We start from the raw sequence: 64,982 nt of genomic DNA on the forward strand, positions 1-64,982 counted from the left end.
AATTACTATTTCAAAAATTGTCTCTTAAAAGATTTATTTATTTATATATATATATTGTTAATTAATTATTATTTTGAGTAACACAACAATGTGTCAATGGTGTGAAGCCGGTATGTTCAGTTCGAGCAGGATTGCATTATAATGTGACGACATTCTCAATTATCATTTCTAAATGCAGGTAACTTTCAATCGAAAAATTACTATGTTAAAAACGCTTTTAAATCATTAACTTACATCGTAAAACTCATCTCAGCCATTCTCAATCGTAATAATTTTTAGCTCACCTGGCCCGAAGTCCGTCCGTCAACATTTCCTTTAAATCGCTACTAGTCATAGAGTTCTGCATGGATTGTAACAAAATTTGGCCACAAACATCCTTGGGGGAGGGGGAACAGAACTTGTATAAATTTTGACTCTGACCCCCCGGGGGCAGGAGGGGCGGGGCCCAATATGGGAAATGGAGGTAAATCCTATAAATCGCTACTTGTTCTAGAGTTCTGCATGGATTGTAACCAAATTTGGCCACAAACATCCTTGGGGGTAGGGGAACAGAATTTCTATAAATTTTGGCTCAGACCCCCCGGGGGCAGAAGGGGCAGGGCCCAATAGGGGAATTAGAGGTAAATCCTTTAAATCGCTACTTGTCCTTGAGTTCTGCATGGAATGTAACCAAATTTGGCCACAAACATACTTGGGGGTAGGGGAACAGAACTTGTATAAATTTTGGCTCTGGTCCCCCGGGGGCAGGAGGGGCGGGGCCCAATAGGGGAAATAGAGGTAAATCCTTAAAATCGCTACTAGTCATAGAGTTTTGCATGGATTGTAACCAAATTTGACCACAAACATCCTTGGGGGAAGGGGAACAGAACTTGTATAAATTTTGGCTCTGACCCCCCGGGGCAGGAGGGGCGGGGCCCAATAGGGGAAATAGAGGTAAATCCTATAAATCGCTACTTGTCCTAGAGTTCTGCATGGATTGTAACCAAATTTGGCCACAAACATCCTTGGGGGAGGGGGAACAGAACTTGTATAAATTTTGACTCTGACCCCCCGGGGGCAGGAGGGGCGGGGCCCAATAGGGGAAATGGAGGTAAATCCTATAAATCGCTACTTGTTCTAGAGTTCTGCATGGATTGTAACCAAATTTGGCCACAAACATCCTTTGGGGAAGGGGGAACAGAAATTCTATAAATTTTGGCTCAGACCCCCCTGGGTAGGAGGGGCGGGGCCCAATAGGGGAATTAGAGGTATAAAATCCTTTAAATCGCTACTAAATGTCCTAGACCTTTCTGAATGATGGAATGTAACCAAATTTGGCCTCAAACATCCTTGGGGGAAGGGGAACAGAACATGTATAAATTTTGGCTCTGGTCCCCCGGGGGCAGGAGGGGCGGGGCCCAATAGGGGAAATAGAGGTAAATCCTTTAAATCGCTACTAGTCATAGAGTTCTGAATGGAATGTAACCAAATTTGGCCACATAAATCCTTGGGGGAAGGGGAACAGAACTGATATGAATTTTGACTCTGGTCCCCCGGGGGCAGGAGGGGTGGGACCCAATAGGAGAAATAGAGATAAATCCTTTAAATCGCTACTAGTCATAGAGTTCTACATGAATTGTAACCAAATTTGGCCACAAACATCCTTGGGGGAAGGGGAACAGAACTTGTGTAAATTTTGGCTCTGACCCCCTGGGGGCAGGAGGGGTGGGGCCCAATAGGGGATTTAGAGGTTAATATTATAATTCCTTCAGAAAAGAAACAATGAACCTGTATTCAGAATATTACTTGGCATTACAAACCAGGTGAGCGAGACAGGCCCTCTGGGCCTCTTGTTTTCTGGGGTCTCCCCCGGACCCCCGAAACACAAAAATCTCGCGCCTTCGCACGTTCGCAAAATCATCAAATTACATCGTAAAACTCATCTTAGACATTGTAAATCATAATATTTTTTCCATGGGGAGACCTCCCCCCCCCCCCCCCCCCCAACATCAAATCTTCAAAATGCATCGTAAAACTCATCTCAGCCATTGTGAATCATAATATTTTTCCTGGGGCCCCAAACATCAAAATCTCACGCATCGGCGCTCGCACGCCAATTTGGCCAATTTGCTTATTCATTGATTTCCTGTTAGCGATGCCACTGTCTATAGATATGTACAAGGAATGTATTTAATGATACTCATGATATGAAAAAATGTATGTAAAGTATATGGTTGTGTGTTGAATTAATCTCATCCTGTAGGTAAGGAGGGGTGGGGAGGGAGTACAAACTATTGAGAGGACCTTTGCCCCCCCTACCCCCACCCCCATTAAGTTTCATCTTCCCAAACTATTTATAAGTTTTGCTAAATAATAAGCGGTATCGCTGTACTTCTTTATAAGGTGTCGCTTTATCGGCGAATTCTAGGAAGACTTGAGTAAAGCGTTCACTAGCTAAATCAACAGAATCATATGTTGAAGAATTTGCTTGGAATTCTCTGAGTTTGATACAAGACGATTAAAAAGAACATAGTCACCTCTTTTATCAACAAATTTTCCGTTTATAAACTGGTGTATTAAAAGACTGTACACTAAAATATGCGTCACAACCTTCATGATCAGTATAACTGTTTTTAGTAGAAATAACGGACGATTCAGAACAGAAAGAGAGTACTGACACCAATATTGGATCTAGTGGAACCAATCCTAGTCGATTCGTCTATAACATTGGTAAAGCGACTCCATAATATCAGCAAAAACATGATTTGGTGACATTGTCAATATATCAATATTCAGGTCACTCATTAAAATAGCATAGCTCGATAATTCAAAAGCATCGTTTATTGAATCCAAATTTGGTTGGAGTGATAGGCAGAACGGTAAGTCGTCGTCCCGATAACCAGACTCCATTTGCAACCACAGTATTTCGTTCAAGATAGTTTAAACCAAGACACTCCCTCTATAGCCTAACAGGCGGGTGAAAACCGTCCATCGATAACTCGCAAGTTGGGACCCTCAACATCTAGATGCGTTTTGGTAAGACAAATTACATCATATTCACCGGCGATGTTTTCAGTATAATCAATCTAATTAAAATTAGACTTGTAATTCCGCTCCACTGCGCATGCGATACTCTACGTTACGCTCCAATACAAGATCATTGCAGTATAATCGACTGTGTTCCTCGTCCTCCTAATATTTAAATACAGAAAGTTCAGCGTCTCCCGGACCCGGATTCGATTCAATATCCATGTGCTGTTACAGCATTATTGTTAAAATAAACAAGAAATCGTTATAATTGAAGTATGATGTAAGATGATTGTTTAAATGTTTGACCCTTGTGCAAACATACAAGTTTAAAATACAGAAAAAAAAAGACAAACAATGTAAAATATAGGTTTGATAACGTATACCGATACATTTTACAACCGTATGCTTTGGAATAAAAACGTCCTATTGCCACCCTGTGACTCATGAAATCATCACACATTATCTACATGTTAAAGCGTTCGTGTAGAACTATATCAAATTGGCATATCAGAAATTAAAAAAAATAGTTGTGCATACATTGTAGATCAAGCGGTATGAAAGGAACAAAACTTGAAGTAAAATATAACATATACAAAGACAAAAGGGTATTTGTAATATACTAACATGAAAATTGTGTATATTTATGAACATTTAATTACAAATACAACATGAAATACAGCATAGGCCTAGCCGACATCATCCTCGATATTCCAGGGGTTCCGATCACAGATCTTAAGTGATGGGAACCCCTGGAATATCGAGGATGAGCCGACATTCATACCGTACAAATACTACATGTATGACCAGCCCCCATATGCATTCTCATATCTAGTTGCCTAAGAAATGTCCCACCCCTACCCGTTCCTAAATTATCTAACCTACCAATATTTAAATTACCTAATAGAAGAGATGGTAGCACGCAAGAATCCCTACCATGAATTTATACCCGAGACTAGACAGCCAATCAAGACAGAGGAAAGACAGACACACATACATGTAGGACAAAACTCACGAGGAATAAATGCATACCAAAGGTCACAGGACAGGTTTGGGAAACCAGCTTAACTTGTTAGCTTGCCCTGTCCATATACTTAACTTGTTAGCTTGCCCTGTCCATATACTTAACTTGTTAGCTTGCCCTGTCCATATATATACAAAAATATTTACATCCCCGCTACACTTATATAGTTTTCAAGTTTTTTTCAAGTTTTTAATTTCATCCAAAACCAATAAAAGCATAACGGATTTTTATTACGGTCTTTAATGGCCATGTACAAAATATTTTTTGTTTGTTTTTGTTTTATTTTTTCCAACAGCAGCAATATATACAGACAAAAGCAGTTAAATTAATTATTTTTAAATTATATAGATTATCATATTCCTTCTAATGATGCACATTATTTCTTATCGCCATTATCATTCTCACTATGATTTTCATTCACACTCTAAAGTTCATCCTCATCAATCATAATTGATATCCTCATCAACACACACAAAATTATCATTCTCATCAGTCATAACCATTCATCATCACTTTCACCAATCAAATCCTTTCATCCTTTGCATTTACTCAAATTTTTTATTTTACCGTTATTCATCATATCATCACTCATCATCATGACCACCCATCATTAATGCTATAATCGTTCATCATCATCCTCATCCTCATTATTATCATCTCATCATCATTATCATTCATCACTATCATCATTATTCACCATCATCATAATAACTCATCCTCATTTTCATAACCACTCATCATTATCAAAAACATCATAGGTTCTATAAAATCTTCCTAGTAATAACAATAATGAATTAATCAAACATAATTAAGCTTTTAGTATAAATAAAGGCATCACACAGCATTCATACCACTTACACCACACACGCACACACATACTCGCACATACATGTACTCAAACATACATATATTCTGGTTTTCTCACATACAAGAATAGTCAGAAGTCCTCACTTACATACTCATTTTTACACACATACATAGGCCTACACATTAGAAGAAACAAGAAAAGGAAAAAGAAAGTAGTAAACAATAGATTGAGCGAGAGAGAAAGGAAGAGAACAGAGATAAAAGAGACAGCGACTGGGCTAGATATATATTAAAAGAATAAAAACATGGAAATTTTTCCATTATTGTGGTAATTATGCTCCGTGAACATTAGTTTTGCTTGGAATTGATAAGATATATGTGTTGAGTTAATATATAAATGAAATAAAATAAAATGATCAAGCTTATGAATAGGCCTATGGGTATATTAACTAGTGATAACGTGAAGCCAAATCCATGGCGTGGGTTCAGGCAAAATTATTGAAAAAAAACCTGGTCAATTTAAGGTAGGTCTTGAGAAAAAAAATTGTCTACAATTTTAGGCCAAAAATCTATTTTGCAGGGTTTTTTCCCCATGGTATTCATATGCATGAATAATCTCAGAAAATAACCTAATCATTATCTAAATATCATTTTGCAATTTCAAATGTTGTGCAGATTAAGTATATATACTTTGTACGGGTATTTTTTTTTTTACAATTAAATGACTCTATTTAGATTTCTAAGGCATGTGCCTTATTTTCATAAACTGTAAGTCGGTGTTTTGATTTAATTTTGAGATGGTCCCCGAAGGCACTTCGCTCGGCATATTACAACATGTATCAATATTTAAATATTCTATATAGTAAAATACATTAAGCGAAATCATCTTTATCAAATAAATAAAAAAAAGGCATTGTATATTAAAACTGAATTATAATTGAAGTTAATTAACGTTTTTTATCGTCTACGCGTCATTTTGGCGAGATCAAACATGGCCGCCAATTTCAAAACATCAACAACAATAACAAGATGTGATTGTCAAATAAACCACATTTCAAGATGTAATGGATAAAAAGGTAAGCTCGTGTTATTGTTTTGAAGCCTTGTGATTATAATTATACGTTAGGTTTGAATCTGTGAATTATATGCCTTTATCTACTGAAATATGAACGAAAGGGAGACGAAAATTTTGTAAGAAGACAGGCCTACTGTATGTAAACATGTCCAATCATGCCACCCGCCTTGCTTGCGCACTAGTATGTTTCTGCTTGTCGTGTTTATACTTGGCTACTGGAAACATAAAACTTGGTAAGTTTAAGGGAAAATGCTAAATTCAATGGGTTTTTTATTCTAAAGGAATGATAACAAGAAAGTTCAGCTCTGCATTGGAATTGAGGTGATTTTTTTTCCCAAGGATTTCCTTATTTGTAATTAGCATTGATAACTTCTTGGTGTTCCAGTCAGTGCGCCAATGATGATCGACGGTTTGTGGCTTGTGATTGTTATGTACAGTGAAGGAAAGTTTTATTAGTTTTGTGCAGTAAAGTTTAGTTTAGAAGGCTACTGTGTATGGGCTAGCTGTGTGCCTTGAAGTTGAAGTCTTCAAGTGTTAATTATGCTTTGTACTGCTAATGTAGCAGATTTGGACTGGGTCGATAATCGGTGACCAGGTAGCTCAGCGATAGAGCAGCGGACCAGTAAGTCCGGGGTCGCAGGTTCGAGCCTGGCTGGCGGCACACTACTCTCGCCTTGTTACCTGGTCACCGATGATCGACCCAGTCCAATCCCGCTACACACTAATAGGTTCCATTGTTAAATTGTTTATGGAAAGAAGAAGTATTTGTCTTTGGTAGTAAATATATATGTATCAACATTACATGTGTGTGAATTAAAAGTTCTCCAATCTGTTTTGATAAGTAATGTGACGCTACCCAAAATTGAACATATATTTTTTATTGATATAGAATTTTCAGCTTATGATCTAAACTAACAAAAACTGCCCCGAACAAAACTTAGGGTGCATAATAATAACTGTGACAATTTTCATGAGTAATGTTGCTTATTATATGCAGTAAAACACGGATAAGTCAAAGTTAGCGGGACCAGGCAAAATACAGTTGGTAGTAGACTAAAGGTTACACCCTTAACTTGTGCACACGGAGTGCACGAGGTTTAGACTACAGGTAGACACGCAGTGCACTACGTGTGAACATGGTGTCCACTCCATGTACATAAACTCGCAAATCAGGATGGTTTGAAGACGCTATGTTTTATTCCCTGCCCACAAATATGTACAATGTATGTATTTTGCCTTTACCTGTGCACCTGTGTAAACAAGGGGCTTTAGATTTTGATCGAACAATCATGTTTGTTAGCACTATTACGGTTGATCAGTCATGTTCGGTCAATCAGACAGAGACTTTACTTTTACCTTACACAAGCGTGACGCCGGAATGTTCGACACAAACAAAAAAAATTGGTATATTTAGAAGGAAGGGACACCAAAAGGGATTTGATTCAATCGCAGTATTTGATTCAACCATGTTCATGCAATTCATCTGTGCTTTATTTACTAATATAAAGAAGGGAAAAAATCGGGACCTATTGAAACATTCGACTCATCCAATGTGTTGGATTCAACCGTGTTCGACACAAGTGAGCTCGAGTTATACTGTATTTAAAAATGAAAACAATGAAACTGAAAAATTCCTGGAAACAACGTCGTGCGACAACACAAAAACACCACATATTTTAAAACAAGAAAAAAATTGCTAAATGGAATATTTAGATATGTCACTTGAATAAACAAAAACAAATGTTTGAAATTTCTTTAAATAAATTTAAACATTTTTTATCATGTCTGAGCATTTATTAATCAAACTATATTTAGGGTCACCCGGCTGTTCCTGCTGAAACAGGGAGTGGACCAGGGATGCTTCAAAGCTCTCTATTTATAAATATATGCACTAGCTGTTGACAAGTATTTACAGATCATGAAATTAAAACCTAAGGCATCTATTACTGGAATATGACAAAAGAAAAATGCAAGCATGTGCTAGACATTTTTTATAAAATTATCTTTAAAAAGTGTTCCAATTTGGGTAGCATCACTTTAGGCCTAATGGTGTGTTGACTATGACTTGTTTGTGTAAGATTTTGAAGAAGAGTGTTAATCTGGATTAAATTCTACGTGTGCACATGTGTAGAGTGATGGTTGTGTATCATGTCTGTAACTGAGCTTGTGTTGTGCTCTGTGCTGTATTTTTGTGGTCTGGTTGGCATGGTAGGGGTCCCATATGGAAGTGAGTGCCTTGTAAGCATGCTCTTTGATGTGAGGACAGAGGTGATCGTGAGTTTACTTTTAAGTTATGTTTAAGACAATCTAGTGATTTGTTTGCATTAGATGTGATGTTGTTTATCTGTATGTCCTAGTTATGTTGTATTTGTTTTGTTTTGGTGATGCTGATCCTGATATTGCATTTGTCCGGATGGAAACACATAAGCCAGTCCTGTGCCCAATGTGTTGCTGAGTATATAGGTGTTGTTTATGTGTGTGTTGCCTGCAGTATTTGTTTGTAGATAATGCTGTTGTCTGCAAAAAGTTGTAATGTGCTTTGTTTAAGTATTCATTGAAGTCATTTTTGTAAATCAGGGACAATGAATTAGTCGGACTGTGGTGAATGCTGATTTGAATTGTTCATTTAAGATGTTTGCTTTTGTGGTAGTATTTGTGAAGAGTTGAGTGCTGTGATGATGGAGTTTTCTTTCCTTGTTGTTTGCGTAAGTTTTCACTTTGAATTAATTAGTTTTCACTTTGAATTAATTATTAGTGATAGATGTAAAGTTTATTTCTTATTGTCCCTAAAGGATCATCAACAAGACTTTTCTGGTGCCGATGTAGGACTCCCTGATGATGTCACTGAGGAAATAGCTTATTCTGTCCTACCACAATATATAAGCATGGAAGGTGCAGCATCTGGTCATCAAAACCAGGTAATAACGAGCTGAAATAATATTAGGGACCATGTGTCATAGATGTGCAATGGGGATTTATGATTATTTCAAAAAAAAAAAAAAAAAAGTTGCCATGGTAACCAGGTCACTATACACAGGTTTTGTAAAATTGTCAATAGCTCATTTAATGAGTAGATTTGATTCAACCTCCTATGCCTATTGTTTCACATATCACATGGTATATCAATTTACAAATTTGGTTACCATGGAAATGTCCGTCAACTTTTCACAAAAACCCTTCTTCTTCTGTAGGAATGAAGAGATTTACATGTAGTTCTAATTTGGTCTGAAGCTTCGTTAGGTGAAGGGGAACCAATTTTTGTATAAACGGTGCACGTGAGTCAGGTCCCGATTTCTTGAAACAAAAGTGCAGACTTAAGTCAGAACCTAACTTTTTCTCCTTATGTAACTTATGTAAAATATTTTGACTTAAGTTTGTTTTGAGAGAAATCGGGACCTGGTCCCCCAGGGGCCTGAACAGCGGGGCCCAATAGGGGAAATATAACAAATTCTTTAAAGAGAAATGTTAATTTTACTTATGAATGCTATAATGATGATTTTCCTCCAGACGGGCTCTACCAATGACAGTGGAAGGGATGACAGCTCAAACCAAGTCTCGTCTCCGTCTGCTCTTCGTGGGTTTTCTTCTGATGAAGGATCAGGATGGAGATCTGAAACAGAAACATCAGATGGTAATTTGATCTTTATGTAACCTACATAATACCATTCACAAATTGGCCCGAGTGGCCTGGCTTTATACTCACTTTATTTGAATTTCCTTTCATAGCTTTGTGTTGTATTTTCTTTCAATATATGTATTATTATTTATAGCAGATTCTCACACAAGTTCACAAAGGCATACATGCCATATTTTTCTAGGGGTGGAGAGGGAGATTGATAACCATTTAAAGGGATTTTTTGGTCTCAAAAGAGGGAAGTATACGCGCGCGACATATATGAATGAATTAAATATCTGCTTTTTTTATGATGAAATTCTGCATTCATATTGAATTTTACTGAAATAAAGGAATGGGTGGTTTTGCAAAAGTAGTCACATCCCTATATACACCCAGTTCTGGAGCAGTTTTATTGTTCGAAATATTAGACTGGGCTTTTTAATAATCTTTCACAATAACTGATAATTAACTTAGATAAAGTTCTAAATTTACAAGCACTAAATTAAAGAAACAAAACAGAATCGTTACAGTAGTATTCAAAATGTAATTTAATCTGAGAGAGAAAAAAAGTAAATTTCTTTTTAATTTTTTATTTATTTAAATTCAGTTACTACTGATAATTTTTTATTATTAATATATTTTTTTTTTCTAAAAATAAATTCACACAGAAATCTGAAAAAATAATACTTTTCCATTTTTAAAAACGTGGTTATCAGGAAATCCGGAAATTCTATAAAATCCGGATCATCTATTACAATTACCCAAAATGGCGGCCATTACGATTGCAAAGTTTGTGACATCCATCAAATACAGATAGGCCTATTTAACATTAAAAACGTGAGTAAATCATTCACAGTTGTAAGCAGTGTTTGTTTTGTTGTAATGCTCACTAGCTGTAGTCATAAAATTTATTGAAAGGCCAGCTGATTGTTTTCTAGGCGGCCGATCGGCTGCTTGACTTCAGTTTACGTAATACACAGACGTGAGTGAAAGTGCCACCACAAGCCAAGGTGGAAATAGCCCAAGGCTGCTAATTAGGGGCCACTTGGGTGTTGGTCAGTGGGTCAGGGAGTGGTTACTCTCGTGCTAAAATTAACCTAGCATGTACACAAATGTGGCAACGAAAATAAAACGGAGGGGTTTATAGAAATCGGGAATTTAGACTCTCCTGCCGGGAGACATTAAAAGGCTTTAAAATACGGGAGGTTTTTTTCTCACGCCGGGAGGTATGGCATGTATGCAAAGGAATTTTTTTTCATAACACGTAAAATAAAAAAAAATAGTGATTGCGTAACGTCAATGTGTTTTGTTGTGATGTCACAATGGCAGATTTTTGCGCCATTCTCAGATTTTTTTTCAGCCAATCAGAAAGTCCGATTCATGATCAGAAAGCCTGAGGAGTGGGGCCAAAAGGGTTAAATTGGCTATTTCCAAATAAACTATTTCTTCTCTGAATCTAAACATAAATTTGGTGACATCCTTATGGGTTGTGGATTCTAAATTGGGCATAATTTGTCATGGAGTTTTGTCCCTTTAGTAACTATTCTACCACCTTTATATGCATTTTTTTGCCAAATTTTTGACTTTAAAACAATAGATTAAAGAATGAAAGCAACATAAGCTGAGATGTGGTTGTTTCTATTACAGGTAACCTGAGCTTGTCACAGTACCCATTAGATGATCATTCAGCTCATGATGGCGGCAGCATTAACGATGAAGCCTTGTCTACTGCTATTACAGAAGTGTCAAAAGACTTTATCTCTGGAAATTTCTCACCGATGAGGGGTTTAGTGGGTTCTGGGGATAGCGACAGTAATTCTGACGGGGACCATAAGGGTCTGTCTGTGGATCCCAGAGGAGCCGTGTACGCTAACTACCCAGAATCTGCCACAGGCATGTCGGATGTGGAATGGAACCCGTATGAGTCGGACTATAACCCTGAGCCGACTCCAAGGTCAGTTGAAGGGGAAGTTGCAGCCAGAAATCCTCTTTTGGATACAATGGCATCAGTAAATACACAGAGAGTTAAAGACTCTGGGTACAACCCCACATCTGATAGTGCTCCCAGTGCTAAGTCGGGGTCTGAAACAGATTCAGACAAAGCTAGTGGAACCTCCCAACCCACTTCTCAACAATTTTATGCCATATTTTCTGATCGTGATGAAGGAATGCAAGTGCCAGGGGGTCAAGTATATGAAGGTCAAAGGTTAACCAGGAGAGATTCAGGAGAGGTCATTCCAGAACTGAAATCAGACAATGATCAAAAGAAGAGTGATATGCCTACTTTGGTTTTAAGGAGATCATTAGAAGAAGAAAATGACAAAGGTTCTTCTGCAGATCTTAAATCTCAGCCAATTACTTCTACATCAGATTCGATGTTAGTTGGTTCTACAGGAAAATCAGGTTCAAGCGATGCTCCAAGACATTCTTCATCAGCAGCTGATTCTGAAAGGGGACAGAAGAGAGAAGATGCTTATGTTCCAGTGACAGACAGAGAACGTTTGATTGGACAGCATCATAAATCAGAAAATATGATGTCAGAAAATGGTTCTGGCCAGACAATGGATGCTCCATCAATGACTACAGAGAATATTGCTGACCCACAGTCTCGCAATGACATGTCGCAGCGCGTTGCAAAGTTGCTTGACGATGCTAGTTGTTTGGGTGCTGCCCTCCATAAGCAGTTATACACTAGAGAGAGTATAGGTGTTGGTGACGGTGACCAGCTGTACAAAGATAGACCTCAACCACTTAACACCATGGAGCGGCCTATTGAATCCAGGCCACCGCCACCACCTTATGATGTGGTACAGGCTCAAAGAAAGATTGACGAAGTCAAGGAAAACCTGGAGAGTCAGTCTCGAAGTCTTGGATCGTTGGGGTCAAATGCAGAAAATTTATCAAAATCAGAGCAAAGTATGACATCATCTCTTGGTGAAGAAGTAGCAAAACTTTTGGTGACGGGAGAACCCAGTGGAAGTCTGAAACTTGATCTCAAATCTGTGACTGAGGAAAGAGACCTCAGTAATGAAAGTGCTGCTGAACTGGAGTCGCTACAGCGCTACTATCGACAAGAACGGGAGACAGAGAGATTGCTGGAGGAGACGCGTGCACGTCTCAACTCTGATCGTAGCACCGACTCGGCAGACTCACTCGGTCAGCGAGTTCAAAGTGTGTTAGCAAAAACAGCATATGTGGATAAGTACCGAGCACCAGCTGATCCGATAGATTATCACATGTTACAGAGGGACCTACAGGATATTCAGAACAGCCTGAACCAAGAGTATAGCAGTCAGCCACCCAGAGACAGAAGTGGAGAGAGCTTCTCCTCCAATCCCGAGAGTGCACGAAACCGTAAACTTCTGTGGGACCACGCAGCAGACTTTGGAATTAATGTCAGTGGAGCAGGAGTGTTCCTGGGGACGATGAAAAATGATACGGAGACTGAAAATGATACCCTAGGCCTTACTGAACTTGGAGAATCCAGACCTAACACGGACGATGAGAGGGCATCCCTTGACCAAGGATGCAGGAAGGTGGATATCATCGGAGACCAGCTAGATTCTGAACCAGAGTTGAATGCTGATGGGCAACCAAGGAATCTTGCTCCTGATGTGGAGGAAATCATTAGAAAATATCAGTCAAAGAAAGGGGAGGAGTTAGACAACTCTGGTTTAGCAAGCCGTGTTTTCACAATTCTTACTAAAGAACCTCCACAGAAACAAGTGTTTGGGATACTGGAGGAAGCTCTGCAGCAAGAGAAAGTAATGATGGATAGAATTGCCAACCGACCAAAGATGGACTCCAGCTATGACAGCTATGAATCTCCAAATGGTAGTTTTATAGTTCATGATCGGGATGTTAAAAAACAACTGGAATGGTCACAGATCAGTTCCTTGAATGGGAGCATTCGTCCTGATAAAACAAACACATCAGAATTGTCCTTCCTTAGGGTGTGGCAAGCATGCTCCCTTCCATGCTCTTGGGAATGCTGAAAAGTACCTATCGTCTCAAATACAGAAAACCACTGACCGTACGTTTGACCATAGTATAAACCTGAGGACACCTTACAGGCAAGTCATTGACTGTTACCCAGTGTACCAAGGGCAGGTTACTCCTGGAGTCACTAGAGAAGCCTGGTCAGACCAAGGAGCTGCCAGCCAGGGAGACTCTGAGAGAAAGGAGGAGGAGGTGTACCGTGCATTGGAGCCCTCTCCAGAACGACCTTCACGGGGTCAGGACCTTACAGAGACCGTCACACCACAACTAGCAAGGTAAGTTATAGTACTGAATTATGTGTACTTAACATAGAGAATGATTGGATGAATACCACAGTATCTAGGGTCGTATCTTTGTAGATGTCAAACGAAGTAGATTAAAATAGTGATAGAATTAGTAAATCTTTGTAATTAATCTGAATTTCTTTTTTTATCTATGAGTAAATCACCATTATTCACTTCACATGCTATTGAAACCAAAAACAATCAAGAAACAATTTTAGAAGCACTTTCGATTGGTCACTATATATGAATTATTCTGTCAATATAGACTACATGTATATTTATGCATTTTATTTTTTCATTTTAGCAAATTTAACTTTCTGAAATAAGTTTTTTATTAATAATCATGAGTCATCACTGTGTTAAAATGGATTTCACTCCACATCATAAAATGTCATCCAAGTAATAAGAAACATGTAGGATGTCAATTTTCAGCATGGTCGGTTCAGTAATGGAATATTTGGTCGGTTCATAACCGGAATAATTCTTCAGTTCAAAATTGGAATATTTGGTCAGTTCAAAACAGGAATAATTAATTGGTTAAGTAGCGGAATATATTCTAATACCAATGCAACCTAAAGAACAAATATTCAAATATTTGGTGACATCCCTAGTAACATGTTTCCATGGCAACATCTTCCTCACTTTCAACAACACACAGACACTTATATGTTCATTGCTGCAAACTGTTCACAGATTTCAACCCATACACTTCATGCCACACTAATTAAAGGTCCATTATAGAACAATGGAATATTTGGTAATACAACTTGTGAGTAAAAGTAAGAAAAAACACTTTTTTGTAATAAATAAAAATGAAAAAATGTGTTGCCTATGAAATGTAGAATTCATGATCATCAGACAGATATTATCAATCATAATTTGAAATTTGTTTTCATAGCTTTTGATCCAGACAATAGAATAAAAAATCTGTAGCACATATTGTATCAATCTGCACTGTTACACTGTATAGAAAAAAGTTTAATGTTATAAAATCCCAAACAAACACTTATCTTGGTTATTTTTGTCTGTTGTCATGGCGACTGACCTGTTATCTTTGCATGGCTGCCTGTTTCTCTGCATTGGTGTTTATTGTTGGGAGGAGTTTTATCTTAGAATGCATTATTGTACAGGATAAACAGAAAGGATGACTATTGTGTAGGGTTTTTTGAACCGCGTACCGTATTCGACCCAATAAGCGCTCATGTCCCTATACGCGCCTCTCCCCATTTTTGAGGCCTTTATTCCAATGTGCTCAGGCATAAATAAAGACTAAAGCTACACAAAACTTAATAGATTTCCAATAATTTTGTCTTATTAGCACTTTTTCAATTATTTAAACGCCCTGGGCGCTTATAGGGTCGAATACGGTAACCAGATTTAGAGGAAACTAGTCCAAATACATTAAAATATCAATATACATGTATTGCAATTGCATGCCTCGCAATTTGACCAATCGATGATAAATTCAACAAGCTGATTATAGCAATCCTCGATACTCTCTCGATAGTATGCCAAGCTATCAATAGTTTTAGTAGTCCAATATTTTTCTTTAATTTTGACTAAAATGAAGTACTAGAAATTAAAGTAAACACTGGCATTGTTCTCCATCACAATCATCAGTGTGTTTGAATCATGTGCTACTGACACTAGCAGATAAAGGGAAGTAACTTAAAATCAATACTGCACTACATTTTCGACATGGCAGTCATTTTACCGACTGCAATAGAAGTCAGAATACAATACTATTGCAGTTGCAGTTTGCAATAGTTAAACTATTGTAATAGCATGTTCCTGTTATATATATAGCAATAGTATTGCAATAGTTAAAGTTACAGACAAATCACCCCTAGATCTAATATATCTTTAATATTAATTAAAGTACCAGTGGTATTCATGCAATTATTGATTTCCCTGCCATTCACACTATCACATCACAATCCACTTTTACGTGTGTTTTATTTTGTATTGTTCCCTATTACGTCTGGGTCCAACAATCTTCATCTGTTGTTACTAAAGTAAAGGGAAGTAACTCTTGCAATGAAAATTCTTTCCAGTGTGATGTAAATTTTCCATACTTTGGTTTGAAACACTTTATGGAAACATCTGAAAATACAAAAGTTAAGCATACATTAATTAATTTAAGAAAATCAATATTGCTTTAAAAAAATGAAAAGAATTAATTTGTAATATGTATAAGAAAACATCATTTTCGTCATGTTCAATGTAATCAAATGATTGTTTAACATAAATAAAGAGTTTGTTGTTCCCAGATATAAATTGAACCACCTTTATCACAGTTTTGTTATCTGTGTGTTCTCTGCAATGTATGTCCCTATTTGACCTTGCCACTTTGTGTGAAGGTCAAATTATACATGTCGTTATGGTAACAGGGTAGGCAGAATTTTGGCATGACTTCCTGACATTTTAATTACGGTATTATTTAAATCACTGTAACTATTTATATCCAATTGGAAATTAAATCTTTAATTCTGGATGGTCAAACACTATCTTGATCAGCTTTTACTTTCTTTCTTTCATTGCACCCTCTTTTTCATGAATTAAGATAGATATGCATTTGTCTGTTATGTCATTGTGTTGTCAGAATTCACCTCTGGGTTGGGAATTCATATTCAAAGTGGTAATCACAATATTCAGCTTTTGTAATTGGCATTATTGGATTTTCATACCAATCATTTAACAGCTTATATATGCTAATAATAGCTAAATGGGGATTCATTTCTTTCAATGTGGATTTTGTGAATGCCCCATAATTGCATGAAGAGTATCATTTGATTATGGGGCTAAGTTAAATGTTTTGACTAAATATGAACAAGAGTTGCATAAATATTTAAAGGGGAGAAATAAGCCAATTATCCTTTACCAATTTACTGTCCACAGTATATATTTTGATTTGAAAACATTTGAGAAGTTTGTCATGTGAAATGGGGAGGATTTTTAACCCAAATGAATTAGGCCCAGTCAGTAACTACAACTAAAAGATTTCCAGCAGTATTTGGTTACAAACAGGTTTAATGTTGCTTCAGAAAATATACAACTTTTGGCAAATTTGTACTAACACTGCAACCTCGCAATACTTATTTATATTCACCACACGCAAGAGACAGTCTTACATATTACTGTTTACAAAGACTGAATTGTAGATTTATCTGCCTGCCCTGTATGCCCCCAAGGCTGAGTTGAAGATTTATCTGCCTGCCCTGTGTGCCCCGAGGCTGAGTTGTAGATTTATTCGCCTGCCCTGTGTGCCCCCAAGGTTGAGTTGTAGATTTATCTGACTGCCCTGTGTGCCCCCGAGGCTGAGTTGTAGATTTATCTGCCTGCCCTGTGTGCCCCGAGGCTGAGTTGTATATATATCTGCCTGCCCTGTGTGCCCCCGAGGCTGAGTTGTAGATTTATTTGCCTGCCCTGTGTGCCCCCGAGGCTGAGTTGTAGATTTACCTGCCTGCCCTGTGTGCCCCGAGGCTGAGTTGTAGATTTATCTGCCTGCCCTGTGTGCCCCGGAGGCTGAATTGTAGATTTATCTGCCTGTCCTGTGTGCCCCCGAGGCTGAGTTGTAGATTTACCTGCCTGTCCTGTGTGCCCCCGAGGCTGAGTTGTAGATTTATCTGCCTGCCCTGTGTGCCCCCGAGGCTGAGTTGTACATTTATCTGCCTGCCCTGTGTGCCCCCCAGGCTGAGTTGTACATTTATCTGCCAGTCCTGTGTGCCCCCGAGACTGAGTTGTAGATTTATCTGCCTGCCCTGTGTGCCCCCCGAGGCTGAGTTGTACATTTATCTGCCAGTCCTGTGTGCCCCCGAGACTGAGTTGTAGATTTACCTGCCTGCCCTGTGTGCCCCCGAGGCTGAGTTGTAGATTTACCTGCCTGTCCTGTGTGCCCCCGAGGCTGAGTTGTAGATTTATCTGCCTGTCCTGTGTGCCCCCGAGGCTGAGTTGTACATTTATCTGCCTGTCCTGTGTGCCCCCGAGGCTGAGTTGTAGATTTATCTGCCTGTCCTGTGTGCCCCCGAGTCTGAGTTGTAGATTTACATGCCTGTCCTGTGTGCCCCCGAGTCTGAGTTGTAGATTTATCTGCCTGTCCTGTGTGCCCCCGAGGCTGAGTTGTAGATTTATCTGCCTGTCCTGTGTGCCCCCGAGGCTGAGTTGTAGATTTATCTGCCTGCCTGTGTGCCCCCCTGAGTTGTAGTGCCCCCCGAGTCTGAGTTGTAGATTTATCTGTGCCTGTGTGCCCCCGAGTCTGAGTTGTAGATTTACCTGCCTGCCCTGTGTGCCCCCGAGGCTGAGTTGTACATTTTATCTGCCTGCCCTGTGTGCCCCCGAGGCTGAGTTGTACATTTATCTGCCTGTCCTGTGTGTTCCCAAGTGTAACCCTCTCACCCTCATACCTATCACCATCAATCCTGTTTTGCAGTGAACGTTTTTTTCTTAACGATATGGACAACAACCCAGTCCAGCCAAGAGACCATCAACGACGATACAGCGACCCTCGTGACCTCTCGCCCGAATTCAGGATGAGTCCAGACAGGTACAGTTTGGTGAAAAATGAGGGGCCTTTCATGGGATCCTTGTTTCCCAACTGAGAGGCTCTTCATGGGGTCCTTGTTTCCGAACTGAGAGGCCCTTCATGGGTTCCTTGTTTCAGAATTGAGAGGCCCTTCACGGGGTCCTTGTTTCAGAACTGAGGGGCCCTTCACGGGGTCCTTGTTTCAGAACTGAGGCACCTGCAGGGTTTTAATCATGTAATAAATCATGGGCCCTTTAGAGAAAATTACAAATAATAGAAGATACTAGTCAAAGAATGCATTATGTGTGTGTTTTACATGGAATTTAACTTCTGCTTTGCATGCCTCCAAGGTTCTTTTCAGGGTTCAATTTCCATTTTAGCATGCCTTTTATTTCTTACTTAACACACCAACCCAATGAATATGCTGCACTTTTTCTTAACTAGAATTTTTTATTAACATGTCTTAATCTTGTTGAAGATCGGTTAAGGTACTGTTATTTGTAAACATTAATTTACAGTATGTATATGGTATATAAATTATGTGTGTTCTTGGTGCACATGTAGCATTTATACTGGCAATGTATGCTTGTAAGGCAAGCTTGTTGTTATATCACTTAATCATAGTAAAACACCATATATAGACAATCATAGTAATACTAATCATAGTAATACACCATATATAGACAATCATAGTAATACTAATCATAGTAATACACCATATATAGACAATCATAGTAATACTAATCATAGTAATACACCATATATAGACAATCATAGTAATACTAATCATAGTAATACACCATATATAGACAATCATAGTAATACTAATCATAGTAATACACCATATATAGACAATCATAGTAATACTAATCATAGTAATACACCATATATAGACAATCATAGTAATACTAATCATAGTAATACACTATATATAGACAATCATAGTAATACTAATCATAGTAATAACACCATATATAGACAATCATAGTAAATACTAATCATAGTAATACACCATTTATAGACAATCATAGTAATTACTAATCATAGTAATACACCATATATAGACAATCATAGTAATACTAATCATAGTAATACACCATATATAGACAATCATAGTAATACTAATCATAGTAATACACTATATATAGACATGATAAACCACAGTGTCTTGTTGGGGAACCTCTATATCACATAATACATCTGATATTTGTGACAGAAACTTGATATCAGATTTAAAAATTGAAGATGCTACACCGCTGACAAATGGTAATTTTTCTCTATTCAAAACAGGAGCAGACGAATTAGTATTTTTCTTCAGTTACAAAGTTACTTACTTTACACCATTATAGAATAACAAAAATAATTAATTGCATCCCGAAAAAATTCCGTGGCATTTCATATGTCCTATATCGAATGAAGTAATGATTGCGTATGCATCAAAAGTAAAATAAATTATCTTATATTATTTTTTGTGTTAATTAGACATATATATACACGATTAAACACCAATTATTGTTATTAACCGACAATTATTGTATTTTTTTATGCTCTGTCGGCAGTATCTTTAAGGTATACTACCACCCTACTTGGTAGAATCTAAAATAATGACCTTGGGCCACTCCCGCAGTCATGATCATTATTTAATTCTACTGGGGCGGTATAAAACAATCTTAAAATAATGACCTTGGGCCACTCCCCGCAGTCATGATCATTGTTCTTTAAATTCTACTGGGTCGGTATAAAACAATCTGAAAATAATGAACCTTGGGCCACTCCCGCAGTCATGATCATTATTTAATTCTACTGGGGCGGTATAAAACAATCTAAAATAATGACCTTGGGCTACTCCCACAATCATGGTCATTATTTAATTCTACTGGGGTGGTATAAAACAAAATAAGAATGTCCAAATTATTCTTTTATAACTTGTACGGCACCTTAAGCAGGGAGTGGCGATGTAGTGAAAGTCGAAATTTTTTATTTAGGGAGCGGCGATGTAGTGAAAGTTAAAATTTCATGTTTAGGGAGCGAAATATCAGAATCGTTAGTGAAAGTTAAAATTTTATATTTAAGGAGCGACATATCAGAATTGTTAGTGAAAGTTCAAATTTTATATTTAGGGAGCGACATATCAGAATCATTAGTGAAAGTCGAAATTTCATATTTAGGTGAGCGACATATCAGAACCATTAGTGAAAATAGAAATTTCATATTTAGGTGAGCGACATATCAGAATCATTAGTGAAAGTCGAAATTTCATATTTAGGGAGCGACATATCAGAATTGATAGTAAGATAGAAATTTTATGTTTAGGGACCGACTTATGAGAATCTTTAGTGAAAGTTAAATTTTTATATTTAGGGAGCGACATATGAGAAGTAGGTCTGAGGAAGCTGCACCATTGGGCAATGATGATAAATCATTGACAGATCGTAGACAATCCTCATCACCCCAGGGGTAAGTATGGCGTGTACTTATATGTAACACGACAATAGGCGTGTACTTATATGTAACACGACAATAGGCGTGTACTTATATGTAACACGACAATAGGCGTGTACTTATATGTAACACGACAATAGGCGTGTACTTATATGTAACACGACAATAGGCGTGTACTTATATGTAACACGACAATAGGCGTGTACTTATATGTAACACGACCTCAGGTGTGTACCAACTTATATGTAACACGACAATAGGCGTGTACTTATATGTAACACGACAATAGGCGTGTACTTATATGTAACACGACAATAGGCGTGTACTTATATGTAACACGACAATAGGCGTGTACTTATATGTAACACGACAATAGGCGTGTACTTATATGTAACACGACAATAGGCGTGTACTTATATGTAACACGACCTCAGGTGTGTACTTATATGTAACACGACCTCAGGTGTGTACTTATATGTAACACGACCTCAGGTGTGTACTTATATGTAACACGACCTCAGGTGTGAACCAACTTATATGTAACACGACCTCAGGTGTGTACCAACTTATATGTAACACGACCTCAGGCGTGTACCCACTTATATGTAACACGACCTCAGGCGTGTACCCACTTATATGTAACACAACCTCAGGCGTGTACTCACTTATATGTAACACGACCTCAGGTGTGTACTCACTTATATGTAACACGACCTCAGGTGTGTACCAACTTATATGTAACACGACCTCAGGTGTGTACTCACTTATATGTAACACGACCTCAGGCATGTACTCACTTATATGTAACACGACCTCAGGTGTGTACTCACTTATATGTAACACGACCTCAGGTGTGTACCAACTTATTTGTAACACGACCTCAGGTGTGTACTCACTTATATGTAACACGACCTCAGGTGTGTACCAACTTATATGTAACATGACCTCAGGTGTGTACCAACTTATATGTAACACGACCTCAGGTGTGTACCCACTTATATGTAACACGACCTCAGGCATGTATCACTTATATGTAACACGACCTCAGGTGTGTACTCACTTATATGTAACACGACCTCAGGTGTGTGTACCAACTTATATGTAACACGACCAGGACAGGCAATTATAGTGTGTACCAACTTATATGTAACACGACCTCAGGTGTGTACCACTTATATGTAACACGACCTCAGGTGTGTACCCACTTATATGTAACACGACCTCAGGTAGTGTACCATCACTTTATATGTAACAACGACCTCAGGTGTGTACCAACTTATATGTAACACGACCTCAGGCTGGTGTACCAACTTATATGTAACACGACCTCAGGTGTGTACCCACTTATATGTAACACAGACCTCAGGCATGTACTCACTTATAATGTAACACGACCTCAGGTGTGTACCATCTTATATGTAACAACGACCTCAGGTGTAACCACTTATATGTAACACACCTCAGGTTGCTTGTACCACACTTATATGTAAACACGACCTCAGGTGCTGTACCAACTTATATGTAACACGACCTCAGGCATGTACTACCACTTATATGTAACACGACCTCAGGTGTGTACCAACTTATATGTGTAACTCGACACCTATAGGCAATGTGTACCAACTTATATGTAACATGAACCTCAGGTGTGTACTCACTTATATGTAACACGACCTCAGGTGTGTACCACTTATATGTAACACGACTCAGGTGTGTACTAATCACTTATATGTAACACGACCTCAGGTGTGTACCAACTTATTATGTAACACGACCTCAGGTGGTGTACCCACTTATATGTAACACGACCTCAGGCGTGTGTACTCACTTATATGTAACACGACCTCAGGTGTGTACCAACTTATATGTAACACGACCTCAGGTGTGTACCAACTTATATGTAACACGACCTCAGGTGTAACAACTCAATGTTGTACCAACTTATATGTAACACACCTCAGGCATGTACTCCACTTATATGTAACACGACCTCAGGTGTGTACCACTTATATGTAACACGACCTCAGGTGGTGTACCAACTTATATGTAACACGACCTCAGGCACATGTACCATCTTATATGTAACACGACCTCAGGTGTGTACTCACTTATATGTAACACGACCTCAGGTGCATGTACTCACTTATCTTGATGTAACACGACCTCAGGTGTGGACCCATAAGTATTGTGTGTATCACTTTATATGTAACACGACCTCAGGTGTGTACCATACTTATATGTAACACGACCTCAGGTGTGTACCAACTTATATGTAACACAACCTCAGGTGTGTACCAACTTATATGTAACACGACCTCAGGCGTGTACTCACTTATATGTAACACGACCTCAGGTGTGTACCAACTTATATGTAACACGACCTCAGGTGTGTACCAACTTATATGTAACACGACCTCAGGTGTGTACCAACTTATATGTAACACGACCTCAGGTGTGTACTCACTTATATATAACACGACCTCAGGTGTGTACCAACTTATATGTAACACGACCTCAGGTGTGTACTCACTTATATGTAACACGACCTCAGGCATGTACCAACTTATATGTAACACGACCTCAGGTGTGTACTCACTTATATGTAACACGACCTCAGGTGTGTACCAACTTATATATAACACGACCTCAGGTGTGTACCAACTTATATGTAACACGACCTCAGGTGTGTACTCACTTATATGTAACACGACCTCAGGTGTGTACTCACTTATATGTAACACGACCTCAGGTGTGTACCAACTTATATGTAACACGACCTCAGGTGTGTACTCACTTATATGTAACACGACCTCAGGTGTGTACCAACTTATATATAACACGACCTCAGGCGTGTACCCACTTATATGTAACACGACCTCAGGTGTGTACCAACTTATATGTAACACGACCTCAGGTGTGTACCCACTTATATGTAACACGACCTCAGGTGTGTATATACACAACTTATATGTAACACGACCTCAGGTGTGTACCAACTTATATGTAACACGACCTCAGGTGTGTACCAACTTATATGTAACACGACCTCAGGTGTTTGTAACCACTTATATGTAACACGACCTCAGGTGTGTACCAACTTATATGTAACACGACCTCAGGTGTGTACCCACTTATATGTAACACGACCTCAGGTGTATTGTACATCCACTTATATGTAACACGACCTCAGGTGTGTACCAACTTATATGTAACACGACCTCAGGTGTGTACTCACTTATATGTAACACGACCTCAGGCGTGTACCAACTTATATGTAAACACCGACCTCAGGTGTGTACCAACTTATATGTAACACGACCTCAGGTGTGTACCACTTTTATGTAAACACGACCTCAGGTGTGTACCCACTTATATGTAACACGACCTCAGGTGTGTACCAACTTATATGTAACACGACCTCAGGTGTGTACCCACTTATATGTAACACGGACCTCAGGTGTGTACCAACTTATATGTAACACGACCTCAGGGTGCAGTGTTGTACCACTTATATGTAACACGACCTCAGGTGTGTACCAACTTATATGTAACACGACCTCAGGCAGTTGTACCAACTTATATGTAACACGACCTCAGGTGTGTACCAACTTATATAACACGACCTCAGGTGTGTACCAACTTATATGTAACACGACCTCAGGCATGTACTCACTTATATGTAACACGACCTCAGGTGTGTACCAACTTATATGTAACACGACCTCAGGCGTGTACCAAACTTATATGTAACACACCTCAGGCGTGTATCGAACACCGTCCAACAGGCTGTGTACCCACTTATATGTAACACGGACCTCAGGTGTGTACCAACTTATATGTAACCCGACCTCAGGTGTGTACCAACTTATAGGTAACACGACCTCAGGTTGTGTACCAACTTATATGTAACACGACCTCAGGCGGTTGTACCAACTTATATGTAACACGACCTCAGGTGTGTACCAACTTATATGTAACACGACCCTCAGGGTGTGTACCACTTATATGATAACACGACCTCAGGTGTGTACCAACTTATATGTAACACGACCTCAGGCGGTGTACCAACTTATATGTAACACGACTCAGGGCAGTGTACCAACTTATATGTAACACGACCTCAGGGTGTGTACCAACTTATATGTAACACGACCTCAGGTGTGTACCAAACTTATATGTAACAGCCGACCTCAGGTGTGTACCAACTTATATGTACACGACCTCAGGTGTAATGTACTCACTTATATGTAACACGACCTCAGGTGTTGTTGTACTCCAACTTATACCTTTAACACGACCTCAGGCATGTACTCACTTATATGTAACACACGACCTCAGGCAGGTACTATTTTTATATGTACACGACCTCTAGGAGGTCGGGTACCCAAACTTATCTATAACACGACCTCAGGTGCTGTACCAACTTATATATGCAACACTGACACATCAGGTGTTGTACCAACTTTATTTATAACACGACCTCAGGCGTGTTACCAACTTATATGTGTAACACGACCTCAGGTGTGTACTCACGTATATGTAAACACGACCTCAAGGTGGATGTTACCCTACTTATATGTTAACACGACCTCAGGTGTGTACCAACTTATATGTAACACGACCTCAGGTGTGTACCAACTTATATGTAACACGACCTCAGGTGTGTACCAACTTATATATGTAACACGACCCTCAGGGTGTACCAACTTATATGTATTTGACACCGACACTCAGGCGTAATGCGTGTTACCAATCTTTTATATTAACTAAAACCTCTGGTGTTGTACACAAAATTATTTAGAACTCAGTCCTCTGGCCATGATATCTCACTTATTATGACTAAAAAGGAACCGCAGGTGTGTTCCAACCTTATTTATAATCAACAACCAGACACTCTGGGTGTGTAGTACTCAATTATATGTAACACGGCTCACTCAGGCAATGTTACTCAACTTATTTTATATACACGACGTCAGGGGTTGAGTACATCAAACCTTATAGGTATCACGACCCTTCAGGTGTGTAACTAAGTTTATATATTACCCAACCTCAGGTGTGTACTACACTTAATGTACACTAATTAGGATTATACATGACATATGTAAGGTGACCTCAGGTCGATTGTACCCAACTTATATTTAGGCATGACCTCAGGGCACTAGTACTCCAAATTATTTGTAAACACGCACCCTCAGCGCGTGTTCACTCTATACTACCTTTGTATCACGACATCAGGAGTGTGTTCCAATCTGTTTTGTTAAAAGACCCTCAGGTGTGTTCTCTGTAATATATAACACACAACCTCAGGTATGTAACAACGTATATGTATAACATGGGATGTGTAATGTTTCACTCACTTAATATGTTTAACTCAAAATCAGCGTGTCGTGTTCACAATTCTTATATGTTTCACGACCTCAGGGTGTCGTACTCACTATATATGTACACAATCCTAGGAGTGTACCAAACTTTTATATTTCTACGTCAATCTGGTGTTGTACTCACTTACTTGGTAAGCGTTACATAGGCGCTTTGTAATTCAATTGTGGGTAACTCGAACCTCAGGCGTGTAACATACTTCTTTGTTACACGACCTCAGGTGTGTACTCAGTTATTTGTAACACATACCTCTGGCGTGTTCCAACTTATAGGTACACATGACCTCAGGAGTGTACTCACTTAGATGTAACACGAACCTCAGGTGATTTTTGTACCATCATTATATGTAAACACGACCTCTAAGGGTGCGTACCAACTAATATGATAACACTTACGACCTCAGGTGTTTGTACCAAACTTATATGTAATAACGAACCTCAGGCGTGTACTCACTCTATATGTTACACGACCTCAGGTGTGTACCAACTTATATGTAACAACAAACCCTCAGGTGTTTTTACCAGTAACTCAGTTAATATAACCACAACCTCAGGTGTGTACAAACTTATATGTAACACTGACCTCAGGCGTGTACTCAATTATATGTATACACGACTCAGGTGTGTGTACCATCTTATATGTAACACGTGCCTCAGGTGTGATTTTGCTATTATATAACACGCCCTCAGGGGTACCAACTTATATGTAAACACGACCTCAGGTGTGTGTACCTATCCAACTTATATGTAAACATGACCTCAGAAGTTGGTTTGTACCATCTTATATGTAACATGACCTCAGGTGATGTACCAACTTATATGTAACACGACCTCTAGTTACCAATTATTTAGAATATGTCTTCCGCAAATTTTGTGAAATTCATTATTGCCTTTGGTATAAATTTAATGTTGTCCCAATGTATTGAATTGTTTTTCACTATTTTACATTATTTCAGTGTTGGATTGTCGTCCCATCCAAGTAGTAAGAGTGCCCGTCTGTTCACGTTCTGGAACACTGGTGAAAGTCAGGGATTAATCACTTAGGTGGACGGAACAAGTTCATACACTGCATGGTAAAGACACATACACCTGCTGGACATTCAGTGTATTCTTAATTATATGTTTTCCAATGCACCCATTGTTACTTTTCCATTTATGTAATTTTTAAACCAACAACTGGCCACAAATGAAATTCTTCTGAGACCCGTATATTTCAATTTGTAATTGCCGCCGAATAACTTACTGATTTAAAACATTTTGTATAGGTCTCATAAACTATTATTCGTATATAATATATCAATATTATTATTGATATACCCGTTATTTGTACTTAAAGAGTGCGGACTCCTGCTCTATTATGGGCCGCAACCTTCCTGCCGTGTTAATCTAAAATATAGATGAAATGCTTGCATTGTACTGCTCATCATTGTATCATTTTTTTTTATTATAAATCACGCACTTACCTTTTCTTTAGAATTTTATTTTCTACACCCACACTCTATCACAATTGACAGAATAAAATTACATGTATATCCGATATAGATAGGTTAGAAATGTTGATTACCAGAACGGGCACAGTGGTACTAGTCCGATCAGTCACTCAAGTTTTTTAAGATAGATCGCATATGTAAACTTTGTACACATTCATTAAACTGCTTTGGAGCAACATCTTCACCTCGCTCTGATTAGAATTCTTCAATCATAGGTTCTTAGTGACTGCTGACAGGTTGACACGTGCCCTTTCACTCACAGTATTCTGTTCTTAGGACATCAGGGTCCAAGTGATAGGAAAAACATCAATTAGGATTTTTCACGGGGAGAGGATAACTCCGCTATTAGTCTTGTACAAAGTTGACGGCTGATTCACTTTGAAGTGAAAGACTGATGACTGTTCTTACGCTGCATCAAGCTTGTTGGTGTTATAGTCTGTTTTAAATAAATACTTTTTAGAATTAATGAACTCTTAATAAGCGGCGCCCCGCTATCAGCCTGTCTACCCGTGGCCTGGTGACTCATTGTTTATGGTAAAATTTTTCACGGGTAAAATATATAAATGTTTGTATATGATATAATATATATGTATATGTTTTCTTTTAGTTACAAAGTATGATAGAGTCTGTAATACGGAAGGAATATCTGGGTCTAAAAATAAAATTGTATGGCAATCGGAGCAGAGGCGAAGCCGAGCCTAAATACATTTATATAATGTCTCTGACCCAAAGGGTCCCAGGATGACCTATAGTCATCGTGATTTGTCCGTTTGTCCCCGTCCGCCGTGCGTCGTGCTGTAAACATTTTCCTTTTAAATGCTACTCCTCCTTAAAAACCGCTAAGCGGATGTCATCCATATTTTTGGTGTGAAACCATTTTTATGGGGAAGGACAATCATATTTTATATAAATGAGCTTAGGTCCCAACCCCAAGGCGGCTGAGGGGTGGGGCCCCAAAAGGGCAAAATTTTCCTATTTTAAGCTTCAAATTCTACTCCTCCTTCATCCTTGGATTGATATTCATCCCATATTTGGTGTGAATCATCAATATGATATGGGAAGGACAGTCATATTTTAATGTAAATGAGCCTGGTCCGACCCCCCCTAAGGGCTGAGTGTGTGGGCCCCAAAGGGGCAAATTTATCCTTAATTTTTGCTTTAAAAAATCCTACTCCTACTTCATCCTTGGATGGATTTCATCCATATTTGGTGTGAATTCATTGTGGAATGGACAATCATATTTTTTTATAAATGAGCTTGGTCCGACCCCTCAGAAGCTGAGGGGTGGGGCCCCAAAAGGGCAAATTTTCTTAATTTTAGCTATAAAAACCTACTCCTCCTTCATCCTTGGATGGATTTCACCCATATTTGGTATGAAACATCATTTGGGATGGACAATCATATTTTATATAAATGAGCCTAGTCCGACCCCTAGGGGCTGAGGGGTGGGGCCCCAAAAAAGCAAATTTTCTTATTTTAAGCTTTAAAATCCTACTCCTCCTTCATCCTTGGATTGATTTCATCCATATTTGGTGTGAAACATCATTAGGGAAGGACAGATATATTTTATATAAATGAGCCTGGTCCGACCCCTAGGGGCTGAGGGGTGGGGCCCCAAAGGGGCAAATTTTCTTAATTTTTGCTTTAAAAGCCTACTCCTCCTTCATCCTTGGATGGATTTCATCCATATTTGGTGTGAAACATCATTGGGGAAGGACAATCATATTTATTATAAATGAGCGTGGTCCGACCCCTAGGGGCTGAGAGGTGGGGCCCCAAAAGGGCAAATTTTCTTAATTTTAGCTTTAAAAACCTACTCCTCCTTCATCCTTGGATGGATTTCATCCATATTTGGTGTGAAACATCATTGGGGACGGACAATCATATTTTATATAAATGAGCTTGGTCCAACCCCTAGGGGCTGAGGGATGGGGCCCCAAAAGGGCAAATTTTCTTAATTTTGGCTTTAAAATCCTACTCCTCCTTCATCCTTGCATGGATTTCATCTATATTTGGTGTAAAACATTATTGGGGAAGGATAATCATATTTAATGTAAATGAGCGTGGTCCAACCCCTAGGTGCTGAGGGGTGGGGCCCAAATAAGCAAATTTTCTTAATTTTAGCTTTAAAATCCTACTCCTCCTTCATCCTTGGATGGATTTCATCCATATTTGATGTGAAACATCATTGGGGAAGGACAATCATATTTTATGTAAATGAGCCTAGTCCGACCCCTAGGGGCTGAGGGGTGGGGCCCCAAATGGGGAAATTTTCTTAATTTTGGCTTTAAAATCCTACTCCTCCTCCATCCTTGGATGAATTTTATCCATATTTGGTGTGAAACATCATTGGGGAAACACAATTATATTTTGTATAAATGAGTCTGGTCCGAACCCTAGGAACTGAGGGGTGGGGCCCCAAAAGGGCAAATTTTCTTAATTTTAGCTGGCCCACTTCCTGTTTTAAGGTTTCAGTCTCCGATCTCAATGAAAATTGGTCTATAGGGGTTTTAATTGATGCCGAACAACATGCAAACATGTTCGTAAAGATTTTGGTATTCCAAGATGGCCGCTGGCCAACTTCCTGTTTTAAGGTTTCAGTCTCCGATCTCAATGAAAATAGGTCTATAGGGGTTTTAATTGATGCCGAACAACATGCAAACATTTTCGTAAAGATTTTGATATTCCAAGATGGTCGCTGGCCCACTTCCTGTTTTAAGGTTTCAGTCTCCGATCTCAATGAAAATTGGTCTATAGTGGTTTTAATTGATTCAGAAGGGGGTACTTTAGGTAAGGACAATCATATTTTATAAAGGACCGAGGTAAGACACATGGGGATAGTATGACCAAGGTCCAAAATGGGAGCTTTGCTGAAATTTGGCTTTAAAATCTGACTCCTCCTTATATTAATCCTTGAATGGGTTTCGACCATATTTGGATGAAGGGCTACCAAGTTAGTTCAACAAATGACATTTTCAGAAACTTACATATTCAACTAAGGAGTTCCTTGTATTGTTTATATTAATCCTTAACCAACACTTTATACTGTGACTTTGTTGTTTTGTTCCATGAGTCAGATGACCGTTAAGGCCCATGGGCCTCTTGTTTTAGACCCAATATTTTTCCGTATTAGATCACTAACAAACTGTAACAAATTTATCCTGTCGAAGATCCTTTCAATGCAGTTATTTAACTGCAAAATGCATTATGTATGCAAAACAAACCAAAACGACTTCAAACATGTCATGGTCCATCTCTGTTAAACAATCCAAAAAAAGTATTGCCGATTTTGGTTTGCCTTGAAAGTGGTCATCAGCACTATCACTCAAACATTTTGTTCTATCTCTTCGTCGTCGCGAAATGTTACTTGACCACCATCTTGTTGCTAATGACATTACGGGCAAAGAACGATAACTCTATCGTCCAAAACCTGATACAATTTCTACTAACCTGATATGACTGCAGTGAACGTTTTTTTTCTTAACGATATGGACAACAACCCAGTCCAGCCAAGAGACCATCAACGACGATACAGCGACCCTCGTGACCTCTCGCCCGAATTCAGGATGAGTCCAGACAGGTACAGTTTGGTGAAAAATGAGGGGCCTTTCATGGGATCCTTGTTTCCCAACTGAGAGGCTCTTCATGGGGTCCTTGTTTCCGAACTGAGAGGCCCTTCATGGGTTCCTTGTTTCCGAATTGAGAGGCCCTTCACAGGGTCCTTGTTTTCAGAACTGAGGGGGCCCTTCACTCGGGGGGTCCTTGTTTCAGAACTGAGGTAATCTTGTTGAAGATCGGTGAATGTGACATGTTATGTGTAAACATTAATATTATCAGTATGTTTAATGGTTATTTAAAAATTATTGTGTGTTCCTTGTCGTTGCACATGTTGTAGACTTTATACTGGCTATGTTTGCTTGTAAGGGCATGCTTGTTGTTATATCAATTATTTCATAGTAAACACACATATATAGACAATCATCATAGTAATACTAATCATAGTAATACACCATATTATAGGACAATCATAGTAATACTAATCATAGTAATACACCATATTATAGTACAATCATAGTAATACTAATCATAGTATTACACCTATATATAGACAATCATCAGTAATACTTAATCGATTGTAATTACGTCACTATTATAGACAGAGCTCACCTGGCCCGATAGGGCGGTACCACTCTGTCTTGTTGCGGCGTTGTTTATCACTTAATCAGAAACTTGATATCAAGATTTAAAAATTGAAGATGCTACACCGCATGACAAATGGTAATTTTTCTCTATTCAAAACAGGAGTTGAAAAATTAGTATTTTTCTTCAGTTACAAAGTTACTTACTTTACACCATTATAGAATAACAAAAAAAATTAATTGCATCCCTATCTCCGAAAAAATTTCCGTGGCATTTCATATGTCCTATATCGAATGAAGTAATGATTGCGTATGCAAAAATCAAAAGTAAATAAATTATCTTATATTATTTTTTGTGTTAATTAGGGGTACATATATATACACGATATTAAACACCAATTATTGTTATTAACACCCAAATTATTTGTATTTATTTTATGCTCTGTCGGCAGTATCTTTAAGGTATACTACCACCTTGGTAGAATCTAAAATAATGACCTTGGGCCACTCCCGCAGTCATGATCATTATTTAATTCTACTGGGGGCGGTATATTAAAATCAATCTAAAATAATGACCTTGGGCTACTCCAGAAAACAGTCTGGTCATTATTTAATTCTACTGGGGCCAGGGATAAAACCCAAATCTAAAATTAATGTACCTTGGGCTACTTCCCTAGAGTATCTTGGTCATCTGCATTTGTAAACAAATTGGCATGGGGTGGAAGGGGAATATAATTGTATTAAGATTGTACATTACCGGGGGCTTTATATACTTGCACCTTAAGCAGGGGAAATGTGTCCTAAAAAAAAATTCTACTGGCCGTATGTAGTGAAAGTCAAAACGATTTTTTATTATAGGGAGCGGAGGAGACAGATGTAGTGAAAGTTAAAATATTCTTTTTAGGAGAGCGAATAATATCAGAATCGTTAGTGAAAGTTAAAATTTTTATTATCTTAAGGAGCGACATATCAGAATTCTGTTAGTGAAAATGTTCAAATTTTATATTTAGGGAGCGACATCTCAGAATCATTAGTGAAAGTCGAAATTTCATATTTAGGTGAGCGACATATCAGAACCATTAGTGAAAATAGAAATTTCATATTTAGGTGAGCGAACATATCAGAATCATTAGTGAAAGTCGAAATTTATATATTTAGGGAGCGACATATCTGAATTGATAGTAAGATAGAAATTTTATGTTTAGGGAACCGACTTATGAGAATCTTTAGTGAAAGTTAAATTTTATATTTAGGGAGCGACATATGAGAAGTAGTCTGAGGAAAGCTGCACCATTATAGGACAATGATGATAAATCATTGACAGATCGTATAGACAATCCTCGTGTACTTATATGTAACACGACAGGCGTGTACTTAGTATAACACACGACCTCAGCTGTGGTAACGTGTAGGCAACTTATATATGTAATAGGCACGACAATAGTAATTTTTCACAATCAGGACCTCAGCGTGTTGTACTTTTATAAGAATACACGACAATGGCGTGTAACTTATAAGGTAACACGACAATAGGCGTGCATTGTACTTATTATATGTAACACGGACATAGGACCTCAGTGTTTACTTATATGTAAACACGACAATAGGCGTGTACTTATATGTAACACACGACAATAGGGTGTGTACCAACTTATATGTAACACACGTCTGACCTCAGGTGTGTACTTATATGTAACACGATCGACCAACTCAGGTGTGTACCAACTTATATGTAACACGACCTCAGGTGTGTACCAACTTATATGTAACACGACCTCAGGCATGTGTAACACGACCTCAGGTGTGTACTTATATATAACACGACCTCAGGCTGTGTACCAACTTATATGTAACACGACCTCAGGCGTGTACCAACTTATATGGTGTAAACTACCCTCAGGCATGTACCAACTTATATGTAACACGACACCTGTACACAGGTAACACAACCTCAGGTGTGTACCTACTTATATGTTAACACGACCTCAGGTGTGTACCCATCAGGTTACTCACTTATATGTAAACACGACCTCAGGTGTGTACCAACTTATATGTAACACGACCTCAGGCGTGTACCAACTTATATGTAACACGACCTCAGGCGTGTACCAACTTATATGTAACACGACCTCAGGCGTACTGTACCCATATTGTACACGACCTCAGGTGCATGTATTATGTAACACGACCTCAGGCCACAGTGTACCAACTTATATGTAACACACGACCTCAGGCGTGTACTCACTTATATGTAACACGACCTCAGGCATGTAACTCACTTATATGTAACACGACCACAGGTGTGTAACCAACTTATATGTAACACGACCTCAGTGTACCCACTTATATGTAACACACCTCTCACTTGGTGTGTACTCAATATATGTAACACGACCTCAGGTGTGTACCAACTTATATGTAACACGACCTCAGGACCTCAGTGTGTACCCAACTTATATGTAACACGACCTCACTCAGGCATGTACCAACTTATATATGTAACACGACCTCAGTGTGTACCAACTTATATGTAACACGACCTCAGGCGTGTACCAACTTATATGTAACACGACCTCAGGTGTGTACTCACTTATATGTAACACGACCTCAGGTGTGTACTCACTTATATGTAACACGACCTCAGGTGTGTACCAACTTATATGTAACACGACCTCAGGTGTGTACACACTTATATGTAACACGACCTCAGGTGTGTACCCACTTATATGTAACACGACCTCAGGTGTGTACTCACTTATATGTAACACGACCTCAGGTGTGTACCAACTTATATGTAACACGACCTCAGGTGTGTACTCACTTATATGTAACACGACCTCAGGTGTGTACCACTTATATGTAACACGACCTCAGGTGTGTACCCACTTATATGTAACACGACCTCAGGTGTGTACCAACTTATATGTAACACGACCTCAGGTGTGTACCCACTTATATGTAACACGACCTCAGGTGTGTACTCACTTATATGTAACACGACCTCAGGTGTGTACCAACTTATATGTAACACGACCTCAGGCGTGTACTCACTTATATGTAACACGACCTCAGGTGTGTACTCACTTATATGTAACACGACCTCAGGTGTGTACCAACTTATATGTAACACGACCTCAGGTGTGTACCAACTTATATGTAACACGACCTCAGGTGTGTACCAACTTATATGTAACACGACCTCAGGTGTGTACCCACTTATATGTAACACGACCTCAGGTGTGTACTCACTTATATGTAACACGACCTCAGGTGTGTACCCACTTATATGTAACACGACCTCAGGTGTGTACCAACTTATATGTAACACGACCTCAGGTGTGTACCCAACTTATATGTAACACGACCTCAGGTGTGTACCAACTTATATGTAACACGACCTCAGGTGTGTACCCACTTATATGTAACACGACCTCAGGTGTGTACCAACTTATATGTAACACGACCTCAGGTGTGTACCCACTTATATGTAACACGACCTCAGGCGTGTACCAACTTATATGTAACACGACCTCAGGTGTGTACCAACTTATATGTAACACGACCTCAGGTGTGTACCACTTATATGTAACACGACCTCAGGTGTGTACCTCAAGCGTGTGTACCCAACTTATATGTAACACGACCTCAGGTTGTGTACCACTTATAATGTAACACGACCTCACGTGTATTATATGTAACACGACCTCAGGTGTGTACCAACTTATATGTAACACACCTCAGGGTGTGTACCCACAACTTATATGACGACCTCAGGCTTACCAACTGTACCACGACCTCAGGCGTTATACCAACTGTAAACACGGACCTCGAGACCTCAGGTGTGTACAACTTATATGTAACACGACCTCAGGGTGTGTACCTCAGGTGTGTACCACTTATATGTAACACGACCTCAGGTGTGTAACCAACTTATATGTAACACGACCTCAGGCATGTACTCACCAACTTATATGTAACACGACCTCAGGTGTGTACCAACTTATATATGGTAGTACCACTTATATGTAACACGACCTCAGGTGTGTACCCAACTTATATGTAACACGACCTCAGGCGTGTACCAACTTATATGTAAACATATGTAACACGACCTCACCCATCTGCCAACTTATATGTAACACGACCTCAGGTGTGTGTACCACTTATATGTAACACGACCTCAGGTGTGTACCAACTTATTATGTAACACGACCTCAGGCGCATGTGTACCAACTTATATGTAACACGACCTCAGGTGTGTACCCATTGTAACACGACCTCAGGTGTGTACCCACTTATATGTAACACGACCTCAGGTGTGTGTACCACTTATATGTTAACACTCAGGCGTGTACCAACTTATATGTAACACGACCTCAGGTGTGTACCCACTTATATGTAACACTACCTCAGGCGTGTACCAACTTATATGTAACACGACCTCAGGCGTGTACCCACTTATATGTAAACACGACTCAGGCGTGTACCAACTATATGTAACACGACCTCATGTGTAACACACGACCTCAGGTGTGTACCACTTATATGTAACACGACCTCAGGCGTACTAACTCACACTTATATGTAAACACGACCTCAGGTGTGTACCAACTTATATGTAACACGACCTCAGGGCGTACCAACTTATATATAACACTTACTTTATGTAACACGACCTCAGGTGTGTACTTTATTATGTATAAACCAACTTATATATGTAACACGACCTCAGGCGTGTGTACCACTTATTATATGTAAACACGACCTCAGGCGTGTAAACTTATATGTAACACGACCTCAGGTGTGTACCAACTTATATGTAACATGACCTCATGTGTACCCATTATAATGTAACATTCAGGTGATTACCAACTTATATTAACAACGACCTCTAGGCTATTTCCAATTAATAAAACTCACTTCCGCAACCCAACATATACCCAAAGAGTTAACATGGTATGGGGCGGGGGGGGGGGGGGAACCCCTCCGGGGGGGGGGGGGGTACCCACTGATATGTTTTTTCGACTATTAGATAGTTTTCCAAACACGTCTTCTTATATATAAGGCACCCTCAGGCGTGTATCTGCCAACTTATATGTAAAAACAGACCCTCAGGTTGTACCCAACTTATATGATTAAACACGGACCTCAGGTAACTCAACTATATGTAACAGGTGTGTACCAACTTATATATGTAACACAGACCTCAGGGGTGACCAACTTATATAGTTAACTCAGGTGGGGGATCCAAGGGTGTAACTGGCACATATCCAACAGCCCATGTATTGAGTACCATACACATCGTCACGCTCATCCAGTGATCTACGGTCTGGAAATGTACTCTGATCATATATGTATTACCACTGCCCCCCCATGGTTACTTTCCACGCACAATGAAATACTTGACATTTCACATTTGTACCTCCGGACTACATATGATATGTACAATATTATATGTTATAACTATATGTATATAAAATCAATATTATATGATATACCCCCGTAATTTGACCTAAAGAGAGCACTGCTCTACGCCCTTGGCCGTTTACTTAAAAAAGATGAAATGCTGCATTGTCCAGCTATCTTGTATCATTTTTTTTTTTACAACGCACTTACCTTTCTTTAGGGTTTTATTATTTCCTATCCATTTCAGAATAAAATACATTGTATATCCGATATAGATAGGTTTGAAATTACCTGAACTGGCAAACAGTTGGTACTAGTCCCGTCAGTACATCCACCAGTTTCCATTTTAAACAGATAGCTGTAACATTGTACACATTCATAAACTGCTTTCGAGCATCATCATCGCTCTGATTAAAATCTTCAAACATTGGTTCATTGTGATTGCTGACAGGTTGACACGTTCCCTTTCACTCCAGTATTCTGTCTAGACAACAGGGTCCACGTGCTAGAAAACATCAAAGGATTTTCACGGGGAAACTCGCTATAGTCCTTTTCAAAGTTTGCGGCAGTTCACTTTGAAGTGAAGACTGTCTAGCTGCAAGCTTTTGGGTTATAGTCTGTTTTAAATAACTTAAGAAATAATGAACTTAATAAGGGCGCCCCCATCGCCAGTTACCCGTGCCCTGTGCCCTCTTTAGGTCAAATACGGTAACTATACATGTATGTATATGATATAACTATATGTATATGATATTATTAGTTACACAGTTTGATAGTGACCTAATACGGAAGAATATTGGGTCTAAAATAAACTTGTATCGGGCGAGGCGAAGCCGAGCCTGATACATGTTTATTAGGTCATCTGACCCAAAGGGTCAGGATGACCTATAGTCATCGTGATTTGTCCGTTGTCGTCCGCCGTGCGTCGTGCGTAAATTTTTTCCTTTAAAACGCTACTCCTCCTTTACCACTAAGCGGATGTCATCCATATTTGGTGTGAAACATTATTGGGGAAGGACAATCATATTTTATATAAATGAGCTTGGTCCGACCCCTAGGGGCTGAGGGGTGGGGCCCCAAAAGGGCAAATTTTCCTATTTTAAGCTTAAAAATTCTACTCCTCCTTCATCCTTGGATTGATTTCATCCATATTTGGTGTGAAACATCATTAGGGAAGGACAGTCATATTTTATGTAAATGAGCCTGGTCCAACCCCTAAGGGCTGAGGGGTGGGGCCCCAAAGGGGCAAATTTTCTTAATTTTTGCTTTAAAATCCTACTCCTACTTCATCCTTGGATGGATTTCATCCATATTTGGTGTGAATTCATTGTGGAAGGACAATCATATTTTTTATAAATGAGCTTGGTCCGACCCCTAGAAGCTGAGGGGTGGGGCCCCAAAAGGGCAAATTTTCCTAATTTTAGCTTTAAAAACCTACTCCTCCTTCATCCTTGGATGGATTTCATCCATATTTGGTATGAAACATCATTGGGGAAGGACAATCATATTTTATATAAATGAGCCTAGTCCGACCCCTAGGGGCTGAGGGGTGGGGCCCCAAAAAAGCAAATTTTCTTATTTTAAGCTTTAAAATCCTACCTCCTCCTTCATCCTTGAGGATTTATTTCATCTCATATTCTGGTGTTAAACTTCATTAGGGGACGGACAGATATATTTTTTAAAATAGCTGGTCCGACCCCTAGGGGCTGAGGGTTGGGGCCCCTAAAGGGGGTCAAATTTTCCCTAATTTTTGGCTTTAAAAAGCCAACACCACCTCATTCGATACCATGGATGGAATTTCATCCATATTTTGGTGTGAAACATCAATTGGTGGGGAATGAACAATCATATTTATTATAAATGATGTGTGGTCCGACTCCCTTACCATAGAGTGCAGAGAGGTGGGATGCCCCAAAAGGGCAAATTTTCTTAATATAGCTTTAAAAAACCTACTCCACACCTCTATCCTAGGATGAGATTGCATCCATATTTTGGTGTGAAACAATCATTTGTGGACGGACAAATCATATTTTATATAAAAAGTGATGCTTGGTCCAACCACACCCCTTAGGGGCAGAAGGGATGGGGCCCCCAAAGGGCAAATTTTTATTAATTTTGGCTTTAAAATCCTACATCCCTCCCTTCATCCTTGCATTGATTTCATCTAATATGGAGGTGTAAAAAAAAAAAACCATATTGGGGATAGGATAATCATATTTAATGTAAATGAGCGTCGGTCCAAAACCCCAAGGTGCTGAGTGGTAGGGCCCCAAATAGGGCACATTTGTCTTAATTTTAGCTTTAAAAACCTACTCCTCCTTCAGCCTTTGGTTGGATTTCATCCGTAATTAAGATGTGAAAACATCATTTGTTGGGATGCGGACAATCATATTTAATGTAAATTGAGCCTACGTCCGACCCCTAGAAGAGCTGAGGGGGTGGTGGCCGTCCATCATGTGGAAATATTCCTTAAATTTTATGGCTATAAAAATCCTACCCTACTCTCTCCTCCATCCTAGGATGAATATTATCCATATCTTGGTGGTAAACATCATTGGGAAAACACAAAAATATTTTTTGTATAGAAGCAGGTCTGTGGTCCGAACCCGGTGAACTGCAGGGGTGGGGCCCCAAAAGGGGCAAAATTTTCTTAATTTATAAGCTGGCCCACTTCTCCTGTGTTTAAGTGTTTCAGCTCTCCCGTACCAATGAAAATTTGGTCTAGTAAGGGTTTTTAAATTGATGCCCGAACAACATGCAAAACATGTTTCGTCAAGATTTTGGTAATCTCATGAATGGCCCGCACGTGCCAACTTCCTGTATTACAGGTTTCAGTCCTCCGATCATCAAAGAAAATCAGTACCTAAAGGGGTTTTAAATTGATGGCCAGAACAACAATTCAAAACATTTTCAGTAAAGATTTTGATATTTCCAAGATGGTCCGCTGGCCCACTTGCTGTCCTGTTTTAAAGGTAATCAAGTCTCCGATCACAATGGAAGTGGTCTATAGTGGTAAATAATGAGGATTCAGAAGGTGTTACTTTAGGTAAGGACCAATCCTATTTTATAAGTACTCAACGTAAAGGACACATGGGAATAGTATGACCAAGGACCAAATTGGTAGCTTTGCTGCAATTTGTGCTTTAAAGATCATGACCTTCCCTCTTATATTAATCCATGAATGGGTTTCCGGACCATATTAGGTTGAAGGCTAATACCACGTTAGTTCAACAAATAAACATTTACAAGAAATCTTACATATTCAACTAAAGAGGGATTCCCATGTGGTAATGTTTTATAATAATTCCTTAACCAAGTACTTTTTACTTGTGACTTTGTTGTTTTGTTCCATGAGTCAGATGACCCGTTATGGCCCATTGGCCTCTTGTTTTTAGACGCCAAATATTTTGCCGTAGTAGATCACTAACAAACTGTAACGAATTTATCCTGTCGAAGATCCTTTCAATGAACGTTTTAGTTTAAACTGCAAAAATTGCATTATGTATGCAAACCAAACAAAAACGACTTCAAACTTGTCATGGTCCTTCTCTGTTAAACAATCGAAACAAAAAAAGTATTGCCGATTTTGGTTTGCCTTGAAAGTTGGGCAACAGCGCTTATCACTCAAACAATTTTGTTCTATCCTCGTTCGGTCGGTCCGCTTAAATGGTTACTTTGTGACCACCATACTTGTTGTCTAATGTCATTACGTGCAAAAGAACGATAGACTCTATCGTGCCAAACGCATGAATACAATTTCATAACTATGAAACCTGATAATGATTATATATCTTGGATATCAGGTGACGTCCTTTTAACCACTAGGAATACTAAGATTCCTTGTCTGAGGCTGGATAAAACTATATGAAAATTATATAACTATATGTGTATATATGATATAAATATATGTAAGTATGTTTGATAATATATTTTGCATGCTGTTTCTTACAATGTTTCCAGCTCGTTGAAAGAAGATATATCGAACGTCTCTCACTAGAGGTAGAGATGTGTACAAACAAATAACTGTGTGAACCAAGGCATGAAAAAGTTTTTACAATTAATGAATCAATGTGTGATCAATAGATCAAAATGTCCAACATAAACCCTTAATATTATTCCAGTCAGCCAGAGTGGTGAATTGATAGTAATGAAACATTGTAGATTTCATGCAAAAGGCTACTCAACTTTATTTTTTGAATGATTGTGTTACTGTACATACATATGCCAATAGGAGCTCTGCTCGTATGATATATGAAATTAGTATATCATAAAACGCGAAGCAAGTGGTAGAGTTAGAAAAAGTTTTAATCACCGCGAACTTGATGTTGATCCACAATGTCTTGCACAATTACATTTCAATCAGAGATCTCCAAATCAGTAGAGAAAAAAACCTTCAAAATTTAATCTCCACCACAAATGTTTGAGAAATAGAAATTGTGGAAATTTTTAAGTAGCCCGCGGACAGTTAATAATATAGTATTGTCTATTGTTACGATGTCTGAAGTCATTAAGTACTACATGAACCTGTAGTTTAACCACATTAAATCATTGTTCGTTGATTAAATTATTAAATTATTAAATACCTGTGAAACAAATAAACTCTTAGGGGAGTGAAAGATATGAAAATAAATCAAGAAAAATTTCAAATAAGACAATAGTTTTAATCATGAAAATCTTCCGTTTGTCTTGCAGTGGGTTTTGAGTGTGTTTTGTTAATCAATGATACATGTTAATTTCTATATTCTGTAAATTTTAGATTTTACTGCCCGACTGCCCCATAGAGCTGCTGGTATAAAGCAATCCCTTAATTCCGACATGATAACTGATTTGTCACTAGAAAGCTTGTTATAGATTATATAGAAAAATAGATATTGACGATCAAGGGTTTAAGATAAACTGGAGATCAGTTTACGTCTTATAAAATGAATCAGCCAGATATGGATTGTTAAGGATGGTTATATACGATACCGCCCTGTCATCCCACATGAATGGTTGGACTTTTATCAATATTGTTTGAGCTGAACCTCCAATGATGGGGGGGCTGAGGGGTGGGGGGGGGTAAAGAGGGACAATTTGGAGTATTTTTCCATATAAACAAAAACATAAACCTTCTCCTCCGATAGAGAAGCATGGTATAGGCAACTCATATTGCATTGGTTGCATCCTTTTAATGGGGGTGGGGGATTCCTAAAATTATACAAATGGTTGGGTTGTCCCCTATTGGGTTTAGACAGGTTGAGTCATAAAGGGATCTAATTTGGCTATGTGGTAATCAAAGGCCTCGGTAGTATAATCAGGACAGATTTACCAACCTTAACTTTAGTGTCTAAAGACTCAGGACAATAGCTTGGGTAACGGTAGCACGACAGTAAAGAAGAACCAATTTACAATTATGTGCTCATAATTTTATTAATGGTTTATAGAACATGATTGTTGCGATGATAATTTTAATCCTAAAATTATAAACACTGCGATAAATGCAACTCTGAATCAATAAAACAATAAGAATTGTAAATGAAGCGCGAAACATTTCTTACTCTGTGGGTAATTTTCTGATTCCAAACATTGAAATGGCTTTATATTGGCTTGAGTAGAGGGTACCCCAATTTTGATATTCAGGTCTTTGATAAAAACTAGACATTACAAAACAATACAATCATTTAACCTACTGAATTTTTTTTTTAATTTATTAATCACTAATATCATCATATGAATTTAAAAAACATTTAAAAAGTAAGCACAATCAAAATTGGAAATGAATCGGCGGGCATATTTTGGATTAAATGAGATATTTGTAGAGGACCTTTGTAAATGTTGAGGCAGCAACCGTAGCTGAGAGTGACCATGGGTTGGTCTTGTTGGAGACTCTAGCATTATCTGGTGTGGAACCCTGGGTAATAAAGCAGGCGTTATCAGCTTGCTTGTTGGCCACACATAGCAATGGGTCAGCTTTGCCCAACACATGTAGTGGTCAGCTTGGTCACCATCCACCGAAACATCAGCGTGGATGCAGCTTGGCCACATACAGCAATGGTCAGCTATATGGCCACCATAGCATTAATCAAGCTTTGGCCACACCATCAACTTGATCACCCTCAACATCGAACTCAATCTTAATTCCCATTAAGTTTGTGTTATGTTTGTGATTTTTTATAGATTGGCAGTCAGTCCATCCATTAAGTGGAGGAGGTATTTACTCCCCTAACGACCCGGATACAGAATTAGTTCACACACACATGTCACACGGCAAGGGAGGTGTTCCATTTCCAGACTCAGAGACCGTTATCATCGGTTAAGACAATACAAGCTTATAACACATTCATCCATTATACTACTCTGGTAGACTCTGAACCCCATGGGTACAAAACAAACAATTAAAAAATCGTTAAGAGGCCATCTTCAACAGTAAACATCTGGACCAGACCAATAAGGATGTAGCTCCTTCCTCCTGAGAAGTCCAAAATTTTCGTCTTGTATTAAAACTTTTCTTTCCTCATAATAGAGATTTTTTTGGAAATCAGTAGTTCAACTACCATGAAAGAAAAATGGGAAGAAAAAGAAATACATATGTCCGTGTGCTTCATTTTATGAGGCTTTTGTTTTGTTGTCACTTGGTCAAAGATAACGCAAAATTGGACAAATAGTGATTTTATTGGAATTTAGCTGTTTTAACCACATACACTAGGATTTAAAGCCATAATTCCCTAATGAGGTTTTTGATATGTATGGATGTTTGTAGAATTTATTTTCAAGTAGTATTCATTGAAAATATACCAGTTATGATTAATAAGAGTCATATTTTTTTTCGAAATAACAACATATGCTACCCCTACCCCTTCATTTTGAGCTCCAAAAAGCACCATTTTCAGCCATTTTTGTCAAATTTAAAACTTTATGGAAAAAGTTCTGGTATTAAACTTTTCTCAGTAGTTTGTATATCAATAGGGAAAGGGTTGTTCTTTCTAAATCAGGCAGAAAAATGGGGGGTTCGTGTGCTTACTTTTTTGCTCCATTTAAATATTTGTTATTTTTCAATATTTTTAACTAAAAAATAAAAGTGCTCAAATTACCATTAAATGTAGAAATAAAGTGACAAAAGTGTATCATTTCACACATTAATGTTCAATATTTTAATTAAAATGAACCCAGTGAAGATTGACAGCAAAAATTAACTCGATACAGCTGAAAATGTTGACGCGGCGATAATTTAAGTAAAAATAATTTAAGTAAAAAATCGGAAAACGGTGGCTCTACTTAAAGCCAAAAAAGACACAATTTCAAAATGGCCGCCAAATGGGCCATTTCTTAAAATCGCTGTGTAAAAAAATCTACTAAAAATAGAAATGTAATTTTTTCACAAAATTTGCTACAGACCACATGCTATAGATATTGATAAATCGTATTTGAAAATCTCATAACGTTTTTGATCTATGTCGAAACGAGACTTCAACCGGACTAAAACCACAGAAGAATACTTCCTTAAGTAATGTGTATTATTTGACAGACCATTAAGTAATGTGTATTATTTGACAGACCATTAAGTAATGTGTATTATTTGACAGACCATTAAGTAATGTGTATTATTTGACAGACCATTATAAGTAATGTGTATTATTTGACAGACCATTAAGTAATGTGTATTATTTGACAGACCATTAAGTAATGTGTATTATTTGACAGACCATTAAGTGATGTGTATTATTTGACAGACCATTAAGTAATGTGTATTATTTGACAGACCATTAAGTGATGTGTATTATTTGACAGACCATTAAGTAATGTGTATTATTTGACAGACCATTAAGTGATGTGTATTATTTGACAGACCATTAAGTGATGTGTATTATTTGACAGACCATTAAGTAATGTGTATTATTTGACAGACCATTAAGTAATGTGTATTATTTGACAGACCATTATAAGTAATGTGTATTATTTGACAGTACATTATAGTTTGACCATTGTGTAATTATAGCCGGTGTATTAGTATGCCGGGTGTACATTATTAGTGATGTGACATTATTATGACGGGTATAGTAAGTATGCCGGGTGTACATTATAGTGATTGGTTATTTATAGTATTGTATGCCGGGTGTTAATATAGTGTGTGTAATTATAGTAAGTATGCCGGGTGTACATTATAGTGATGTGTAATTATAGTAAGTATGCCGGGTGTACATTATAGTGATGTGTAATTATAGTAAGTATGCCGGGTGTACATTATAGTGATGTGTAATTATAGTAAGTATGCCGGTGTACATTATAGTGATGTGTAATTATAGTAAGTATGCCGGGTGTACATTATAGTGATGTGTAATTATAGTAAGTATGCCGGGTGTACATTATAGGTGATGTGTAATAATAGTAAGTATGCCGGGTGTACATTATAGTGATGTGTAATTATAGTAAGTATGCCGGGTGTACATTATAGTGATGTGTAATTATAGTAAGTATGCCGGGTTGTACATTATAGTGATGTGTAATTATAGTAAGTATGCGGGTGTACATTATAGTGATGTGTAATTATAGTAAGTATGCCGGGTGTACATTATAGTGATGTGTAATTATAGTAAGTATGCCGTGGTGTACATTATAGTGATAGTATGTGTAATTATAGTAAGTATGCCGGGTGTACATTATAGTGATGTGTAATTATAGTAAGTATGCCGGGTGTACATTATAGTGATGTGTAATTATAGTAAGTATGCCGGGTGTACATTATAGTGATGTGTAATTATAGTAAGTATGCCGGTGTACATTATAGTGATGTGTAATTATAGTAAGTATGCCGGGTGTACATTATTATAGTGATGTGTAATTATAGTAAGTATGCCGGGTGTACATTATAGTGATGTGTAATTATAGTAAGTATGCCGGGTGTACATTATAGTGATGTGTAATTATAGTAAGTATGCCGGGTGTACATTATAGTGATGTGTAATTATAGTAAGTATGCCGGGTGTACATTATAGTGATGTGTAATTATAGTAAGTATGCCGGGTGTACATTATAGTGATGTGTAATTATAGTAAGTATGCCGGGTGTACTATTTATAGTGATGTGTAATTATAGTAAGTATGCCGGGTGTACATTATAGTGATGTGTAATTATAGTAAGTATGCCGGGTGTACATTATAGTGATGTGTAATTATAGTAAGTATGCCGGGTGTACATTATAGTGATGTGTAATTATAGTAAGTATGCCGGGTGTACATTATAGTGATGTGTAATTATAGTAAGTATGCCGGGTGTACATTATAGTGATGTGTAATTATAGTAAGTATGCCGGGTGTACATTATAGTGATGTGTAATTATAGTAAGTATGCCGGGTGTACATTATAGTGATGTGTAATTATAGTAAGTATGCCGGGTGTACATTATAGTGATGTGTAATTATAGTAAGTATGCCGGGTGTACATTATAGTGATGTGTAATTATAGTAAGTATGCCGGGTGTACATTATAGTGATGTGTAATTATAGTAAGTATGCAGGGTGTACATTATAGTGATGTGTAATTATAGTAAGTATGCCGGGTGTACATTATAGTGATGTGTAATTATAGTAAGTATGCCGGGTGTACATTATAGTGATGTGTAATTATAGTAAGTATGCCGGGTGTACATTATAGTGATGTGTAATTATAGTAAGTATGCCGGGGTGTACATTTATAGTGATGTGTAATTATAGTAAGTATGCCGGGTGTACATTATAGTGATGTGTAATTATAGTAAGTATGCCGGGTGTACATTATAGTGATGTGTAATTATAGTAAGTATGCCGGGTGTACATTATAGTGATGTGTAATTATAGTAAGTATGCCGGGTGTACATTATAGTGATGTGTAATTATAGTAAGTATGCCGGGTGTACATTATAGTGATGTGTAATTATAGTAAGTATGCCGGGTGTACATTATAGTGATGTGTAATTATAGTAAGTATGCCGGGTGTACATTATAGTGATGTGTAATTATAGTAAGTATGCCGGGTGTACATTATAGTGATGTGTAATTATAGTAAGTATGCCGGGTGTACATTATAGTGATGTGTAATTATAGTAAGTATGCCGGGTGTACATTATAGTGATGTGTAATTATAGTAAGTATGCCGGGTGTACATTATAGTGATGTGTAATTATAGTAAGTATGCCGGGTGTACATTATAGTGATGTGTAATTATAGTAAGTATGCCGGGTGTACATTATAGTGATGTGTAATTATAGTAAGTATGCCGGGTGTACATTATAGTGATGTGTAATTATAGTAAGTATGCCGGGTGTACATTATAGTGATGTGTAATTATAGTAAGTATGCCGGGTGTACATTATAGTGATGTGTAATTATAGTAAGTATGCCGGGTGTACATTATAGTGATGTGTAATTATAGTAAGTATGCCGGGTGTACATTATAGTGATGTGTAATTATAGTAAGTATGCCGGGTGTACATTATAGTGATGTGTAATTATAGTAAGTATGCCGGGTGTACATTATAGTGATGTGTAATTATAGTAAGTATGCCGGGTGTACATTATAGTGATGTGTAATTATAGTAAGTATGCCGGGTGTACATTATAGTGATGTGTAATTATAGTAAGTATGCCGGGTGTACATTATAGTGATGTGTAATTATAGTAAGTATGCCGGGTGTACATTATAGTGATGTGTAATTATAGTAAGTATGCCGGGAGTACATTATAGTGATGTGTAATTATAGTAAGTATGCCGGGTGTACATTATGTGATGTGTAATTATAGTAAGTATGCCGGGTGTACATTATAGTGATGTGTAATTATAGTAAGTATGCCGGGTGTACATTATAGTGATGTGTAATTATAGTAAGTATGCCGGGTGTACATTATAGTGATGTGTAATTATAGTAAGTATGCCGGGTGTACATTATAGTGATGTGTAATTATAGTAAGTATGCCGGGTGTACATTATAGTAATGTGTAATTATAGTAAGTATGCCGGGTGTACATTATAGTGATGTGTAATTATAGTAAGTATGCCGGGTGTACATTATAGTGATGTGTAATTATAGTAAGTATGCCGGGTGTACATTATAGTGAATTGTGTAATTATAGTAAGTATGCCGGGTGTACATTATAGTGATGTGTAATTATAGTAAGTATGCCGGGTGTACATTATAGTGATTTGTAATTATAGTAAGTATGCCGGGTGTACATTATAGTGATGTGTAATTATAGTAAGTATGCCGGGTGTACATTATAGTGATGTGTAATTATAGTAAGTATGCCGGGTGTACATTATAGTGATGTGTAATTATAGTAAGTATGCCGGGTGTACATTATAGTGATGTGTAATTATAGTAAGTATGCCGGGTGTACATTATAGTGATGTGTAATTATAGTAAGTATGCCGGGTGTACATTATAGTGATGTGTAATTATAGTAAGTATGCCGGGTGTACATTATAGTGATGTGTAATTATAGTAAGTATGCCGGGTGTACATTATAGTGATGTGTAATTATAGTAAGTATGCCGGGTGTACATTATAGTGATGTGTAATTATAGTAAGTATGCCGGGTGTACATTATAGTGATGTGTAATTATAGTAAGTATGCCGGGTGTACATTATAGTGATGTGTAATTATAGTAAGTATGCCGGGTGTACATTATAGTGATGTGTATTAATTATAGTAAGTATGCCGGTGTACATTATAGTGATGTGTAATTATAGTAAGTATGCCGGGTGTACATTATAGTGATGTGTAATTATAGTAAGTATGCCGGGTGTACATTATAGTGATGTGTAATTATAGTAAGTATGCCGGGTGTACATTATAGTGATGTGTAATTATAGTAAGTATGCCGGGTGTACATTATAGTGATGTGTAATTATAGTAAGTATGCCGGGTGTACATTATAGTGATGTGTAATTATAGTAAGTATGCCGGGTGTACATTATAGTGATGTGTAATTATAGTAAGTATGCCGGGTGTACATTATAGTGATGTGTAATTATAGTAAGTATGCCGGGTGTACATTATAGTGATGTGTAATTATAGTAAGTATGCCGGGTGTACATTATAGTGATGTGTAATTATAGTAAGTATGCCGGGTGTACATTATAGTGATGTGTAATTATAGTAAGTATGCCGGGTGTACATTATAGTGATGTGTAATTATAGTAAGTATGCCGGGTATACATTATAGTGATGTGTAATTATAGTAAGTATGCCGGGTGTACATTATAGTGATGTGTAATTATAGTAAGTATGCCGGGTGTACATTATAGTAATGTGTAATTATAGTAAGTATGCGGTGTACATTATAGTGATGTGTAATTATAGTAAGTATGCCGGGTGTACATTATAGTGATGTGTAATTATAGTAAGTATGCCGGGTGTACATTATAGTGATGTGTAATTATAGTAAGTATGCCGGGTGTACATTATAGTGATGTGTAATTATAGTAAGTATGCCGGGTGTACATTATAGTGATGTGTAATTATAGTAAGTATGCCGGGTGTACATTATAGTGATGTGTAATTATAGTAAGTATGCCGGGTGTACATTATAGTAATGATGTGTAATTATAGTAAGTATGCCGGGTGTACATTATAGTGATGTGTAATTATAGTAAGTATGCCGGGTGTACATTATAGTGATGTGTAATTATAGTAAGTATGCCGGGTGTACATTATAGTGATGTGTAATTATAGTAAGTATGCCGGGTGTACATTATAGTGATGTGTAATTATAGTAAGTATGCCGGGTGTACATTATAGTGATGTGTAATTATAGTAAGTATGCCGGGTGTACATTATAGTGATGTGTAATTATAGTAAGTATGCCGGGTGTACATTATAGTGATGTGTAATTATAGTAAGTATGCCGGGTGTACATTATAGTGATGTGTAATTATAGTAAGTATGCCGGGTGTACATTATAGTGATGTGTAATTATAGTAAGTATGCCGGGTGTACATTATAGTGATGTGTAATTATAGTAAGTATGCCGGGTGTACATTATAGTGATGTGTAATTATAGTAAGTATGCCGGGTGTACATTATAGTGATGTGTAATTATAGTAAGTATGCCGGGTGTACATTATAGTGATGTGTAATTATAGTAAGTATGCCGGGTGTACATTATAGTGATGTGTAATTATAGTAAGTATGCCGGGTGTACATTATAGTGATGTGTAATTATAGTAAGTATGCCGGGTGTACATTATAGTGATGTGTAATTATAGTAAGTATGCCGGGTGTACATTATAGTGATGTGTAATTATAGTAAGTATGCCGGGTGTACATTATAGTGATGTGTAATTATAGTAAGTATGCCGGGTGTACATTATAGTGATGTGTAATTATAGTAAGTATGCCGGGTGTACATTATAGTGATGTGTAATTATAGTAAGTATGCCGGGTGTACATTATAGTGATGTGTAATTATAGTAAGTATGCCGGGTGTACATTATAGTGATGTGTAATTATAGTAAGTATGCCGGGTGTACATTATAGTGATGTGTAATTATAGTAAGTATGCCGGGTGTACATTATAGTGATGTGTAATTATAGTAAGTATGCCGGGTGTACATTATAGTGATGTGTAATTATAGTAAGTATGCCGGGTGTACATTATAGTGATGTGTAATTATAGTAAGTATGCCGGGTGTACATTATAGTGATGTGTAATTATAGTAAGTATGCCGGGTGTACATTATAGTGATGTGTAATTATAGTAAGTATGCCGGGTGTACATTATAGTAATGTGTAATTATTAGTAAGTATGCCGGGTGTACATTATAGTGATGTGTAATTATAGTAAGTATGCCGGGTGTACATTATAGTGATGTGTAATTATAGTAAGTATGCCGGGTGTACATTATAGTGATGTGTAATTATAGTAAGTATGCCGGGTGTACATTATAGTGATGTGTAATTATAGTAAGTATGCCGGGTGTACATTATAGTGATGTGTAATTATAGTAAGTATGCCGGGTGTACATTATAGTGATGTGTAATTATAGTAAGTATGCCGGGTGTACATTATAGTGTATGTGTAATTATAGTAAGTATGCCGGGTGTACATTATAGTGATGTGTAATTATAGTAAGTATGCCGGGTGTACATTATAGTGATGTGTAATTATAGTAAGTATGCCGGGTGTACATTATAGTGATGTGTAATTATAGTAAGTATGCCGGGTGTACATTATAGTGATGTGTAATTATAGTAAGTATGCCGGGTGTACATTATAGTGATGTGTAATTATAGTAAGTATGCCGGGTGTACATTATAGTGACGTGTAATTATAGTAAGTATGCCGGGTGTACATTATAGTGATGTGTAATTATAGTAAGTATGCCGGGTGTACATTATAGTGATGTGTAATTATAGTAAGTATGCCGGGTGTACATTATAGTGATGTGTAATTATAGTAAGTATGCCGGGTGTACATTATAGTGATGTGTAATTATAGTAAGTATGCCGGGTGTACATTATAGTGATGTGTAATTATAGTAAGTATGCCGGGTGTACATTATAGTGATGTGTAATTATAGTAAGTATGCCGGGTGTACATTATAGTGATGTGTAATTATAGTAAGTATGCCGGGTGTACATTATAGTGTGATGTGTAATTATAGTAAGTATGCCGGGTGTACATTATAGTGAATGTGTAATTATAGTAAGTATGCCGGGTGTACATTATAGTGATGTGTAATTATAGTAAGTATGCCGGGTGTACATTATAGTGATGTGTAATTATAGTAAGTATGCCGGTGTACATTATAGTGATGTGTAATTATAGTAAGTATGCCGGGTGTACATTAAATTGATGTGTAATTATAGTAAGTATGCCGGGTGTACATTATAGTGATGTGTAATTATAGTAAGTATGCCGGGTGTACATTATAGTGATGTGTAATTATAGTAAGTATGCCGGGTGTACATTATAGTGATGTGTAATTATAGTAAGTATGCCGGGTGTACATTATAGTGATGTGTAATTATAGTAAGTATGCCGGGTGTACATTATAGTGATGTGTAATTATAGTAAGTATGCCGGGTGTACATTATAGTGATGTGTAATTATAGTAAGTATGCCGGGTGTACATTATAGTGATGTGTAATTATAGTAAGTATGCCGGGTGTACATTATAGTGATGTGTAATTATAGTAAGTATGCCGGGTGTACATTATAGTGATGTGTAATTATAGTAAGTATGCCGGGTGTACATTATAGTGATGTGTAATTATAGTAAGTATGCCGGGTGTACATTATAGTGATGTGTAATTATAGTAAGTATGCCGGGTGTACATTATAGTGATGTGTAATTATAGTAAATATGCCGGGTGTACATTATAGTGATGTGTAATTATAGTAAGTATGCCGGGTGTACATTATAGTGATGTGTAATTATAGTAAGTATGCCAGGTATACATTATAGTGATGTGTAATTATAGTAAGTATGCCGGGTGTACATTATAGTGATGTGTAATTATAGTAAGTATGCCGGTGTACATTATAGTGATGTGTAATTATAGTAAGTATGCCGGGTGTACATTATAGTGATGTGTAATTATAGTAAGTATGCCGGGTGTACATTATAGTGATGTGTAATTATAGTAAGTATGCCGGGTGTACATTATAGTGATGTGTAATTATAGTAAGTATGCCGGGTGTACATTATAGTGATGTGTAATTATAGTAAGTATGCCGGGTGTACATTATAGTGATGTGTAATTATAGTAAGTATGCCGGGTGTACATTATAGTGATGTGTAATTATAGTAAGTATGCCGGGTGTACATTATAGTGATGTGTAATTATAGTAAGTATGCCGGGTGTACATTATAGTGATGTGTAATTATAGTAAGTATGCCGGGTGTACATTATAGTGATGTGTAATTATAGTAAGTATGCCGGGTGTACATTATAGTGATGTGTAATTATAGTAAGTATGCCGGGTGTACATTATAGTGATGTGTAATTATAGTAAGTATGCCGGGTGTACATTATAGTGATGTGTAATTATAGTAAGTATGCCGGGTGTACATTATAGTGATGTGTAATTATAGTAAGTATGCCGGGTGTACATTATAGTGATGTGTAATTATAGTAAGTATGCCGGGTGTACATTATAGTGATGTGTAATTATAGTAAGTATGCCGGGTGTACATTATAGTGATGTGTAATTATAGTAAGTATGCCGGGTGTACATTATAGTGATGTGTAATTATAGTAAGTATGCCGGGTGTACATTATAGTGATGTGTAATTATAGTAAGTATGCCGGGTGTACATTATAGTGATGTGTAATTATAGTAAGTATGCCGGGTGTACATTATAGTGATGTGTAATTATAGTAAGTATGCCGGGTGTACATTATAGTGATGTGTAATTATAGTAAGTATGCCGGGTGTACATTATAGTGATGTGTAATTATAGTAAGTATGCCGGGTGTACATTATAGTGATATGTAATTATAGTAAGTATGCCGGGTGTACATTATAGTGATGTGTAATTATAGTAAGTATGCCGGGTGTACATTATAGTGATGTGTAATTATAGTAAGTATCGGGTACATATAGTTATGTGTAATTATAGTAAGTATGCCGGGTGTACATTATAGTGATGTGTAATTATAGTAAGTATGCCGGGTGTACATTATAGTGATGTGTAATTATAGTAAGTATGCCGGGTGTACATTATAGTGATGTGTAATTATAGTAAGTATGCCGGGTGTACATTATAGTGATGTGTAATTATAGTAAGTATGCCGGGTGTACATTATAGTGATGTGTAATTATAGTAAGTATGCCGGTGTACATTATAGTGATGTGTAATTATAGTAAGTATGCCGGGTGTACATTATAGTGATGTGTATTATAGTAAGTATGCCGGGTGTACATTATAGTGATGTGTGTAATTATAGTAAGTATGCCGGGTGTACATTATAGTGATGTGTAATTATAGTAAGTATGCCGGGTGTACATTATAGTGATGTGTAATTATAGTAAGTATGCCGGGTGTACATTATAGTGACGTGTAATTATAGTAAGTATGCCGGGTGTACATTATAGTGATGTGTAATTATAGTAAGTATGCCGGGTGTACATTATAGTGATGTGTAATTATAGTAAGTATGCCGGGTGTACATTATAGTGATGTGTAATTATAGTAAGTATGCCGGGTGTACATTATAGTGACGTGTAATTATAGTAAGTATGCCGGGTGTACATTATAGTGATGTGTAATTATAGTAAGTATGCCGGGTGTACATTATAGTGATGTGTAATTATAGTAAGTATGCCGGGTGTACATTATAGTGATGTGTAATTATAGTAAGTATGCCGGGTGTGTACATTATAGTGATGTGTAATTATAGTAAGTATGCCGGGTGTACATTATAGTGATGTGTAATTATAGTAAGTATGCCGGGTGTACATTATAGTGATGTGTAATTATAGTAAGTATGCCGGGTGTACATTATAGTGATGTGTAATTATAGTAAGTATGCCGGGTGTACATTATAGTGATGTGTAATTATAGTAAGTATGCCGGGTGTACATTATAGTGATGTGTAATTATAGTAAGTATGCCGGGTGTACATTATAGTGATGTGTAATTATAGTAAGTATGCCGGGTGTACATTATAGTGATGTGTAATTATAGTAAGTATGCCGGGTGTACATTATAGTGATGTGTAATTATAGTAAGTATGCCGGGTGTACATTATAGTGATGTGTAATTATAGTAAGTATGCCGGGTGTACATTATAGTGATGTGTAATTATAGTAAGTATGCCGGGTGTACATTATAGTGATGTGTAATTATAGTAAGTATGCCGGGTGTACATTATAGTGATGTGTAATTATAGTAAGTATGCCGGGTGTACATTATAGTGATGTGTAATTATAGTAAGTATGCCGGGTGTACATTATAGTGATGTGTAATTATAGTAAGTATGCCGGGTGTACATTATAGTGATGTGTAATTATAGTAAGTATGCCGGGTGTACATTATAGTGATGTGTAATTATAGTAAGTATGCCGGGTGTACATTATAGTGATTGTGTAATTATAGTAAGTATGCCGGGTGTACATTATAGTGATGTGTAATTATAGTAAGTATGCCGGGTGTACATTATAGTGATGTGTAATAGTATAGTAAGTATGCCGGGTGTACATTATAGTGATGTGTAATTATAGTAAGTATGCCGGGTGTACATTATAGTGATGTGTAATTATAGTAAGTATGCCGGGTGTACATTATAGTGATGTGTAATTATAGTAAGTATGCCGGGTGTACATTATAGTGATGTGTAATTATAGTAAGTATGCCGGGTGTACATTATAGTGATGTGTAATTATAGTAAGTATGCCGGGTGTACATTATAGTGATGTGTAATTATAGTAAGTATGCCGGGTGTACATTATAGTGATGTGTAATTATAGTAAGTATGCCGGGTGTACATTATAGTGATGTGTAATTATAGTAAGTATGCCGGGTGTACATTATAGTGATGTGTAATTATAGTAAGTATGCCGGGTGTACATTATAGTGATGTGTAATTATAGTAAGTATGCCGGGTGTACATTATAGTGATGTGTAATTATAGTAAGTATGCCGGGTGTACATTATAGTGATGTGTAATTATAGTAAGTATGCCGGGTGTACATTATAGTGATGTGTAATTATAGTAAGTATGCCGGGTGTACATTATAGTGATGTGTAATTATAGTAAGTATGCCGGGTGTACATTATAGTGATGTGTAATTATAGTAAGTATGCCGGGTGTACATTATAGTGATGTGTAATTATAGTAAGTATGCCGGGTGTACATTATAGTGATGTGTAATTATAGTAAGTATGCCGGGTGTACATTATAGTGATGTGTAATTATAGTAAGTATGCCGGGTGTACATTATAGTGATGTGTAATTATAGTAAGTATGCCGGGTGTACATTATAGTGATGTGTAATTATAGTAAGTATGCCGGGTGTACATTATAGTGATGTGTAATTATAGTAAGTATGCCGGGTGTACATTATAGTGATGTGTAATTATAGTAAGTATGCCGGGTGTACATTATAGTGATGTGTAATTATAGTAAGTATGCCGGGTGTACATTATAGTGATGTGTAATTATAGTAAGTATGCCGGGTATACATTATAGTGATGTGTAATTATAGTAAGTATGCCGGGTGTACATTATAGTGATGTGTAATTATAGTAAGTATGCCGGGTGTACATTATAGTGATGTGTAATTATAGTAAGTATGCCGGGTGTACATTATAGTGATGTGTAATTATAGTAAGTATGCCGGGTGTACATTATAGTGATGTGTAATTATAGTAAGTATGCCGGGTGTACATTATAGTGATGTGTAATTATAGTAAGTATGCCGGGTGTACATTATAGTGATGTGTAATTATAGTAAGTATGCCGGGTGTACATTATAGTGATGTGTAATTATAGTAAGTATGCCGGGTGTACATTATAGTGATGTGTAATTATAGTAAGTATGCCGGGTGTACATTATAGTGATGTGTAATTATAGTAAGTATGCCGGGTGTACATTATAGTGATGTGTAATTATAGTAAGTATGCCGGGTGTACATTATAGTGATGTGTAATTATAGTAAGTATGCCGGGTGTACATTATAGTGATGTGTAATTATAGTAAGTATGCCGGGTGTACATTATAGTGATGTGTAATTATAGTAAGTATGCCGGGGTGTACATTATAGTGATGTGTAATTATAGTAAGTATGCCGGGTGTACATTATAGTGATGTGTAATTATAGTAAGTATGCCGGGTGTACATTATAGTGATGTGTAATTATAGTAAGTATGCCGGGTGTACATTATAGTGATGTGTAATTATAGTAAGTATGCCGGGTGTACATTATAGTGATGTGTAATTATAGTAAGTATGCCGGGTGTACATTATAGTGATGTGTAATTATAGTAAGTATGCCGGGTGTACATTATAGTGATGTGTAATTATAGTAAGTATGCCGGGTGTACATTATAGTGATGTGTAATTATAGTAAGTATGCCGGGTGTACATTATAGTGATGTGTAATTATAGTAAGTATGCCGGGTGTACATTATAGTGATGTGTAATTATAGTAAGTATGCCGGGTGTACATTATAGTGATGTGTAATTATAGTAAGTATGCCGGGTGTACATTATAGTGATGTGTAATTATAGTAAGTATGCCGGGTGTACATTATAGTGATGTGTAATTATAGTAAGTATGCGGGTGTACATTATAGTGATGTGTAATTATAGTAAGTATGCCGGGTGTACATTATAGTGATGTGTAATTATAGTAAGTATGCCGGGTGTACATTATAGTGATGTGTAATTATAGTAAGTATGCCGGGTGTACATTATAGTGATGTGTAATTATAGTAAGTATGCCGGGTGTACATTATAGTGATGTGTAATTATAGTAAGTATGCCGGGTGTACATTATAGTGATGTGTAATTATAGTAAGTATGCGGGTGTACATTATAGTGAGTGTAATTATAGTAAGTATGCCGGGTGTACATTATAGTGATGTGTAATTATAGTAAGTATGCCGGGTGTACATTATAGTGATGTGTAATTATAGTAAGTATGCCGGGTGTACATTATAGTGATGTGTAATTATAGTAAGTATGCCGGGTGTACATTATAGTGATGTGTAATTATAGTAAGTATGCCGGGTGTACATTATAGTGATGTGTAATTATAGTAAGTATGCCGGGTGTACATTATAGTGATGTGTAATTATGTAAGTATGCCGGGTGTACATAATATAGTAAGTATGCGGTGTAGTGATGTGTAATTATAGTAAGTATGCCGGGTGTACATTATAGTGATGTGTAATTATAGTAAGTATGCCGGGTGTACATTATAGTGATGTGTAATTATAGTAAGTATGCCGGGTGTACATTATAGTGATGTGTAATTATAGTAAGTATGCCGGGTGTACATTATAGTGATGTGTAATTATAGTAAGTATGCCGGGTGTACATTATAGTGATGTGTAATTATAGTAAGTATGCCGGGTGTACATTATAGTGATGTGTAATTATAGTAAGTATGCCGGGTGTACATTATAGTGATGTGTAATTATAGTAAGTATGCCGGGTGTACATTATAGTGATGTGTAATTATAGTAAGTATGCCGGGTGTACATTATAGTGATGTGTAATTATAGTAAGTATGCCGGGTGTACATTATAGTGATGTGTAATTATAGTAAGTATGCCGGGTGTACATTATAGTGATGTGTAATTATAGTAAGTATGCCGGGTGTACATTATAGTGATGTGTAATTATAGTAAGTATGCCGGGTGTACATTATAGTGATGTGTAATTATAGTAAGTATGCCGGGTGTACATTATAGTGATGTGTAATTATAGTAAGTATGCCGGGTGTACATTATAGTGATGTGTAATTATAGTAAGTATGCCGGGTGTACATTATAGTGATGTGTAATTATAGTAAGTATGCCGGGTGTACATTATAGTGATGTGTAATTATAGTAAGTATGCCGGGTGTACATTATAGTGATGTGTAATTATAGTAAGTATGCCGGGTGTACATTATAGTGATGTGTAATTATAGTAAGTATGCCGGGTGTACATTATAGTGATGTGTAATTATAGTAAGTATGCCGGGTGTACATTATAGTGATGTGTAATTATAGTAAGTATGCGGGTGTACATTATAGTGATGTGTAATTATAGTAAGTATGCCGGGTGTACATTATAGTGATGTGTAATTATAGTAAGTATGCCGGGTGTACATTATAGTGATGTGTAATTATAGTAAGTATGCCGGGTGTACATTTATAGTGATGTGTAATTATAGTAAGTATGCCGGGTGTACATTATAGTGATGTGTAATTATAGTAAGTATGCCGGGTGTACATTATAGTGATGTGTAATTATAGTAAGTATGCCGGGTGTACATTATAGTGATGTGTAATTATAGTAAGTATGCCGGGTGTACATTATAGTGATGTGTAATTATAGTAAGTATGCCGGGTGTACATTATAGTGATGTGTAATTATAGTAAGTATGCCGGGTGTACATTATAGTGATGTGTAATTATAGTAAGTATGCCGGGTGTACATTATAGTGATGTGTAATTATAGTAAGTATGCCGGGTGTACATTATAGTGATGTGTAATTATAGTAAGTATGCCGGGTGTACATTATAGTGATGTGTAATTATAGTAAGTATGCCGGGTGTACATTATAGTGATGTGTAATTATAGTAAGTATGCCGGGTGTACATTATAGTGATGTGTAATTATAGTAAGTATGCCGGGTGTACATTATAGTGATGTGTAATTATAGTAAGTATGCCGGGTGTACATTATAGTGATGTGTAATTATAGTAAGTATGCCGGGTGTACATTATAGTGATGTGTAATTATAGTAAGTATGCCGGGTGTACATTATAGTGATGTGTAATTATAGTAAGTATGCCGGGTGTACATTATAGTGATGTGTAATTATAGTAAGTATGCCGGGTGTACATTATAGTGATGTGTAATTATAGTAAGTATGCCGGGTGTACATTATAGTGATGTGTAATTATAGTAAGTATGCCGGGTGTACATTATAGTGATGTGTAATTATAGTAAGTATGCCGGGTGTACATTATAGTGATGTGTAATTATAGTAAGTATGCCGGGTGTACATTATAGTGATGTGTAATTATAGTAAGTATGCCGGGTGTACATTATAGTGATGTGTAATTATAGTAAGTATGCCGGGTGTACATTATAGTGATGTGTAATTATAGTAAGTATGCCGGGTGTACATTATAGTGATGTGTAATTATAGTAAGTATGCCGGGTGTACATTATAGTGATGTGTAATTATAGTAAGTATGCCGGGTGTACATTATAGTGATGTGTAATTATAGTAAGTATGCCGGGTGTACATTATAGTGATGTGTAATTATAGTAAGTATGCCGGGTGTACATTATAGTGATGTGTAATTATAGTAAGTATGCCGGGTGTACATTATAGTGATGTGTAATTATAGTAAGTATGCCGGGTGTACATTATAGTAATGTGTAATTATAGTAAGTATGCCGGGTGTACATTATAGTGATGTGTAATTATAGTAAGTATGCCGGGTGTACATTATAGTGATGTGTAATTATAGTAAGTATGCCGGGTTGTACATTATAGTGATGTGTAATTATAGTAAGTATGCCGGGTGTACATTATAGTGATGTGTAATTATAGTAAGTATGCCGGGTGTACATTATAGTGATGTGTAATTATAGTAAGTATGCCGGGTGTACATTATAGTGATGTGTAATTATAGTAAGTATGCCGGGTGTACATTATAGTGATGTGTAATTATAGTAAGTATGCCGGGTGTACATTATAGTGATGTGTAATTATAGTAAGTATGCCGGGTGTACATTATAGTGATGTGTAATTATAGTAAGTATGCCGGGTGTGTATTTATAGTGATGTGTAATTATAGTAAGTATGCCGGGTGTACATTATAGTGATGTGTAATTATAGTAAGTATGCCGGGTGTACATTATAGTGATGTGTAATTATAGTAAGTATGCCGGGTGTACATTATAGTGATGTGTAATTATAGTAAGTATGCCGGGTGTACATTATAGTGATGTGTAATTATAGTAAGTATGCCGGGTGTACATTATAGTGATGTGTAATTATAGTAAGTATGCCGGGTGTACATTATAGTGATGTGTAATTATAGTAAGTATGCCGGGTGTACATTATAGTGATGTGTAATTATAGTAAGTATGCCGGGTGTACATTATAGTGATGTGTAATTATAGTAAGTATGCCGGGTGTACATTATAGTGATGTGTAATTATAGTAAGTATGCCGGGTGTGTACATTATAGTGATGCGGTGTGTAATTATAGTAAGTATGCCGGGTGTACATTATAGTGATGTGTAATTATAGTAAGTATGCCGGGTGTACATTATAGTGATGTGTAATTATAGTAAGTATGCCGGGTGTACATTATAGTGATGTGTAATTATAGTAAGTATGCCGGGTGTACATTATAGTGATGTGTAATTATAGTAAGTATGCCGGGTGTACATTATAGTGATGTGTAATTATAGTAAGTATGCCGGGTGTACATTATAGTGATGTGTAATTATAGTAAGTATGCCGGGTGTACATTATAGTGATGTGTAATTATAGTAAGTATGCCGGGTGTACATTATAGTGATGTGTAATTATAGTAAGTATGCCGGGTGTACATTATAGTGATGTGTAATTATAGTAAGTATGCCGGGTGTACATTATAGTGATGTGTAATTATAGTAAGTATGCCGGGTGTACATTATAGTGATGTGTAATTATAGTAAGTATGCCGGGTGTACATTATAGTGATGTGTAATTATAGTAAGTATGCCGGGTGTACATTATAGTGATGTGTAATTATAGTAAGTATGCCGGGTGTACATTATAGTGATGTGTAATTATAGTAAGTATGCCGGGTGTACATTATAGTGATGTGTAATTATAGTAAGTATGCCGGGTGTACATTATAGTGATGTGTAATTATAGTAAGTATGCCGGGTGTACATTATAGTGATGTGTAATTATAGTAAGTATGCCGGGTGTACATTATAGTGATGTGTAATTATAGTAAGTATGCCGGGTGTACATTATAGTGATGTGTAATTATAGTAAGTATGCCGGGTGTACATTATAGTGATGTGTAATTATAGTAAGTATGCCGGGTGTACATTATAGTAATGTGTAATTATAGTAAGTATGCCGGGTGTACATTATAGTGATGTGTAATTATAGTAAGTATGCCGGGTGTACATTATAGTGATGTGTAATTATAGTAAGTATGCCGGGTGTACATTATAGTGATGTGTAATTATAGTAAGTATGCCGGGTGTACATTATAGTGATGTGTAATTATAGTAAGTATGCCGGGACTTATGTGAGTGTATTATAGTAGTATGCCGGGTGTCTTTAGTGATGTGTAATTATAGTAAGTATGCCGGGTGTACATTATAGTGATGTGTAATTATAGTAAGTATGCCGGTGTGTACATTATAGTGATGTGTAATTATAGTAAGTATGCCGGGTGTACATTATAGTGATGTGTAATTATAGTAAGTATGCCGGGTGTACATTATAGTGATGTGTAATTATAGTAAGTATGCCGGGTGTACATTATAGTGATGTGTAATTATAGTAAGTATGCCGGGTGTACATTATAGTGATGTGTAATTATAGTAAGTATGCCGGGTGTACATTATAGTGATGTTTAATTATAGTCAGTATGCCGGGTGTACATTATAGTGATGTGTAATTATAGTAAGTATGCCGGGTGTACATTATAGTGATGTGTAATTATAGTAAGTATGCCGGGTGTACATTATAGTGATGTGTAATTATAGTAAGTATGCCGGGTGTACATTATAGTGACGTGTAATTATAGTAAGTATGCCGGGTGTACATTATAGTGATGTGTAATTATAGTAAGTATGCCGGGTGTACATTATAGTGATGTGTAATTATAGTAAGTATGCCGGGTGTACATTATAGTGATGTGTAATTATAGTAAGTATGCCGGGTGTACATATTATAGTGATGTGTAATTATAGTAAGTATGCCGGGTGTACATTATAGTGATGTGTAATTATAGTAAGTATGCCGGGTGTACATTATAGTGATGTGTAATTATAGTAAGTATGCCGGGTGTACATTATAGTGATGTGTAATTATAGTAAGTATGCCGGGTGTACATTATAGTGATGTGTAATTATAGTAAGTATGCCGGGTGTACATTATAGTGATGTGTAATTATAGTAAGTATGCCGGGTGTACATTATAGTGATGTGTAATTATAGTAAGTATGCCGGGTGTACATTATAGTGATGTGTAATTATAGTAAGTATGCCGGGTGTACATTATAGTGATGTGTAATTATAGTAAGTATGCCGGGTGTACATTATAGTGATGTGTAATTATAGTAAGTATGCCGGGTGTACATTATAGTGATGTGTAATTATAGTAAGTATGCCGGGTGTACATTATAGTGATGTGTAATTATAGTAAGTATGCCGGGTGTACATTATAGTAATGTGTAATTATAGTAAGTATGCCGGGTGTACATTATAGTGATGTGTAATTATAGTAAGTATGCCGGGTGTACATTATAGTAATGTGTAATTATAGTAAGTATGCCGGGTGTACATTATAGTAATGTGTAATTATAGTAAGTATGCCGGGTGTACATTATAGTGATGTGTAATTATAGTAAGTATGCCGGGTGTACATTATAGTAATGTGTAATTATAGTAAGTATGCCGGGTGTACATTATAGTGATGTGTAATTATAGTAAGTATGCCGGGTGTACATTATAGTGATGTGTAATTATAGTAAGTATGCCGGGTGTACATTATAGTGATGTGTAATTATAGTAAGTATGCCGGGTGTACATTATAGTGATGTGTAATTATAGTAAGTATGCCGGGTGTACATTATAGTGATGTGTAATTATAGTAAGTATGCCGGGTGTACATTATAGTGATGTGTAATTATAGTAAGTATGCCGGGTGTACATTATAGTGATGTGTAATTATAGTAAGTATGCCGGGTGTACATTATAGTGATGTGTAATTATAGTAAGTATGCCGGGTGTACATTATAGTGATGTGTAATTATAGTAAGTATGCCGGGTGTACATTATAGTGATGTGTAATTATAGTAAGTATGCCGGGTGTACATTATAGTGATGTGTAATTATAGTAAGTATGCCGGGTGTACATTATAGTGATGTGTAATTATAGTAAGTATGCCGGGTGTACATTATAGTGATGTGTAATTATAGTAAGTATGCCGGGTGTACATTATAGTGATGTGTAATTATAGTAAGTATGCCGGGTGTACATTATAGTGATGTGTAATTATAGTAAGTATGCCGGGTGTACATTATAGTGATGTGTAATTATAGTAAGTATGCCGGGTGTACATTATAGTGATGTGTAATTATAGTAAGTATGCCGGGTGTACATTATAGTGATGTGTAATTATAGTAAGTATGCCGGGTGTACATTATAGTGATGTGTAATTATAGTAAGTATGCCGGGTGTACATTATAGTGATGTGTAATTATAGTAAGTATGCCGGGTGTACATTATAGTGATGTGTAATTATAGTAAGTATGCCGGGTGTACATTATAGTGATGTGTAATTATAGTAAGTATGCCGGGTGTACATTATAGTGATGTGTAATTATAGTAAGTATGCCGGGTGTACATTATAGTGATGTGTAATTATAGTAAGTATGCCGGGTGTACATTATAGTGATGTGTAATTATAGTAAGTATGCCGGGTGTACATTATAGTGATGTGTAATTATAGTAAGTATGCCGGGTGTACATTATAGTGATGTGTAATTATAGTAAGTATGCCGGGTGTACATTATAGTGATGTGTAATTATAGTAAGTATGCCGTGTGTACATTATAGTGATGTGTAATTATAGTAAGTATGCCGGGTGTACATTATAGTGATGTGTAATTATAGTAAGTATGCCGGGTGTACATTATAGTGATGTGTAATTATAGTAAGTATGCCGGGTGTACATTATAGTGATGTGTAATTATAGTAAGTATGCCGGGTGTACATTATAGTGATGTGTAATTATAGTAAGTATGCCGGGTGTACATTATAGTGATGTGTAATTATAGTAAGTATGCCGGGTGTACATTATAGTGATGTGTAATTATAGTAAGTATGCCGGGTGTACATTATAGTGATGTGTAATTATAGT

At 37.1% G+C, this 64,982-nt stretch overlaps 2 protein-coding genes across 5 annotated transcripts; one reads left to right on the top strand and one right to left on the bottom strand.

Annotated features, from left to right (window-relative positions):
• The first annotated feature begins 5,815 nt into the window (after positions 1–5,815).
• LOC138335595 (serine-rich adhesin for platelets-like) lies at positions 5,816–31,241 on the top strand. Of its 4 annotated transcripts, none has more exons than XM_069284760.1 (6): positions 5,816–5,913; positions 8,705–8,830; positions 9,420–9,543; positions 11,176–13,802; positions 18,241–18,354; positions 20,695–20,790. In XM_069284760.1, exons 1-4 carry the CDS (start codon positions 5,902–5,904, stop codon positions 13,521–13,523), a joined length of 2,610 nt encoding a protein of 869 aa, XP_069140861.1. In that variant the 5' UTR covers positions 5,816–5,901; the 3' UTR covers positions 13,524–13,802; positions 18,241–18,354; positions 20,695–20,790. The 4 variants fall into 4 exon arrangements, with proteins under 4 accessions (XP_069140861.1, XP_069140863.1, XP_069140862.1 ...); XM_069284763.1 differs by lacking the exon at positions 5,816–5,913 and adding an exon at positions 6,053–6,145; XM_069284762.1 differs by lacking the exons at positions 18,241–18,354; positions 20,695–20,790 and adding an exon at positions 31,109–31,241.
• LOC138334646 (uncharacterized) lies at positions 17,560–37,616 on the bottom strand. The gene is made up of 2 exons (XM_069283283.1): positions 37,480–37,616; positions 17,560–18,229 (listed from the first exon to the last, which is right to left on the bottom strand). Exons 1-2 carry the CDS (start codon positions 37,614–37,616, stop codon positions 17,560–17,562), a joined length of 807 nt encoding a protein of 268 aa, XP_069139384.1.
• Between the last annotated feature and the right edge of the window lie 27,366 nt (positions 37,617–64,982).

This window comes from Argopecten irradians, chromosome 11 (genome assembly GCF_041381155.1).
Source record: "Argopecten irradians isolate NY chromosome 11, Ai_NY, whole genome shotgun sequence".
Lineage (NCBI taxonomy): Eukaryota > Metazoa > Mollusca > Bivalvia > Pectinida > Pectinidae > Argopecten > Argopecten irradians.

Excerpts from the sequence above, each read along its gene's own strand:
- LOC138335595 (XM_069284762.1), top strand. Across the intron at positions 8,831-9,419 it reads CATCTGGTCATCAAAACCAG|ACGGGCTCTACCAATGACAG; the intron begins GTAATAACGAGC and ends ATTTTCCTCCAG. Across the intron at positions 9,544-11,175 it reads TGAAACAGAAACATCAGATG|GTAACCTGAGCTTGTCACAG; the intron begins GTAATTTGATCT and ends TTTCTATTACAG.
- LOC138334646 (XM_069283283.1), bottom strand. The coding sequence starts at position 37,616 with ATGTTTGAAGATTTTAATCAGAGCGATGATGATGCTCGAAAGCAGTTT. Across the intron at positions 18,230-37,479 it reads CCAACTGTTTGCCAGTTCAG|GATTGATGGTGATAGGTATG; the intron begins GTAATTTCAAAC and ends ACTGCAAAACAG.